The sequence below is a fragment of the Oncorhynchus mykiss genome, chromosome 20, assembly GCF_013265735.2.
Source record: "Oncorhynchus mykiss isolate Arlee chromosome 20, USDA_OmykA_1.1, whole genome shotgun sequence".
Taxonomy (NCBI): Eukaryota; Metazoa; Chordata; class Actinopteri; order Salmoniformes; family Salmonidae; genus Oncorhynchus; species Oncorhynchus mykiss.
Window position 1 is genome coordinate 12,594,321 of NC_048584.1, and position 59,432 is coordinate 12,653,752.

The following is a 59,432-nucleotide window of genomic DNA, read 5'->3' on the forward strand; positions in this document are numbered from 1 at the left end:
ATGAAAATCCTCATCAATCTACACACAATCCCCCATAATGGCAAAGATACATCTTTTTTTTTTTTTTTTTTTTTGCAAATTTATCAGCAAATCCAAACATCTGCTTTTCACTGGAATATGGTTTGTCTGGAATAAACTGTTTTCATGAACTGACTTCTGATTGTGTTCTTTCACACAAGACACCAACATCAAATATGCTAGTCCTTTAAATATTGTAAAGGCAGCGTTACCTCAGGTGCGGGAAGGTGTGTCCAAACCTGGCAATCCACCTGCTATGCTGTCGAGGAGCTAGCCTACTATTGTTGTTTAGGCTATGGTATAGGCCACTGTTGAACTTTTATGAAGTTGACACACACAGTTCCATCACAGCACATACCTTTTTGGGGGAAAGCGCACGTGTGGTTGCCGAACGTTGCAGATAGAAATGAACTGAATAGATCCGATGTGATTCGTTATTGTACATGTTAGTGAGGCATATTTGTTCTAAATATCCTTTTTCCATCTGAACGTTCCAAAACGCCCAGCAGGTATCGTAATGTAGCCTACGCCCTCTGGCGACGGAGTTTGATTATTACACTACACTTATTTCCAATGCACCCTATTTTAATCAGAATCATCTCTATGTCCAAATCATATGTTTTTCTATAAGATTAATTATTGGACGAATGGTAATCAAATGGCTTCTTTGTTGGTCATTCTGTAGATGTTTGTATTTCTTTTTTCAACCCCACGTTTGTATGATGGCAGTGTGTCAAGCGCCGCTGTGGTGTGTGCGCCATGAATAATCTTATGAATTACAGGATGCAAATGCTGTTGCCGGTGTCGAAACTGTAGGGTATTTTCTCTTTTGTCCAGTAGTGTGCTGGAGTGGATTTTCCTCTCCACCCCTTTTATGTGTGGTAGGACACATCCCTTCATAGCGACCACGGCTGCTGTCACCAACACCACAGCGCCGACGCTATCATAGGAGGACTGGATGACAATCTCTTTCGCCTATTAGGACATTGGATTTGAAAGACAGCTTTCAGCCATTTTATCATCGGTAAACTTTCGCTCTTTCTATCCCTTTTCATTTTGAACAATGACTTCATGAAGTAGGCTTACAAAAGCGAAATACGCCAGGTTTGGATAAGATAACGGTGGCTTTTATTGACGCCAGTTTCCTGCTTTCGCACTCAATTCTAGCGTGTGACGACAGGGATGCGGAGTTTGGGGAAGCAAATAAACTGGTTCGCATTTTGAACAATTTACACGATTTATCAGTCTACTGCACGCTAAACTGTTAAATCAAATAGTTTCTTTAATTTTCCAGAACGTACACGCAGTAGCCAGTGATTGGGTTTTTATTAGGGAGTGAGTATCATTCATACCCCCCCTTAAATTTCTTGTTGTGGCAAAGCTGGTGAAATGACCAGAAATGGGTTTTAAATCACAAACAAGAAGGTCCTATATTGCTACATGGAATCTGGAACTACAAATGCAGTGTAGATAAAGTGATGATCGATGTCATTGTACAGATACAATGTTGCTGATGGGCCACATTCCTAATGTTGACATGTAGGCAGTGATTTTCTCATTTTGTTGACACACATGGCTATCAAAAGAAGTTGTACTACTTAGCTAGTGCCAGGTGCATCAGCTTACCAAAGCATACAGGAAGCACACAGACAAGTCTCAGTTTGAGAGAGGTAAGTTACAATGTTCATTCAATGTTTCATTTAGTTTCGTATGAATAGTTACCTACTTTCTATGTATATAAATTCACTGTGACTTTTGTTATTAAAATAATGCTATGCTACTGTTATAATGGGTATTAGTTAAGATAATAGTCCGCGATATCAGTAGTCTAACTAATACAGTGACTCAAATATAGTAGGCTGCCCTACAATGCAAGCACATGCCATAAACCATTTTTTTGTTTCCTGAATCTGTAAGTCATATCTTAAAATAGGTTACCATTTTTGAATGGTGCATGTATTGTGCAAATTCAATTGAAGGAAAGACTCAAATCATTTTGATGGAAAATACAGGTTCATTCAGAAAATGGGACATGTCAATCAAATGTGTTCTGTTGACTTGGCATCTTAGGTATGTTGTAAAACAACTTTTAGCTTTCTATGCCTTTCCATTCTCAAGCAACATTTTAATTATGTTGGTTCGTTGTCCTTACTGTAGAACACTCCTGATTGGGTCTTTCTCACAACTCACATTTGAGCAAAAAAAGCAGAATTTTTCAGGAAATATATTTTTTTATGAAATGTCCTCCTTAAATCAGTGAGATTAGGATCTGTACTTATCTATTCGATAATTATTATAAGGTTTTTTATCCGATATTATGCATTTTACCACAATCAATGCAAAAATGTGCATTATCGCAACAGTTTTAAAAAGTCCCAAAAAGTAATAAACACATTTTTTTTGTACCCCCTTTTTCTCCGCTATTTCGATCTTATCTTCTTGCTGCAACTCCCCAATGGGTTTGGGAGGCAAAGGTCGAGTCATGCGTCCTCCAAAACATGACTTGCCAAACTGCACTTCTTAACACCCGCCTGGAAGCCAGATGCACCAATGTGTCAGAGGAAACACCGTTCAACTGACGACCAAGGTCAGCCTGCAGGCACTCGGCCTGCCATAAGGAGAAGCTAGAGCGTGATGAGCCAAGTATAGCCCCTGGCCAGGCAAAAACAACCTTTTTTTACTCACAAAAATTACAAAAAAAAACACGAGATGGATGAACAAGCTTTTTAAAGTTTCTAAAACAATACATGTATTACTAGTAAGAAGCAATGTGGTATATTGTTTAAGTACATTTTTTGTGAGCTCAGTCTTATAAACAAAATATCACAGATGAGACAAAAATGTTCGGTTACCGTGGTAACGCGACTCGAGTCATGTTTGTGCCTGTGAGATTGAGAGTCTGACTAGTAGCTGCATTGTCTTCTCTTCGCTAACATTCGAAACTCCAAACTTTGAAAAACAACCTAGTTTGTGAACAAAATAATGTAAATTGCCAAGAAACACAAGGACAAAGTCTCACTTAAGTAGACTTTCGTTTCAAGTAAATTAGACCAACCTTTATACCTGTGCCAGCGCTACTAAAAAATAAAATATTCACTCAGTTCATCAGGTGCGCACAGCCCCCAGCCAGGCAGTGTTGCAGCACTGTGTGGGTTAAAGGTGCTGCATGATCAATCTGACATCTGTATGGGCCTTGCAGCATTTACGATGATATGGCCTCTGCACAAGTCAGGGAATTCATACTTCTTGCGCTCCACCGAGCAACGCAGAGCTGTTGTTTAGTAAGTGAGTTTGTGTTTATACAGGACCTCTCGCACTCACGTTCCGTTAACCAATCATGTCAATGCGGAGCTCTACTGAGCCCTCCACGTAAAACATTTTTTAGAAGCGCACGGCGATGTGGTACAGAGCTCAATTTGGCCTCTGCGTGCCATAATGGCGCGCTCGACCACATTTTCGGATCAAGCATAAATTGTCTCTTACCTGCCAATGCCAAAATCTACCTGCATTTGACTGGTGGTGGGTGTTCATTTTAGGCCCTGTTAAAAACTAACTTGTCATTTAGAAAACAGCCTATGTGGGGTTAATATGAGTCAGTAACATTTATTCTACTGTCAAAATGTACTACAAAGCGTAAATAGGATAATTTTGTTCATAAAATCAGTCTTGTCCAAAACAGAGTTTTGAGAAACTTGTGGTCATCACTGCATCACAACGTAAATGAAGGTTGGGTTTGTTTCAACCCTACCCACATGCCCACAGCTGGCAGTAGCAAGTAATCATACATTTGGAGTGCAGCTTGCTCCTGACCAGATCAAAATGCCTGTGGTAAATTTGGGTTGACTTTGGATAGTCATATAAGGCTAGGTTGGGACCATCTGTAAATTACACAACTTACATGGGACAATATGTTAAAATTCCAACAGCTCCAAATTGCAATGACTTAAAAACCTCAAACTTCAAATTGTAGAAATGTATTTACAAATTGAAAGTGTTTAATGAGAAGTTGTGCAACATTAAAATATTGTCTCATTTGCATTGTGTAGTTTATTGACGTCTCTAACTAGCCCCGGAGATAGGCTATCCAAAGTGAAACCAATTTTGCCATGCTCTCACATCAGCCGGAAAAAAATATTTGCCTAACTCTTTCCACCTGCGAACACAAGACACGAGGCACCAACATCGAACCACACCCCGAAACCAACTCACATTTGAAATCAGTAATGGCCACCAGCATTTCTTAATGAACCAAATCTAAAATGAGGCCAAATCAGGAATGCAGTCGCCCTTTAATGCAATTGACTAAAATACCCCTTACTTCAGTGTAAGTATAAGTACTGTAATTACATGCATGTTTTTTCAAAAGTCAAAAGTGGATTTAAACGTAACACAGTGACTGTAATTTTTTAAAATATATTATACAGTACCAGTCAAGTTTGGACACACCTACTCATTCCAGGGTTTTTCTTTATTTTTACTATTCTTTACATTGTAGAATAATAGTGAATACATCAAAACTATGAAATAACACATAAGATCATGTAGTAACCAAAAAAGTGTTAAACAAATCAAAATATATTTTACATTTGAGATTCTTCAAAATAGCCACCCTTTGCCTTGATGACAGCTGTACAGGTCATATTATCTTTGTAATAGGATTTTGATATTTGTGGTTGTAAGGTATTTTAGATGTATTTCCCGAATTGAGTGGGAATGCAAACAGCACAACACATTATGCCTATAAAGTACCTCAATATGTGAGATACTGATCAAAAACGGTCTTGGGATATCAAACAACAGTATAGGTTAGTGTGAAAATGGGGGATATACTGGTGGGGTTGCTCTTTGCTGAAACAATAGCTGCGGATTGTGGCTTAAAGTAAGTTAAATGTGTTTTATACACCCCGTATTTCTTGACAAACCTTACTTAATCAAATAGCTGTTGTTTTACAAAAAATCTGTACAATCGGTTTATTAAGGAGGGGTCCTAGTAAATAAATAAAGTTACCAACACGCCCCCCCCCCCCCCCCCCCCCCCATTGACTATACATTAGAATTAACTTATTATCATTACCGAAATTACGGTTATCATTACCAAAACGGACCTGAAAATGATGTGGTAATGAGAAATGTGTGTATCGGTTATGAGAGGCACATAGCTCAATCGTCATATAGTAGGAGACAGCAATTATGAGTCAGCAAACAATTGACCACATCACTAAAGCCCATTCATGCCTCCATTCAGGTAAGGTAATGGTTCTCTGACATTTGACCAATTTGAGCTTTTTAGCCGTGTCGGTAATGAGAAGGCCAAGTGTGGTAAATGGAGTGTTTGAGAGAAATAACCTCATTCTGAAGGCAAACAACCAAATAAAGTAATGAACTTATGCTCATCTAAGGACAACTCCTCTCGATCAGTGGTTCCCAAACTTTTTATAGTCCCGTACCCGTTCAAACTTTCAACCTTCAGCTGCGTACCCCCTCTAGCACCAGGGTCAGCGCACTCTCAAATGTTGTTTTTTTGCCATCATTGTACGCCTGCCACACACACACACTATACGATACAGTTTATTAAACATAAGAATGAGTGTGAGTTTTTGTCACAACCCAGTTCGTGGGAAGTGACAAAGAGCTCTTATAGGACTAGGGCACAAATAATAATAATCAATCATTTTGCTCTTTATTTAACCACCTTACATATAAAAAAATATTTGTTAATCGAAAATTGTGAATAACTCACCACAGATTAATGAGAAGGATGTGTTTGAAAGGATGCACATAACTCTGCAATGTTGGGTTGTATTGGAGACAGTCTCAGTCTTAAATAATTTCCCCACACACAGTCGGTGCCTGTATTTAGTTTTCATGCTAGTGGTTGCAAAGGGCATCAGTGTCTTAACAGCGCGATTTGCCAAGGCAGGATACTCTGAGCGCAGCCCAATCCAGAAATCTGGCAGTGGCGTCTGATTAAATTAAATTTTCACTGAACCGCATGTTGCAATTTCGATGAGGCTCTCTTGTTCAGATATCGGTAAGTGGACTGGAGGCAGGGCATGAACGAATCCAGTTGTTTGTGTCATCCGTTTCGGGAAAGTACCTGCGTAATTGCGCACCCAACTCACTCAGGTGCTTCGCTATATCACATTTGACATTTTCCTTAAGCTTTAGTTCATTTGCACACACCTGTGTGTTGTCCTTGTTAATGCAGACAGAGAAGAGCTTCAACCTCTTAATCATAGCCTCAATTCTGTCCCGCACATTGAATATAGTTTCGGAGAGTCCCCTGTAATTCTAGATAAAGATCATTCAGACGAGAAAAACATCACCCAGATATGCCAGTCATGTGAGAAACTTGTCATCATGCAAGCTGTCAGACAAGTGAAAATTATGGTCAGTAAAGAGAACTTTAAGTTCGTCTCTCAATTCAATACTTTGCCCTTTGATAACCAGCACACTTCTGTATGGTGTAAAAGCGTTACATGGTCGCTGCCCATATCATTGCATAGTGCAGAAAATACACAAGAGTTCAGGGGCCTTGCTTTAACAAAGGTAACCATTTTCACTGTAGTGTCCAAAACCAATTTCAAGCTGTCAGGTAGCAAGAGCCTCTCGGGGGATGCTGCAGTCTACCCAAGTGGCGTCGGGAGAAACTGCTTGCACGCGCGTTACCATTCCACTCCATCTCATCACTTCATTCCATCTCTCCCTGTCATGACTTTTGCTCCATCAGTACAGAGACCAACACATCTTGACCACCAAAGTCCATTTGATGTCACAAAGCTGTCCAGTACTTAAAAATATCCTCTCCTGTTGTCGAGGTTTCCAGTTGTTTGCAGAAAAGGATGTCTTCCTTAATTGACCCCCATAAACATAACGGAAATGTACCAGGAGCTGTGCTAGGCCCGCCACGTCTGTTGACTCATCTAGCTGTAATGCATAGAATTCACTGGCTTGTATGCGAAGCAGTAATTGTTTCAAAACATCTCCTGCCATGTCACTGATGCATCGTGAAACAGTGTTGTTTGATGGAGACATTGTCTGTATAGTTTTTTTCGGCTTTTTCCCCCAGCATTGCCCCAGCCATATCCGCTGCAGCAGGAAGATAGTCCACAATAGTTTGGGGCTTGTCTGTCCTAGCCACTCGGTAGCTCACCATATAAGACACTTCTAGCCCCTTCTTATTAATAGTATCTGTTGCTTTTATACATGTCTTACTACTTGAAAGTCGTCTGAATTCTCACTTCAAATCCTTCCTGGCCTCTTTTTCATATTGGCATGTTTTGTTTCTAAATGTCTGTGCAAGAGTGAAGGTTTCATCGAGTTGTGAGATAGTGCTTTTGCACATATAACATACTGTGGCTGAGGAAAAGCTCTACTCCCTAATAAGTAAACCACAAATCAACGTAGTTCTCATCAGATTTGTGCCTCTTTAAAGGTCCAATGTCCCTGTCTGTTTTTTCGGTGCTTTCCCAGGAAAGGGGGCAGTAGCTCATCGGCTGCATCAGATTCACAACTGTCAGTGTCCATGCTAGCTAGGCTAACAACAAATGTAGAATTACTGATGCTATCATTGGATGTGCTCGAGGAAGCAGAACAATTTGTGTCGTCGACAGCAGTACTACCAGTAGAGCTGTTATGTGTTTCTTAATGGACTGTTTGAAAATGATTTAAAAAAATTTTTTTTATGTGAATCACATTTTTATTTGGTGTACCCCCGACGGCATTGCGCGTACCTCAGTTTGGGAATACCTGCTCTAAATTATGCATCATGCATGGGTGAATACAACTTTATTTTAAAACTATTTGGAGTTTTTACAGTGTTACGTAATTAGACACATCTACAGACACTGTGTTGTTACATAATACATCTAACAGTTTAATGTAAAATTAAACTAAAATACAATTTTTGTGAGTTTACGGACAAACTACAGCAACGGATTTTGTTTTATTAAAATAAGTTAGGCTTTCTAAAGTAAAATTGACCCGAGAATTTAATCCAGACACATTTTGATAATGAGAATTTTGGGTGATAATGTACAAAATGCCGGCTAAAATATTGTACATTTATTGAAAATAAGACACATTGCCAAAAATTAAAAATCTAGTTGATCTTTCATGCATTAAGTTAGTCATGCTGTGTTCATAATCTGTGAGTGACTGATTTGAATCAGTGAATGTTGTTCCCATCTGCTTGAGCATTGCTGCTTCTTGCAGAGAAAGTAGGAATCCAAACACATGAATGGTGAAATTTTCCATATGCAACATCTCCAGCACCACCCCAATGTCAATGTACACTACAGTTCAACAGTTTGGCGTGAAAATATTTCAGAATTCTAACCACTTTACAAAAATATATATGATTAAATACAGTTATTAACTGCAGAAATATGGTCATTTTACAGTCACTGACTTGAAGTAGTTTTTTTCCCCACAACATTAAAGTCAGCCTCAAGCAGTGTTAATTACACCCAGATTTCACACCATGTTCCCATTTTGTACTGTACACAATGGTTCAAATCTTTTGCAGTATCAAGAGTAATTTTTGGATTGAATAATAGAGGGAACCCAGATGATTAAATGCACTGCTGAAATCTGCTAATTGACCAAGCTAGATAAAGCCCCATCAAGGATTTCATCTCAGCAAAATATGTCCATGACTCACCCTATTTTGCTGCTTGGTTACAAGCTGCCATAGCAACAGTAGCACATTTTCTGGGAGGCATGTTGAGCTATTTTGAAAAACCTGTTTGAATTTGATTGAGAGGCTGCTTTTGGAAACTCTTGTGCTATGAAACAACAGAGAAACTATACGTCTGGAAAAGCTAAACAAATCCAATAGTCATACTTGTAATTCAAGTCAGGTTATAAGCCAAGCTCTTGACCATTTATTTATATGACTACTACCGAGGGTAAGCTGTCTCTGTGGACAACATGAATGGGTCTCTCTCAGTGAGAGGAAACCTTATCGATCCAATGGTCATAATTACACAACCGAGTCATGGCCATTAGCCAAGCTAAGGTTTCGCTCCTCTCGTCTCCAGTGGGCTATAATCTTGGGAGATGACGGATGGACACATTGGGAAGATTGGAACCTGTGACCCTGCAGTCTAAAGACACCATGGAGCAAGGCTTCAGCTTCAGCACACTGGTGAGTCTTGTCAGTCAGTGGTGAGGGTACTTAGGGTGAGGGGTGAGCTGTGTGTGGAGTGGGATAGGTAGGAGAAGAAGAGGCGGTGTGAAAGGAGGGGCTAGAGGGCTCTCGTCTTGGGAATGAAAAGATTCAAGGTTAGTATAGGAAAGCTGGGGTGAATGAGTTTATGGGGGTCTGGGAAGGCGTGTGGGTGGGTTGATTTATTCTGTAGAGTGGGGGGGGGGGGGGGGGGAGTGGGGTTAGTGGGTCTGGGGGGTCCACTCCAACGATTTCTTCTGACTCACTCCCATTAGTATTCCCACTGCAGCTGCTCTGTCATTCAGACTCATCTCTCCATTCAGGGCCATCCCTCCATCCTGCGTTGGGAGAGATGGATGGAAGGAGAGAATGGGGGACAGAGCGGATGTTAGCCTCTTCAGACTTTACTTCCGCTGCTCATGAATAGATGATTAGACAAAGGAGATGTTATTATTAAGCCCTCAAAAGAGAGAGCGCTCATGCCTGCTTCAACTATCACTGCCAAAAGGATGTCTAAATTTGACACTTTTGAGTGTCCAAACATTTCCCCCATTATTATGCCCATTATGTTCTGCGAGCAATGGTTCTGTCTGCAGGCTTCGTCAATTTCCCCCTGTCGAGTCCAGTAGGATCTTGATAAGACGCCCACATTCAATAGTAACCTTATGGGAACTCTGCATCAGCAGTGTCCAGTGTGTACTCTGCTGCGCTCATTAGTATGGTGCAGAGCAGGGCCGCTCAGGCCAAAGCGGGGGCTAGCATAGCAGCGAGCTCAGAGGGAGCAGGCTTCCGATCAGCTCCCCCCTTAATCCCCCCAACCCCCGCCCACTGAACCTGCACTGGCCGCCCTGTCCCTGTGAAGGATGAACAGTGATGATGTTGTCCGGTCATGACCACCTGGAGAGGGAGGGCTGGGAGACTACTGAGGGAGACAGCCCGTGCTGATGCTAGCTGTTGTTTCAGAAGAAGCTACAGTAGTACTGCTGCTAGGGGTGATAGGGTTGCTGTGTCAGACTGTTGGCCTTAGGGTTTTTCTGGTACTGATGCAATGTTAGTGATGAATGTGTTGTTTTAGGCCCTGGGGTGTAGAGAAAGAGGTGTTCTAATGCTGGTGTTGATAACCAGGATGACTTAGTCCTAGCCTAACCTTATCCATTAGATGGGAAAATGCAACACTAGCCTTTGATCAGTTTCTAGGGACACCTACTACACTCCGATGCTTGTGATTACTTTGACTCCTAAGTTGACCTCTGTGACTGCTCTGCTCGTGTCCTCTCGGACTCTGACCCTGGTGCTTGAACGTTGATCTCTGATCCCGGTGACCTTTGACCCCCGACAGAAGAAGCTGGCAGCTGAGCCGGACCACACGGACGTGAGCCTGACGGCGGCAGAGCGAGTGCGGGCCCTCAGCAAGATGGGCTGCAGCATCGAGATCAACGAAGAGATCACGCCACACCGCTACTTCCGGTCCGGGGTGGAGATGGAGCGCATGGCCGCCGTGTACCTGGAGGAGGGCAGCCTGGAGAATGCCTACGTCCTCTACAACAAGTTCATCACGTAAGGAGAGGAGAGAGAGAGTATCTTATACCTGTGTCTAGACTAGGGCCTATGATAGAGTGTAGTACTAGCATACCGTTGGGCTATGTCCAATGTACTAATGGCAGATCAAGTACAGTGTCTGATGATTAATGCACTACTGTAATCTGTCTAACCACCCACTATCTCTCTGTTGTGTTCTAGTCTGTTTGTCGAGAAACTCCCCAGCCATCGAGACTACCAGCAGTGCAGTGTGCCTGAGAAACAGGTGATAATAAAGGTAAGCCCTTGGGCTTCTGTTTTGAGTGGACCCATGTGGTGCTCAGCCCTGCGGAAAGCTCATTAACATCAGGGCTTATTAGCCTGGCTGGAGGGATGGAGAGAGGGGTCGAGGGATGGAGAGAGCAGTGGTACGAGGGCCCTGTCTGTCTGGCTGAGTGGTTGGCTACTTAGTGGGTGCCTCATACTTAGTGGGGGGGATTCAGGTCTGCTTTGATTTAAGTGATGTCTGTAAAGGTAAGCGAGTCCAAGGTCAGCTCAGGAACAGCACTAGTTTAGAAAGGGCTGTAGATTACCTTTTGTATACAAACAATAGAAGCGACACTACGATCTATTAAGATCTTTGAAATGGTAGATGAATGGCTCATCGTTTTCTATTCGTCATGTAAGGATTTGGCCCACACTTATTGACCATTGGATATGCAAAGCACCACGGCTAATGGAAGAAAGTATTTCCCTGCCTGCACTCACACAGTTGATTTTATTCTCAGAAGTTGCAAGATGTCGCATTTCCGCGGAAAGATCAATTGAAGAAGCTCCTCCACGAGAAGTACAACAAGGAACAAACAGAGTATCTCAAAAGTCAGGTAAGGTTTAGCATCGGAACCTTTCGTTACATTCCTTGAGAATCGCTAGGAGGCTGGCTGGGAGCGCAATGTGTGGCTCTAAGCCCAGTGCTAGTGTGCAACACCTGTTCATATTAGTTACAGTGCGGTGTTTGTACCACTTTTTCGGCGAATGTGAATGCTTCAATGCAGCAGTCTGTGGTTACATTTGTAGTTTGTGATAAGTAGTGATGAGGAATATTTAGGAGTAAGATCATGTATATCAACAAATTGTACTAATATTAAAATGGCACAGATCTGAAGTGTTGTGTCTGTATCTTCGGTTTGTGCCTGCACGTGCGTGTTCATGTGTGCACTCGTTTATATGCGTGTGCAGAGCCAGGCGGTGGTGGCGGATTGCTGCGGCCAGCAGCTGCAGAAGATGTCTCTGGTTGAGCAGGAGAGGCAGAGGGTGGCGCAGCTGCGCAGGATGCAGATGGAGTCGGAGCAGTTCCGCTACTTCGAGGACCAACTGCGCAGACAGGAGCTGGCCAATCGCAGAGACGAGGCGGTCGCTAAAGTGCCTGAACAAACAGACGGGGCCTGCCTGTCCCACTCCTCCAAGAACCATGTTCGTCTCGACCCAAACCGTAATAAACAGCTTCTCCCCAGCAGCAAGCCAGCAGCTACACTGGCTGGCGTACATAGTGAGTGTCCTGCTCCCATTAGTATATAACATCTATATTTTCGATTGAGTGATTGTTACTCAGAGACTAACCATGAGTAAGGTAATGGGGAAGTCAATAATGAGGTACATTAATAGATGGTGTATATATTTGAGCTGGTTAGTCACTGTTGATGCATGTTTTTGTGTTGCATGAGTCACACTGATGGACATCCTATTATTGTTGTTACACATACTGTGCTTACGTGTGGTGTGTGTGTCCATACAGATCAACGGGTTGAGGGCCTGAGGCGGGTGGTCATTCCTAGAGACCTGACCTACAGGTTTCTACTGCTAGCCGACAGTAACACAGCCAGGGGAATAGAGACATGTGGGGTACTCTGTGGAAAACTGGTAAGACATGCTCTGCTCTCCACACAAACATTGATCTATTTTATTTTGTCGACAAACTACCACTTTATTGGGGAAAGTCAAACTTCCCAGGCTACTGCTTACCTTATCTAAGCAAACCGTCGGAGATACCATTTTTACTCAGTGCCATTCCATCTGCAAACAGTAGTTATGTCAAGTAGGAGGAGAGCGGGAGGTTGCCAATGTAAGGTGTTCAAAGTTGATTGTAGTTGCTACAGTATTTGCTCTCATTTGATGGTGTACTGTATGTCATGTGCATTGCTGTGTGTAGGTGGGTGTTCTAAATCCTGCAAAATAGCAATAACAGTACCTCAGTGCCAGTAGACTTATGCACAGTTATTAGCGACTGTGTTGTGCATTGTAATGCATTAACTCATAGGAAGTGTTACCTTTGTCTCTTCCAGACTCAAAACGAGTTCATGCTGACCCATGTGGTGGTGCCCAAACAGTCAGCCGGCCCAGACTACTGTGATATGGAGAACGTGGAGGAGCTCTTTAGTTTCCAGGACCACCACAACCTACTGACTCTGGGCTGGATCCATGTGAGTCGACACTACACAAACACCTCCACACATACAGTTGAAGTCGGAATTTTACATGCACCTTAGCCAAATACATTTAAATCTCTGTTTTTCACAATTCCTGACATTTAATCCCTGTAAAAATTCCCTGTCTTAGGTCAGTTAGGATCACCACTTTATTTTAAGAATGAGAAATGTCAGAATAATAGTAGAGAGAATGATTTATTTCAGCTTTCATTTATTTCATCACATTCCCAGTGGGTCAGAAGTTTACATACACTCAATTAGTATTTGGTAGCATTGCCTTTAATTTGTTTAACTTGGGTAAAACGTTTCAGGTAGCCTTCCACAAGCTTCCCACAAAACGTTGGGTGAATTTTGGCCCATTCCTAATGACAAAGCTGGTGTAACTGAGTCAGGTTTGTCGGCCTCCTTGCTCTCACACGTGTTTTTCAGTTCTGCAACCACATTTTCTATAGGATTGAGGTCAGGGCTTTGTGATGACCACTCCAATATATCCACATAGTTTTCCCACCTCATGATGCTATCTATTTTGTGAAGCGCACCAGTCCCTCCTGCAGTAAAGCAACCCCACAATATGATGCTGCCACCCCTGTGCTTCACGGTTGGGATGGTGTTCTTCGGCTTGCAAACCCCTTTTTCCTCCAAACATAACAATGGTCATTATGGCCAAACAGTTCTATTTTTCTATCATCAGACCAGAGGACATTTCTCCAGAAAGTACAATCTTTGTCCCCATGCGCAGTTGCAAACTGTAGTCTGTCTTTTTTATGGCGGTTTTGGAGCAGTACTTTCTTCCTTGCTGAGCGGCCTTTCAGGTTATGTCGATATAGGACTTGTTTTACTGTGAATATAGATACTTTTGTACCTGGTTCCTCCAGCATCTTCACAAGGTTCTTTGCTGTTGTTCTGGGATTGATTTGCACTTTTTGCACCAAAGTACGTTCATCTCTAGGAGACAGAATGCGTCTCCTTCCTGAGCGGTATGACGGCTGCGTGGTCCCAGGCTGTTTATACTTGCATACTATTGTTTGTACAGATGAATGTGGTACCTTCAGGTGTTTGGAAATTGCTGCCAAGGATGAACCAGACTTGCGGAGGTCTACAAAAAAATGTTTCGGTCTTGGCTGATTTCTTTTAATCTTCCCATGATGTCAAGCAAAGAGGCACTGAATTTGAAGGTAGGCCTTGAAATACATCCACAGGTACACCTCCAATTGACTCAAATTATGTCAATTAGCCTAGCAGAAGCTTCTAAAACCATTACATAATTTTCTGGAATTTCCCAAGCTGTTTAAAGACACAGTCAACTTAGTGTATGTAAACTTCTGACACACTGGAATTGTGATACAATGAAATAATCTGTTTGTAAACAATTATTGGAAAAATTTGTTGTGTCATGCACAAAGTAGATGTCCTAACCGACTTGCCAAAACTATAATTTGTTAACAAGAAATTTGTGGAGTGGTTGAAAAACAAGTTTTAATGACTCCAACCTAAGTGTATGTAAACTTCTGACTTCAACTGTATGCACAAGCATATACACACGTGTACACACACAGATGCACTCAAACATGCACTTATGCTCATACATACACACTTATGCACTCTCATACACACGCGCACACACACACACACACACACACACACACACACACACACACACACACACACACACACACACACACTTGCCCACTCCCCACCCTTTAATTTGCATAATCAAATATCACCATAGAAACCCGGTCCATTGGTTCAGATGTCAAAGTTAATCATAGACCTGCCTTCTGAGTCTGTGCCAGGGATGTTTCTAGGAGTTGAGGACATTGGGAGCTTAGCCCAAAACCAGAGGGGGCATCCTCCCCCGAGAGAAGACATTTTTCTATTTCAACAGCATAAATGCATCAATCTGGTACACTTTGAGATAAACATAGAGAGATTGACTAAAATAGACTAATAATACAGTACCAGTCAAAAGTTTGGACACACCTACTCATTCAAGGGTTTTTCTTTATTTTTACTATTTTCTACATTGTAGAAAATAAAATGATCCCTTATGGAAAAAAACATGTTTTCATGTGAAGTTAATGTAATAACGTGACAACATGTAAAGCAATTTAGTAAAATTAAACTACAGTGGGGCAAAAAAGTGTTTAGTCAGCCACCAATTGTGCAAGTTCTCCCAGAACCACACGGGGGGACCTAGTGAATGACCTGCAGAGAGCTGGGACAAAAGTAACAAAGCCTACCATCAGTAACACACTACGCCGCCAGGGACTCAAATTCTGCAGTGCCAGATGTGTCCCCCTGCTTAAGCCAGTACATGTCCAGGCCCGTCTGAAGTTTGCTAGAGAGCATTTGGATGATCCAAAAGAAGATTGGGAGAATGTCATATGGTCAGATGAAACCAAAATATAACTTTTTGATAAAAACTCAACTTGTCGTGTATGGAGGACAAAGAATGCTGAGTTGCATCCAAAGAACACCATACATACTGTGAAGCATGGGGGTGGAAACATCATGCTTTGGGGCTGTTTTTCTGCAAAGGGACCAGGACGACTGATCCGTGTAAAGGAAAGAATGAATGGGGCCATGTATCGTGAGATTTTGAGTGAAAACCTCCTTCCATCAGCAAGGGCATTGAAGGTGAAACGCGGCTGGGTCTTTCAGCATGACAATGATCCCAAACACACCGCCCGGGCAACGAAGGAGTGGCTTCGTAAGAAGCATTTCAAGGTCCTGGAGTGGCCTAGCCAGTCTCCAGATCTCAACCCCATAGAAAATCTTTGGAGGGAGTTGAAAGTCCGGGATGCCCAGCAACAGCCCCAAAACATCACTGCTCTAGAGGAGATCTGCATGGAGGAATGGGCAAAAATACCAGCAACAGTGTGTGAAAACCTTGTGAAGACTTACAGAAAATGTTTGACCTCTGTCATTGCCGACAAAGAGTATATAACAAAGTATTGAGATAAACTTTTGTTATTGACCAAATACTTATTTTCCACCATAATTTGCAAATAAATAAATTAAAAATCCTACAATGTGATTTTCTGCATTTTTTGAAGTGTACCTATGATGAAAATTACAGGCCTCTCTCATCTTTTTAAGTGGGAGAACTTGCACAATTGGTGGCTGACTAAATACTTTTTTGCCCCACTGTGCATGTGAAAATCTGATCACATATGAAGGGTTCCAAAGGGTTCCAAAAACACATCTTCACATGTGACATCGTGATTTTTCTCACATGCGCCGAATACAACAGGTGTAAACTTTACAGTGAAATGCTTACTTACAAGCCCTTAAACAACAGTGCAGTTCAAGAAAGAGTTAAGAAAATATTTACCTAATAAACTAATGTAAAAAATAATAAAATTTCACACAATAAAATAACAATAACGAGACTATATACAGGGGGTACCGGTACCGAGTCAGTGTGCAAATGTACAGGTTAGTCGAGGTAAGTTGTACATGTAGGTAGGGGTGAAGTGACTATATAGATAATAAACAGCGAGTAACAGCAGTGTAAAAAAAAATGAATGGAGGAGTGTCAATGTTATAGTCCAGTGGCCATTTTCTGAATTGTTCAGCAGCCTTATGGCTTGGGGTTAGAAGCTGTTAAGGAGCCTTTTGGTCCTAGACTTGGCGCTCTGGTACCCCTTGCCGTGGGGTAGCACATGTGGGTAGCACAACTACCTCAATCAGCCTGACTAACCGGTGTCTGTATGTAGCCTCGCTACTTTTATAGCCTCGCTACTGTATATAGCCTGTCTTTTTACTGTTGTTTTATTTCTTTACTTACCTATTGTTCACCTAACACCTTTTTTGCACTATTGGTTAGAGCCTGTAAGTAAGCATTTCACTGTAAGGTCTACTACACCTGTTGTATTGGCGCACATGACAAATAAACTTTGATTTGATTTGTGAAATCATGTGGTTTTTCTATAAGAGATAGCCACTCATTAGGAATTGTTCCACTGAATTATATCAGCTGATGTGGGAGAAATAAATTAAACATAAAATCTTCTGAAGACAACAAAGCATAGCCTAAATGTACCCAGGGCTACACCCTACCCAAATGATGTCTATTCATTTTTTTCCACTCAAATAAAACGTATACTTTTGGGTTCACAATCTCTTTTTTTCCATGTGCATCTTAATCCAAATGTGTGCGTGTCCAGTTACAAGGTTGTTAGCTAAAAGGTAACATGACTGAACAGCTTGTTTGTTATGAGACAAATAGGCTAGTAAGCGGCCTGTGAGTAACCTAGTTTTAAAACTGCCCAGGACATTTTATTTATCCAATAATTCCCCCGAATTCATGATAGAAAAAACAAACAAGATACTGTACCTCCGGTAAAATGGATTGTATTTTTTTGAATGGTTTGGGCTACAGACACACGGTTTTGACTAAAGTAATGATAAAACCATGACAGTCACAAATCTGAACACTTGCCTAGAGTGTAAGTGATACGCCGTTTATGGAAACTTATAATCAGATTTACAGCCTGCAATTTCGAAATGTTTAACCATCGAAAGGTTCGGAACTTGACCCCCCCAAAAAAATCAGGGCTGCGGCCCCACATGCCCAGGTCTAATAACACCTAACATGGGAGTTACACAGTGGAGGGGCAGACTGAAATCTAGTTCCACTGATTTTGGGGAATAAACATAATCTACAGTGCCTTGAGAAAGTATTCGGCCCCCTTGAACTTTGCGACCTTTTTCCACATTTCAGGCTTCAAACATAAAGATATAAAACTGTATTTTTTTGTGAAGAATCAACAACAAGTGGGACACAATCATGAAGTGGAACGACATTTATTGGATATTTCAAACTTTTTTAACAAATCAAAAACTGAAAAATTGGGCATGCTAAATTATTCAGCCCCTTTACTTTCAGTGCAGCAAACTCTCTCCAGAAGTTCAGTGAGGATCTCTGAATGATCCAATGTTGACCTAAATGACTAATGATGATAAATACAATCCACCTGTGTGTAATCAAGTCTCCGTATAAATGCACCTGCACTGTGATAGTCTCAGAGGTCCGTTAAAAGCGCAGAGAGCATCATGAAGAACAAGGAACACACCAGGCAGGTCCGAGATACTGTTGTGAAGAAGTTTAAAGCCGGATTTGGATACAAAAAGATTTCCCAAGCTTTAAACATCCCAAGGAGCACTGTGCAAGCGATAATATTGAAATGGAAGGAGTATCAGACCACTGCAAATCTACCAAGACCTGGCCGTCCCTCTAAACTTTCAGCTCATACAAGGAGAAGACTGATCAGAGATGCAGCCAAGAGGCCCATGATCACTCTGGATGAACTGCAGAGATCTACAGCTGAGGTGGGAGACTCTGTCCATAGGACAAAAATCAGTCATATATTGCACAAATCTGTCCTTTATGGAAGAGTGGCAAGAAGAAAGCCATTTCTTAAAGATATCCATTACAAAGTGTTGTTTAAAGTTTGCTACAAGCCACCTGGGAGACACACCAAACATGTGGAAGAAGGTGCTCTGGTCAGATGAAACCAAAATTGAACTTTTTGGCAACAATGCAAAACGTTATGTTTGGCGTAAAAGCAACACAGCGCATCACCCTGAACACACCATCCCCACTGTCAAACATGGTGGTGGCAGCATCATGGTTTGGGCCTGCTTTTCTTCAGCAGGGACAGGGAAGATGGTTCAAATTGATGGGAAGATGGATGGAGCCAAATACAGGACTATTCTGGAAGAAAACCTGATGGAGTCTGCAAAAGACCTGAGACTGGGACGGAGATTTGTCTTCCAACAAGACAATGATCCAAAACATAAAGCAAAATCTACAATGGAATGGTTCAAAAATAAACATATCCAGGTGTTAGAATGGCCAAGTCAAAGTCCAGACCTGAATCCAATCGAGAATCTGTGGAAAGAACTGAAAACTGCTGTTCACAAATGCTCTCCATCCAACCTCACTGAGCTCGAGCTGTTTTGCAAGGAGGAATGGGAAAAAATTTCAGTCTCTCGATGTGCAAAACTGATAGAGACATACCCCAAGCGACTTACAGCTGTAATCGCAGCAAAAGGTGGCGCTACAAAATATTAACTTAATTAAGGGGGCTGAATAATTTTGCACGCCCAATTTTTCAGTTTTTGATTTGTTAAAAAAGTTTGAAATATCCAATAAATGTCGTTCCACTTCATGATTGTGTCCCACTTGTTGATTCTTCACAAAAAAATAAAGTTTTATATCTTTATGTTTGAAGCCTGAAATGTGGCAAAAGGTCGCAAAGTTCAAGGGGGCCGAATACTTTCGCAAGGCACTGTATAAGGCAAATATAACACCTAACATCTTTATCTCCGACCAACTCTTCTGACTGTGGCTCTCCTTTGTTCTCAGACCCACCCCACCCAGACGGCCTTCCTGTCCAGTGTTGACCTGCATACACACGGCTCCTACCAGCTCATGCTGCCTGAAGCCATCGCCATCGTCTGCTCGCCCAAACACAACGAGTGAGTCCCTGTACCTGTCTGCTAGAAGGAGTAAGCCTGCTGATGCTAACGCTAAAGAAAACCAATCCATGCAATGTGGGTGGTATCAAATTGTTTATTCAGTAAGGAAGCAATGTTACCGGAATTGCGTGGTGTGGAGCCGACATGATGATTCTCTGTGATGTGGAAGAATGGGTTGTGTCAGTTCTATACTTAACATCTCTATCTTATTCTACACAGCTATAAATGTTCTACCTCACTGAATAAGCCTCGGACATAAGTTCAGAACTCAGATGACTAACCTAATGTAGGCCTTACAGTTGCTTGGCTGGAAGACGCTCTAGTTTTACCAGATGGATGTCATGACTTCCTTTGGCCATGAGCCCTACTGTATATAGGCAAGTCCTGTGTCTGTGATCTGTGTGTTGCAGTACGGGAGTGTTCAGACTCACCAGCTCTGGGATGGGGGAGGTCGCTGGCTGCAGACTGAAGGGCTTTCACCCACACTCCAAGGACCCGCCGCTCTTTAGCGTAAGTAATACACACAGACATCCTCCCAGCAGACAGAGAGGCCTCACTGCTTCCGCAGCCTCTCTCTTTTTCAGCACAGTCTCAAATGGAGCTTGTGTGTATTATTGTGTGTGTGTGTGGGTTCATGTCGAATCCCAGAGCTGACAAGGTAAAAATCTGTCATTCTGCCCCTGAACAAGGCAGTTAACCCACTGTTCCCCGGTAGGCCGTCATTGTAAATAAGAATTTGTTCATAACTGACTTGCCTAGTTAAATAAAGGCCAAATAAAAAATATAAAAAATATGTCCCTCTATTCATGGTTGTGCTTCTCCACTGTTGTTGTTAGTTAACCTGAGAATTAAACATGGCCTTTTCTATTTTCAGATCTGTAGGCATGTTGTTATAAAGGACTCGAAAACAACAGTGCTGGACCTCCGGTGACAGCGAGGGGAAGACAAGACACCCACAACCCTCACATACTGGAACTCCTATTTATTTAACCTTTATTTAACTAGGCAAGTCAGTTAAGAACATATTCTTATTGACAATGACGGGCCTACAGTGGGTTAACTGCCTTATTCAGGGACAGAACGACAGAGTTTTACATTGTCAGCTCGGGGATTCGATCTAGCAACCTTTTGGTTACTGGCCCAACTCTCTAACCACTAGGCTACCTGCCGCCCCTACACTCTAACCACTAGGCTACCTGCCGCCCCATTTATACCTTTGTTTACAATGAAGGCTTTTGTATTTATTTATTTTTTTGAAATGAGGTACTGTGAATTGAAACTGCTTTGCAACACAATGATGTGAGCTATGGAATTGTTCTAATGGTGTTGTTTTATCAACTCTTTATTCACTTGAAGTATGGGATTTTTTTGGTTGGGGGCTTTTTGATAGCTTGGCTTGACAATTTTGGCAGAGGGTAGTTTTTGAGGCAGATAGTCTTTCTGCTTGTCAGATTTGATGTGAAATTCTCCAGAGAGAACTATTTTAGCACGCAGGCTTACTGTAAATGGCCTTAGGTGTTTCAGTGTGAGAACAACTGGCTGAGAATAAAGTGTGTGTGGGAGCAGGTGTGTGTGTTATATGAATGATTACATGAGTGATAGTCTCCCGTGAGGGTATCCTTACCCTTAACTTTCTTGGTACAGGATACAACAGATGAGACTTGAGAGACACAATGATACAGTATTTACACAATTGATTACATATGCAGAGATTCAACAAATAAACAAACATTTTTTTAAAAGGTCATATAAAATGGACTGATTGAATTGGGATGGCGCTATGTGGCTTAGGACGTTTCATGTTGTCTTTTTAGTCTTAGTTATAATGGATTACATTTGGCCAGTTGGATTTTAGCCTTGACATTTTTTGCATTATTTGTGAGTCTTGGATTTATCTTGGAAGTGTTGACCTAAAAGAAAACCGTAACTCAATTCTTATTTGAAGTAGCCCATCGAGGTGGAATGTCTTGTGCGGGGAGGAACAAACCGAAGTGCTCAAAGAATGAGTATTCATACCCCTTGACGTCTTCAACATGTTGTTGCTACAGCCTGAATTCAAAATGGATTAAATAGATGTTTGTGTCACCCATCTATAAACAATACCCCATACTGACAAAGTGAAAACGTATTTTTTTTTGCGAAGATATTGAAAATGAAATATAGAAATATCTCATTTACATAAGTATTCACAGCCCCGAGTCAATACTTTGTATCGCGATTACAGCTTTGAGTTGTCTTGGGTATGTCTGTATCAGCTTTGCACATCTAGATTTTGGGATTTTCTCCCATTCTTCCTTGCAGATTCTCTCCAGCTCTGTTAAATTTGTTTTGGAGCGGCATTGAAAAGCAATCTTCAAGTCTTTCCACTGATTTTCAATGGGATTCAAGTCTTGGCTTTGGCTGGGCCACTCAAGGACTTTCACATTCTTGTTCTGAAGCCATTCAAACGTTGCTTTGGCTGTATGCTTGGTGTCATTGTCCTGTTGGAACATAAATCTTCACACCAGTCTAAGGTCGTTTGCACTCTGAAGCAGGTTTTCATCAAAGATTTTCCTGTATTTGGCTCCATTTGTTCCCTCTATCCTTACCAGTCTCCCAGTCCATGCCGCTGAAAAGCACCCCTATAGCATGATGCTGCCACCACCATGCTTCACGGTAGGGATGGTGTTAGACGGGTGATGAGCTGTGCCTGGTTTTCTCCAGACATAGCGCTTTGCATTCAGGCCAAGTTTGTCTCATTAGACCACAAAATCTTTTGCCTTGCGCTCTTAGTTGTTCACGTGCCTTTTTGAAAACTCCAAGGGCCTCATAACTGGCTTGTAAATTTTACACAGAATATCTGCATGCACCATTTCTGAAAAGGGCGCACACAAAAAATATTTAGATTTATAAACTTGGTGCATCCCATATATACACGCATGTTTCCCGTTTTATAAATCAGACCTGAAGTAAAGCTGTGCACATGAAGGAACATTATAACTCTGAAAAACACCAATCAATGTGTACTTTGGAAATATTGGAATTTTGCCCATGCTACAGAAGGCTATATTGGTCTGCTAATACACCACTAGTAAACGCGTAGTGCACTAGGTTTGTGGGGGGGGGGGGGGGGGGGGGGGGATGTTTTGTGGGGGGGGGGGGGGGATTTTTCATACTATAGGCCACTACTTATAGTGGTAGCCTATACACTTCAATGCAAAATATCAACTGTCTGTTCACCTGTTGAATTCTATTGTATGTTATAAAGCGCGCTCACTTTCGGAAATTAAAGCATATCTAATACTGGTGGTAAGCCTAATTAAATGAGAGCTGCGCATGGTAATTTGTTGTATGGCTACTTCGGGAATATGAATTCATCTTGGCCAGAAAATCTGAGGAATTTCCACTGCAATGGTTATGATATATATATTTTTTGTTTATACATTTAATTATTGTCTACTTGAGGAATTTGACATTAATGCATTCAACGTTTTTAGAATACAAAAAATTCAACAAATTGATTTTCTCACTAACGGCTAGTGATAGCATCTGGGAATTATATATTTAGCTACCCGACGGTCACATTTTCCTGCACAAGGCTAGTCTACTTTTGACTTCTTGCCATGCAATACCTCAACCACTAGAAACTGCATACGCATGGTCTAAAGTTTGCGAGAGAATAAGCACATTCTCACCAAGTTTTTTTACATTAAAAAAATAATAATTGCCAACTTTAGCGTGAAACGGGAATTTTGGGGAATTTTTTGTGCATATAAAGTTTATAAATGAAGCCCCATGTGTGCTGTCATGTGCCTTTTTCTCAGGAGTGGCTTCCATCTGGCCACTCTCCCATAAAGCCCAGTTTGGTAAAGTGCTGTAGAGACTGTTGTCCTTCTGGCAGGTTCTGGCATCTCAGACAAGAACTTTATAGTTCTGTCAGAGTGGTCATTGGGTTCATAATCCCCTCCCTGACCAAGGTCCTTCTTGCCCGGTTGCTTAGATTGGTATTTCCATATGTTTGCAATTTCCCAATGATGGAGACCACTGTGCTCTTGGAAACTTTCAACACTCTAGAAATAGTTTTATACCCTTCCCCAGATATATGCCTCATCACAATTCTATCTCGGAGATCTACATACAGTTCCTTGGACTTCATGGTATAGTTTCTGCTCTGACTTGCACTGTCAACTGTGGTACCTTCTATACTGTATATACAGTAAATAACCTCCAAACAATTGAATTGGCCACAGGGGAACTCCACTTAAGTTGTAGCGATGTCTTATGGATGATCAAAGGAAATTGGATGCACCTGAGCTCAATTTGGAGTGTCATAGCAAAGGGGTGTGAATAATTATGTAAATGAGATATTTCTGTATTTGTTTTTGAACACATTTGCTACATTTCTAAAAACATGTTTTCACTTTGTCATTATGGGGTATTGTCTGTAGATGGGTGAGAGAAAAATACATATTTAAATCCATTTTGAATTCTGGCTGTAACACAAAATGTGGAATAAGTCAAGGGGTATGAATACTGTCTGAAGGCACTGTATAAGCAAAGACGCATTAGACACCTTATATGAGGAGTATCTTTTTGCCATCCCAAGGGCCTTGACTACACAGAGCTCAGGTATAAGTTCACTTTCCACCCCCATGAAGCAGTTAACTAGCCTGGTCTCAGACCTGTTTGTGCCGTCTTGGCAACTCATCATTGTTTGGCTTGACAATGACCATGGAAGTTAGCGAAACAGCATAAACAGATCTGGGACATGGCTATCCTTTAACCACCCCTCGCTGTAGAAATAGGAGCTGTCCTTTTTTCACCTCTGGCAGAAGCGGGCATATATTTTTTTACTCTGCACACGCCCTCACAGCAGTGCTGATAATGGCATTATCAGTTGTACAATGTGGTGTTGGACTATTGCTGCAGTGTGATCAGCTGTCCCAGTGGTGCTGCACAAACATGTTGTGTTGTAGTGGCTTTATGTTTGGCAATGGGAAAGACAACCAGTCAATGCAGTGACTCTACCACACTTTTCCACTGCCATTTTGGTAATAAAAAATGCATACTGCTTTATCTCCTTGTCCAAGATGTTGTTTAACTGCACTTCATGTGTTGTCAAATGTAGTTGTTCTGCGTTTTCCCCCCAAATAAACAGAACCATGTCATCAAGGGAAAGGAATGAGTGAAAACAGGTTATCAAGACAGGACCAGGGATCCAGTTCCTCTGCAATCCAGGGCATGAAGTATGTCGCTGTAATTATTTTGTTAGAGAATAAACAAAGCCATTCTCCTGAAAGGATGAACCAGGAAATAGTATTTTTTCTTTTACGAACAGGCATTCTGTTGTAGTTCACTTTCGGAGAATGTGGGGTAGCAGTGGCGCATAGATTCTGGTGTCTTTTGTATGAAAAGAAGAGTAACTGACAATGTGGCTCGATGCAGCAGTAGTTACAGTAGTTATATTAGAAACACTTGTAATACAAATGTATGAGCCAGAGGCCCTTGTATGAGAGCTTTATTCCTTCCTTGGGTGTTCGTTCATGTTCACATGGATCTTTACAAACAGTCAGATGGTTGAAGCTTTCAGCAGTGATCTGAGCCATGCGAGAGACCACATCCAGGGATGAAGTACTGAACAAAGTGAACAAAAGAGGGAGAATGCTATAGCGCTGTGGAACAGATTCAGCCTCTTCTACTTCATTCTATCGCCACTGCTGGAATCTATATACACTCCCCCGGGAATGGCCCCCAATGGCCCCCAAAGTTTTTTTTATCAGCTGCACATTCAAGCTTTATTCATTCAACAAAAAAACAAAAAAACATAACCAACCAATAACATAACATAACATTCACTCAGGGGTGGGCAGTGCAAAGATAGAAACACAGGAGGGTAAATAGGAGACACATTCACAGTTTACAGGCAAAAGAACGAGAGCAGAAATTGGGGCTGGAGGGAGGGAGTGGGCTGGGGTGGGTGGGTGGGTGGGTGGGTCTGGGCCTTGTTTAGAAGCACTTGCGATGCACAATGGAAGGGCCGGCCTCGTCGTACTCCTGCTTGCTGATCCACATCTGCTGGAAGGTGGAGAGGGAGGCCAGGATGGAGCCACCAATCCAGACGGAGTACTTCCTCTCTGGTGGGGCGATGATCTGGTAACACAGAAGATGTCATTTAATACACAGAATGAGCCAATCACATATATGCAGTGACTAAGGTACAGTACAATAAAGCTTAGTGAGACAAAAATCTGTGATATTTCGCTTCAGATTGAGTCGTAACAACTTGCATGAAATCACAAAACATTTATCAAGACAAAGATTTATATTCAAAGTAAAAGAGGTCAAAAGGATAATTGCGTTGAAATGGACCAATATCATTACTGTCTGTGAATGGCAAAAAATAGACCTTTAAATTAGGATGAATACTATACCGAACAAGGTAAAGTCCCTACACAACATCTCACACAGTGACTTGTAAGTTAACTCTGGATGTTAGTATGTCCTACACACCTTGATCTTCATGGTGCTGGGGGCCAGGGCAGTGATCTCCTTCTGCATTCTGTCTGCGATGCCAGGGTACATGGTAGTACCTCCTGACAGGACGTTGTTGGCGTACAGGTCCTTACGGATGTCAATGTCACACTTCATGATGCTGTTGTAAGTGGTTTCATGGATACCAGCGGACTCCATGCCTGGGGAGGAAACCAGAGGAAATCACACAGAGTCACAACAAGAGACAGAGATAGATCCTTGTTTCAAACTGTTGAGAGAACGGCAGATGGAGAGAGTGAAAAAGGGATACAAGAAAAAGAGAGTGGGATTACCGATGAAGGAGGGCTGGAAGAGGGTCTCGGGGCAGCGGAATCTCTCATTGCCGATGGTGATGACCTGACCGTCGGGCAGCTCATAGCTTTTCTCCAGAGAGGAGGAGGAGGCAGCGGTGGCCATCTCATTCTCAAAGTCCAGGGCCACGTAGCACAACTTCTCCTTGATATCGCGGACAATTTCTCTCTCGGCTAGAGATAGGAGGATAAGGGGGAGGTTAGATCAAGGATTGATTGGTAGTTTGGCAGAACAGCACCTCTGTGTCCGCGTAGGCCTCTGCTTAAAAGTCATATACTGTACAGTATGAGAGAATATAGTCTCATCAGAGATTTGCCCATCTCTGAGTTCCTACTGACCGGTGGTGACGAATGAGTAGCCCCTCTCGGTCAGGATCTTCATGAGGTAGTCAGTGAGATCGCGGCCAGCCAGGTCCAGACGCATGATGGCGTGGGGCAGGGCATAACCCTCATAGATGGGGACGTTGTGGGTGACACCATCACCAGAGTCAAGGACAATACCTGTGGAGGTTTAGGAGGACACCGTTTTTTTGGGAGGACACGAAGGTTAAGACCCAGTGGAACTGAATGGTCAGTATAAAATGAGGCTGGTTTTGACTGGTGTGTTAGACTGACCTGTTGTGCGACCAGAGGCGTAAAGGGACAGAACAGCCTGGATAGCTACGTACATGGCTGGAACGTTGAAGGTCTCAAACATAATCTAGAACAGGACCATTTGTTTAGGTTACAGTGTTATTTTTTCACACTAACATATCATTCTCACGGCACTAATCAAAGGTCATAGCATCGTGTAACACATTTCTTCTGTATATATCAAGAGCCTTACAGAGCCTTAAAAGGCTAGGTTAGAGATATACATTGGACCAAGTCCCAGCTGTAGTGTATGAGGGTCATCACCTGGGTCATCTTCTCCCTGTTGGCTTTGGGGTTAAGGGGGGCCTCTGTCAGCAGGGTGGGGTGTTCCTCTGGGGCCACACGGAGCTCATTGTAGAAAGAGTGATGCCAAATCTGCCAACCCACACAAAACACACAAACCAATCAAACAAACAGCCTCACCACAACCTGGTGAAAAAAAAGGGGTTTGATTGAGGCCCGTGTTGAAATCCCACACAAAACATTGAGGTCGATCTTGAGAGAAATTTACGATTCTAAGTGAATAACACCATCTGTTGCATGCATCTGTTGAGGGGATGACAGCATGTGCCCTGAGATAATTGGTTGACATGTTTGTCTCCTAGTCACCGGGGATGAGTCATAGCTAAATTACATGACAAGACTGCCATGGTGGAGGATGGGGGGGTGCCAGTAGCATAACATCTCTTTAGCTAACCAATGATCATGTCGTAGTTCTGAGAATAGATCCTGGATCTAAATGCCACTGGATGGATCCCAAAGTGCCACCCGGGGAGTTGTGTTGGCTGAGGGGCTATTTTTGGGTGACATGATGGAAAATGAACGTACATCAAATTCCATGTTGGAGTGTGTTCCTGTTTTCCAATGTGATTTTTTTTTGATGGTCGTCCAAGTCATGTGTGTTTTATGAGTCTGTGTGTCATTGTTGTATTGTGTGTAGTAGGGTGTGGTAGGCTTACTTTTTCCATGTCATCCCAGTTTGTGATGATGCCGTGCTCGATGGGGTACTTCAGGGTTAGGATACCTCTTTTGCTCTGCGCCTCGTCACCCACATAACTGTCTTTCTGTCCCATGCCGACCATCACACCCTAGCGAGAGGAACAGGCTGCTCAGAAACACACTCACCACACTGTAAAGTGGATGCTATTGCTAGCACTGAAATTCAACAAATAGACTTTGCTGTGTGGAGACTTAAACCATGATGGGTAACAAAAGTGAAACATTTAAATAAAATTGCTTTGAAATTAAGAATATAACAAGGACCATGAAAGACTACGGTCAAAAAGTGGATGATTTCCCATCGCCCAATCAGAAGTCGGTTACATCCAGCCGCTCTTTTGATGGACAAATGGCGGCTCACCTGATGTCTGGGACGGCCTACGATGGAGGGGAATACTGCTCTGGGGGCGTCGTCCCCGGCGAAGCCTGCCTTGCACAGACCGGACCCATTGTCACACACAAGGGCGGTGCTCTCTTCGTCGTCACACATTGTCAATTCTTTGCTTTACCTTCCTTACTCCGACTGGAGACAATCACTGCAGGGGCACCAAACAGAAGAGTAAGTTAACATCTACAGAATGGTAGATTAGTGTGTGTGTGTGTGTGTGTGTGTGTGTGTGTGTGTGTGTGTGTGTGTGTGTGTGTGTGTGTGTGTGTGTGTGTGTGTGTGAGAGTAAGTCTATCCCTCTAAAGTAATGTGACCACACCCTTCTGAGGTGAATTCATGAAAACCGTAAACCACAACAAAAGTCTGGTGTGGCAATTATTGACATTAATTCATGCAGGAATACATGGCTCAGGTAAATCCACTAGTCTGTACCAAAATGTGAAAAAAAGGATGTAGGCTATTCCTATTAAAAGTGAAAAAGTCCATTTGGAATGTTGGCATGTGCTTGGAGTACAATATAAATACATTTTTCCAAAAGCCTATGGAGCACATTGTTATACAATGTTATAACACTGTACAAATGTAACATTAATAGCAGAACATTCATGATTAAGACCAAAACTCCCCATAGGAGTTACCCTACAAACCTCCTGAGTTAGGGTTAGGGTTGTACTCCAGTCTGTAATGAATGGATTCAGCACCCTGGGAAAACTTCCTAATTAGGAAATGATGCGACATCATGTCTGTCTTTGGACTGGACTTTGAAAACCTTTCTCCTTCACTCCCTTCCTCTCTGGCCCTGCCTGTCTACAATTGTAAAAAAAACTAGAAAGGAGAGAAACATGACAGGGATGGGAGGGAGAGAGAGAGAGAGAGAGGGCAGCAGAATCAAGGAGAACCATATTTAGTCATAAACCTTTGGAATAAAGGTTTCCAAAGCTTTCCAGCAGAGGGCACCATGAGCAACTATGATGGAGTTCACTGCTGAAGATTGGCTGGTGTTGAACTCTTCAAGACTCCCGTCATTTGCAGAACATAGCAGAGACCCCTATATGCAACCAGTCATCACCTCATTTGCACATTTCAAAAGCTTTCCACATTTCAAAACTGTAGACAGTAAACGACCAAACTTTCCAAACTGACTGAGTTCCCAAGAGACTTAACACTCTATGAGACAATCTATGAGCCTGACTGTTTCCAAGAGACGTTACAAGACTTTGAGACAACCTTTGAGAGAAATGTTTATCTTGCGTTATGGCACTGACCCAGCTGTCTAATACTATGATCAACTAACTGAAAAAACAATTTATAAGTGATAACAGGTTTCTGAGCCTATACCTTGCGTTATGGCACTGACCCAGTTGTCTAATACTATGATCAACTAACTGAAAAAACAATTTATAAGTGATAACAGGTTTCTGAGCCTATACCTTAGTTGCAACAAGACATTGCAAATTGAGCATTTACAACTGTGTTATTCTACCACACTCTTTCAAGCAGCAACACTTGCTTCTTCAACCACAAATCCTAAGTGAACCACAACAGCATGATGATTAAGATCTCTTCCAAGAGCTGTGACACTTAATACCCACAACAGACCACAGTGACTTAGTTGTGAGACTTCAAAATCCCTGTCTTGCATTAACATACACCTGCGAGATTAGCCAAAGCTCTTCAAGGCTAATGAGCTTGGTTTAAATTAAGCAGCCGCCTGTGCTGTAAGGTGCTGACCCCTGCAGTTGACTCAGACTAGCAGATTAGCAGATACCAATTTAGCAGGTGTCGACTTGAGGCAGTCAGGCAGACTGGCAGGCGGTAGAGGAGGAGAGGGTAGAGGAGAGCAGAGAAGAAAGAAGTGGAAAGAAGATGATAGGAGAGGAGCAGGGAGGAGAGAGGACAGAGAGGGGCTGAGAGGAGCAGGGAAGAGAGAGGGGGAAAGAAGATGATAGGAGAAGAGCAGGGAAGAGAGAGGGAGAAAGGAGAGGTGAGGTGGTGGCCTACTTACCCTGACAGTGCTTGGCCGGGGTGTGCCTCTCAAGGATGGTGTGCCCCCTCACTGGCCTGGGGAGAGTTTATGTAGCTCCCAGACCCTATCCTCCACTTCCCCCTCCCACTTCCCAAACATGGAGCCGGGGCTGCACTCTCCCTGTCTGCCTCACTCAGCCAGAGCCTTATAGGGATGGCCGGGGGAAAACAGTCCAATCCTAGTGCTTTAGTGGAGGGCCCCAGTCCCATCATTCAGAGCATTCCAGGGGCCTTTTTTCTGTGAAAGGCAGGAGATCTCACCATCCTGGAACATAAACACACAGCACAGAGCTCATAGGACTGCCCCCTGTGACACACAGGGCCCTCACACACACACACAGACGGAGTGACACGGAAGAGTGAAACGGGTTAGGTCACAAATACAGCCTATAGGTGCTGTTTGAATTGGCATCAGTTAGATGAGGAAATATTCGATAGGTGTGAAGAAATATTATTTCTTGTCAGTTGAGGTAGAGGTCTGTTAAATTGTATTGTAACTAGGGAATATCCTGACCTTTCAAAATGTCAGATTGTTATTCTGCACATTTTTTTCTCAGTGCTTCTCTGGAATGATCTTCCAGATATCTTCTGTGATGACCCACACTGAAAGGAGAGTGGTCCCACTTTATCTGGATAATCTCATATAGTTGATCTTCAGATGGTCATACTAACACTAAACTATCTGTTGATAAGCAACTGGTTGCTACGGTTACTGTTTAGGGTTAGGATAAGGGTTCATGTTAGGGTTGGGCTAGGGTTAGTAGATAGTTAGTTGAAATGTTGTTGACAGTTATTGAACATCTACAGAACATCTACTTGGGGCAATCCAGATAAAGTGAGTGTTACCAAACCCGTTTGTGAGCGGCGGCGTGGGTAGGTAGACCTTGAGACCATAGCGAGGAAAAGTGAGGTTTTACTGACGGTGCTGAAAGAACCTGTCACCAACTGCCCATTGCCACAGCGCCGAGACCCACAGAAAGTGGCGTGTTGAGTCGCTGGCTCTTAGTATTACAAAGGCTACATCACTCGGCTCTAACAATCAGGGGGTCAGACGAACAGTTCTCCCCTGGTCAAAAATAACTTTATCTTCCAGCATCGTTTTTATGAAAGGGCCATTTCACCACATTTTAACCTCATATTCATTATCTACGTCACCATACCAGTGTTTCTAGCCTACACGTATGTGAAAATGACTCGTTTTCATTCTATGGTCAAAAGCTTAGGTGCCCCTTTAAGTTGAAGCTAAATAGATGGCGTTAATATTGAACGATATGAGGTGCCGCTGGTCATAAGTTGGGGATGGGACGGTCATCATCATCTACCCTGGCGCTGGTGAGATCCCATACTGTAAACCCATGAGCTCATCTTCAGACGGATTGGCCGGGTGTTGTCTCAGGTCCCAGGCTCTCTGGGCTCTCTGCTTGTCTGATGAGGTATGCTACGCTACAACAACGTACTGACGATGGCCAGCACAAAGCCATATCAGGATGAGAGACAGTAGGGGAGAGAGTGAGGTGAAAGGGGGCGGAGAGAGGGAATAAGGAAGTGAGAGAGTAAGAATATTATCAGCATGACTGGAGGACTATTGGGTTTGTAGTTGAGCTCAACTAAATGTACTGTGAAAGGCTATTGTCAGCGAATATGAATTGTCATTTGATGCAAATGGTACAGCAATCCCTCTGAAACAGTCCAAATGATCCGGACTCATCAGGCTGTGCAAAATAATGTAGCTGTCACCCAACGATCAGCAGCTTTAAAGCCACAGCAAAATCTCTCTATTTTGTTTCTAATTCAAGTTTTAAAAGTACATATTTTTCTTTCTCTGGCATAAATCTTGAAATAACATTCTCAATTCCTTCTCATGTTCTGCAAAGTCATGAGGATGATATTTGACTGATTTTGTTCCTTAGTTGTGTGATCGAGGGAATTCTCAGTCCTGTTGTATTAAAGGATTGGTCATGTTCAGTAGTACAGAAGCTAAACTGTTTCATGGAAAAAATGCTTGGAATGTTAGATCTGCTGTCAAAAATAAATGTAGTTTGTTGTAGCCTACACTCCATCCTAGACTGATGCTAGCTGATGCTGGTATTCCTTCCGTTCATACTTTTAACACTTGGAATTAGTAACAAGACGTTGTACAGCAAGATGGCCAAATGTACCACATTACAAGACTTTTCATTCATTGTAACACAAGGGCAAAATGATTCAACAGTACACAGCTCTCCCAATATTGTCTAACTAGTCAGACTTGCACATCTTTACAAAGAGCCCCTTTACCAATACATGACCTTTGCAATACTAGCATGGCTGGTGTTCATCACTCTCTGTCAGCGTGAAATCCCTCAAATTGGAGGTCAGCTTTACACATGGAAGGAAAGCCACTGACCTGCCTCCCACTCGGCCACAGTAACAGCGCACAGAAGATTTGAATGCAGCACCAAAAAAGGAGCTGTTCAGTAAATAAGGAGAGACTTGGCAGACCGTGCTTCCTCAAGGCATGTAGGGAAGAAACAATCCCACCGAAGGTGTGGTCTGGGAAAAAACATACCCTCACTCTATTTTGTGTGTGTGTGTGTGTGTGTGTGTGTGTGTGTGTCTGTCTGTCTGTCTGTCTGTCTGTGTGTGTGTGGTGTGTGTGTGCGTGAGTGTGGGTGCGCGTGCGTGTGGGTGCGTCTGCATCTACGTAATACTGTGGGTGAAAAGTCGCTCTGCGTGTTTAAACTGAAGGTATCCTTTGCACCCCATCAGTCAGCGTGTGCTCACTTATTCCCATGTTTAGCTGCACTCTTTACTTCCTCTCCTCTCTTGCAGCGACTTCTCTTCTCCTTTATGAGACCTCCTCTCGTTCTTTGCCTCATTGAAGGCACATCTGCGCGCCTAAGTGATAGTAACGGCAGCAACTGATTCAGTGAGCCTTGTTTTGAAAGACAATGCATAACACTGCACCTTTCGGAAGACCAGGGGTATACAGCATCATGTAAGACATGTTGTTATCTATTTGAGAGGTTCTAAAGGAACATGATAGTCATCATAACCTTGATGTCACATAACTTGACAAACATCTCTGCCCCTCAGTATCTTCCACCTATGCCTCTTTCATTGAATCGAGTTAGCAGCATTTATAGGGGAACGTGGCTGTAGACCATTACATCTCCCTCAACACAGCTACTGCTGCTACTGTTCCGACTATCAGCGTTGATATCAATCCTCTCCACATTAAATCCCCATCTGACGCCAGGCCATCACGGCAGACATCAACCGATCAGAGCAGGCCAGTGTGTGCAGCAGGCCAGTGTGTGCAGCAGGGCGTTGGGCTCTTGCAGGGCTCTACTGGCATGTGCTTTGACCGAAAATGGCAAAGCAGCTGTGGTCTTTAAGGACGTTCCCTTCTGCCTTCTCATTGGACGCTTAGCATCAACAGGCATCTGCTCACAACCAGCTCTGGAATGTCTTATGGTGACTCCTCGCAAGCAAGGCCTGAGCCCGAGCCCATTTTCTTCTCGTCTCTCCCGTCTCTCTCTCTCTCTCTCTCTCTCTCTCTCTCTGTATGTGTGTGTGTGTGTGTGTGTGTGTGTATGTGTGTGTGTGTGTGTGTGTGCGTGCGTGTGTGTGCGTGTGTGTGTGCGCGCGCGTGCGTGTGTGCGTGATTGTCTATGTGTGTGTGTGTGAGAGAGAGAGAGAGAGAGAGAGAGAGAGAGAGAGAGAGAGAGAGAACGAGAACACTGTGTTAGCTAACTCGAGTACAGATCCAGTACCTCAATACTCTTCAGACTTCAGTTCCTTGTTCCATTTCCTTAATGGCCTCTGATTGGTCAAAGGATTTGAAGGTCTCAACCATATTGCTTTCACCAGCCAAATCCAATCAAATCTGTGGTGATGAGGTGAAGAAGATGAGAAAAAGAAGACAGAATGCCCTACTGGGTAAACCTAGGGATATTATCTGGTGTAATCTGTCTTGTCTCTGTGGGCTTCCACCTCTTTTACTGTTGTATTTAGCCTCACCTGACCTCTGGCCAACTGGTATCCCCCTTCCCCTTTACTGCCCTCACTGTCTGCGTTCTGCGAAGCACTGGCACTCTCTGTACTCCATGTGCCTTTTCCTCTCTCGCCCTCTAGTGGCATAATAATAACTTTTGTTTTTCAGCAAAACAGCTTTAGGGAAGAGTTCATATTTAGATGTTTTGAGTTCAGATTCAACCCAACTGCTGGAATGAAGTGTTTGGTAACACTTTCTATGAAGTACATAACGCTTCATAACGTCCTTCATAATGCGTTATAACTTATAACTATCAGCGTCCATAATAACTCATAAGAGGTTATAAAACTCAGTGTGATGTTTTATTCACTTATTTATAAAACACTATAAAAGGTATTTGTAGGCTTTAAGTCAAGTGTAATCCTTTTCCAGAATATAAAGAAAAAGCAACAACACAGAGTTAGCTACCCTGGTAACGTACCCATTTTATTTAACAGTGGAAACATCATGTGGACATTTTTAAGCAAAGCTGTTTATTATTTCAACACTTAAAAAAAAACACAGCATTTAGCTCCAATTTTATGCAGAGAGACTACGGTTAAGTTCCTTGCTCAAACACACATTGAAAGGGCCTTGGGGATTCAAACCAGCATCCAGCACCTGCTGCATGTGCAGTAGCTAATGGGGATCCTAATACACTAAACTAAACTACTGCACAACAAGAGCACTTTCTGTAGCAAACAGAAGGGGAAGGATATGTGCACTATAGGAGGCTGGTGGGAGGAGCTATAGGAGGACAGGCTACAGAGGACCACACAGCCTACTCATCACGTGAGCGTGTTCACTGAACCACCTGTCTTACACGTCACCCCCCTTTGACCATCTTCAAGAGACCCATCCGACACTCTGAAAATGAGGGGTTCAATAAGGGTTCTTCTAAGATCGTCAAAGTTCTTTGAAGAACCTTAGGGTGCTTGACACTGGAAATTGCTCCCAAAAGGTTATTCCAAGAACCCCATAGGAGGTAAGATTAATCAAGGGGGGGGGGGGGGGGGGGTATTCTTGGAGGAACCTAACTGCCCAACTGAAACATTTGGATTTGAAAGGACAGCAGGAGCAGGCACATAACTTAAATGGAGGAGCTCTTTACATTTTTCAGTTAAGGTTTGTCCCTTGTACGATCAAATTGATACTGTTTTATAATGATACATTTATCATTATAAATTATAAAAACCTTATAAAAACCTATTATAAAAGCCTATTTATATATGGGTGGTATATTTGTAAAAATGTGTACAAATTGTTGTGTTGTTTATACACTTTCTCCCTTTTAAAACTCGTTCTCAAACAGAACATGGACACAATTTAATGGATATCAGTCAACAAAGAGGTAAGAATATGTAGGCTATAGGAACATGTTGAAGGCTGGCTGTATTGGGCGCAGATGACTGAACTGCTCACTACTGTGTGTGTGTGTCTGCAGGTATAAAGACGAGGAGGCATACAAAGGTAAGTCAATTGGTATGTTATGTAGATCACTTGTACCATCCTCCCCCCTTACCTCTTCATTTAAAATCCCAGAGGCCTCTACATTATGGACAAGGTATGTGTATGAAAACCATTATCAAAACAATCCTTCCCAGAGGATATACAATACCCATTAGACTTGGAGCTCTGCAGGGAGTTTACTTTAGGTTTAGATTTTTTAAATTCTGCTTTGCCACTAAAATCATAGTAAAACAACAAACATGTTATGTTATTGTTGTTGTTGTTATGTATATTATTCTTCTTATTAGTCATAATAATAGGGAAGGGGAGGTGATTCAAAAATGAACCCCAAAAGGTTCTTCAAAAGGTCCTTTGACGATCCATTAAAAAGAGGTTCTTTGAAGAACTTACAGGGGTTCCTCCACAGTTGCAATTTGAAGAATCCCTCAAGGATACTCCATGAACCTTTTCTTTTTAGAGTGTAGTCACAGGAACAAATGCTTAGGCTTTAACTCAGCAGGCTAACACGGTCTTAACCCAGTCAGTCACATGTTAACCTTTAATGAGTACACTTGCTGGAGACTTGAAACTAGCACGTCTAACACAAACTAACACATGTCAAACTAACACGTCTTCAGGTCTCAGGCAAGGTTGCTCATCACGTCAGCATAGATCACCAAACCATGCTGTCTTGATGAGTAACCTTGCTGGATCTTGAAGACTTGTGTTAGTGTAACAGATGGGGATCTGTGAAACTCACTCATCAGCCTGAAGTGTCACCCCTTGCATAACTGAAGAAGGCCTTTTTCAATATGATGGGTTGGAATGCTTCAGGAAAGAGGGTCCATGTGTTTGCAAGGCAGAGGTCCTGAGTTTTTGTCTCGTATGAGCTGAATCAGGGGGAAGCGATACTTGCTATGCATACAGAGTAATTAACATGAACTTCTTGAACGAATTCTTATCGACATTAGCTAAGTGGGCTAACACAGTCTTGTGATATGCAGGAGACCCGGTTTGAACCCAGTCAGTCACAAGAACAATATTAAATGTGCTGTAAAGCCCAAGGAATTTTTTATTTAAATACTTTTGTTAAATTGATCTCAAAGTCAATGAAAAGTCATCATTACTTAAAATGTTTTTGGTACTGACTCAAAACTAAATTAGTCACATCAACTGTATTTTATAAAGTTATGATAACAAATTCACTTTTTTCCCCAACATGCACTACTGCGGGTTTATTTTTTGGGTATTGTTTTGAATATCTGTGTTTTTGCATGTGCATTGAGTGAATAATTCTATGCTACGCAAAGATAAATAACATACATTTTTCTAAACTAATCCTATCATTCAGTTACATTTTTTGCACCTGTTACGGAAATGGTTGTTCCAGTTTAAATGGCTTAGGTAGTCTCCTCACAAAGTTCCTAACCCTGGCAGTCATTATGAATGCAGTTTGTGAGTGAATACAAATGTCAACCATTGAAATGTCCTAACTCTGGCTTGATTGCAATAGGAATGATGTATCCCTTTGCAAGCCAACATAATGTGATTTGCAGGTAGGGTTGGAAAATTCTGGTTAATTTCACTTGGTTTTTCCAGAAATCACAGCTGGAAGATTGAAAATCTGAACATTTTGGGAAAGTTACTAGAATTTTGCAACCCTACTTGCAAGCCGGATGTGGCTTGTAAACCATGAGTTTCAGGCCACTGTATTACGGTAAAGCTAAGCCTCAAAATAAGGCCTTATCAGATATGTAATGTATTGTCATAAAAAAGTTTAATTATAAAGATATCATTCATCATTCATTCGAATTAACTCGGTTAAAGCCACAGGACTGCAATGTTAATTCGATTCAGTTCCATATCATGGAATATAATGTATTATTTGTGAATTCAATGATTCAATGTACAGTGCCTTGCGAAAGTATTCGGCCCCCTTGAACTTTGCGACCTTTTGCCACATTTCAGGCTTCAAACATAAAGATATAAAACTGTATTTTTTTGTGAAGAATCAATCAGTTCTTTCAAGATAAATCATCAATAAAGCAAACTAGTTTCTCTGCTGTTGTTGATCAGATGGATCATAATGCATACATCAACATGCTTCTAAAAACCTTACCCAACAATTAAAAAATCCTAACATCAAGGTTTCACTGTATTGCATCATGTTATCATAGGAAGGAAGAGGACGAGGAGGGGTGGGTTGCGCATAAATTAATGTTTTGCTAGGAGCAAACAACGTGGTGAGAGCTGATGGAGGTCTGACCCACTGACAGACAGAGAAACTTTACCACTTTTACAACAGAGCTGTGGCCCGCTGATGACTCAACCTGGGTAGCAGAATTACAGTGAGAGCTGAGAACTAGGCATAGTGACTATGCAAATAGTAGGTGGTGCTGTTGATTGCTTTCTGTTTGCCTTCTACTCATTTGTCAGCTGCCCCATCGAGAGCATACTGACAGGTTTCATCACTGCCTGGTATGGCAACTGCTAGGCCTCCAACTGCAAGGCACTACAGAAGGTAGTGTGGTACATCACGGGGGCCAAGTACATCACTGGGGCCAAGCTTCCTGCCATCTAGGACCTCTATACCATGCGGTGTCAGAGGAAGGCCCTAAAAATTATCAAAGACTCCAGCCACCCTAGTCATAGACTGTTCTGCTACCGCACGGCAAGAGGTACCTGGAGCACCAAGTCTAGGTTCAAGAGGCTTCTAAACAGCTTCTACCCCCAAGGGATAAGACTTCTGAACACCTAATCAAATGGCTACCCAGACGATTTGTATTTTACCCCCACCCCCCTTTACACCGCTGCTACTCTCTGTTGTTACCATCTATGCATAGTCACTTTAACAACTCTACCTACATGTACATTTTACCTCAACTAACCCGGTGCGCCCTCACATTGACTCTTTACCGGTACCCCCCTGTATATAGTCTCACTATTGTTATTTTACTGCTGCTCTTCAAATGACTTGTTGCTTTTATTTCTTATTCTTATCTGTATTTGTTTTTAAACTGCATTGGCGGTAAAGGGCTCGTAAGTAAGCATTTCACTGCTGTATTCGGCACGTGTGACTTATAACATTTGATTTGATTTGAAACAGAAACGTCTCATTCCTGATGTTGAGTGGTCGACTGCCTTGGTATTTCGAGTGAATAGCTGGATAGTAGACCATGACTCATATATGACCTACCAAGCCCTACTCTTGATAAGCATCTGTTCACACTTGTCTTGACTAGTCTTTTGGGTTTTGGAGTTAGGCTACAAATTGTGATCCTCCCATTGCTGGAAATACTTTCCAAGCTTATCCCACACACAATGGTTGATTTCACTGTAAGGTGAAATACCTGTTGTATTTGGCACATGTGACAAATAAAATTTGATTTGATTTGTAAGACTCATCTCAGCCTGAGAACTCACCATCATAGCAAAAACCTAAACACCATCATTCTCACATATTATCCAATAGCATACTTCTAGTTGTCTTTAAAAGTGAACCACGAATAGCAAACACGAAAGAATATACAATTCTAAATCTGTGTGATATTGCTTCAAACAGTGCTTCTCCATTTTGTGGGATCCTCTGTGATTCACTGACTTGCCTAGTTAAATAAAAGGTTAAATGATAAAAAAATCAAAAAAACAATGCCAGTGCCTCTTGTAACCTCAAACCCATTGTTGACCACAACCCATGGACCAGTGACAACACACCAGTGGGCCGCAAACCACAATCTGGAAAATACTGCTTGAAACGCTATCATAACATTCACAAAGAATCCTACATGTTCACAAAGATATAATCAGAAAACGTCATACAGTGTATTGCATAGGCCAGGAAACGAGTGTCTGATGGCTCTGTTTTGTCTGCAGAATTGTATTGTTTCTTCTCCTGTTCGGGAATTCTCCAATTACTTCTGGGAAATTCTCAATTGTCAATCTCAGGAAGATGTCCTTTTCCCTTTTTAGATGAGGCTTTGGCAACTTCATATTTCATTTGAAAGTGTGGATGGGGGCAAGGTTGATTACTGCACTTTTAAAAATAGTGGACTTCATTCTGTACTTCCCCTCGCGGGGAGGTCAGGAAATGTCTGCATCCTGTCACCAGGGTATTCTGGCACAACTTTCACCTAATTCCAGTAACATTGGAAAGGGCCTAATTAACATGGATACTATTGTCCATCTATCGTAAGAAAGAAAGAAAACTGTTTGTTAGAAACTCATAAAATGAGTACATGCTAATGTAGAAAACCTTTGTTCATGTTCAGGTCACATGGTCCAGAAAAAACTCCTCGATCTTGCAATGAGCAATGACCTCTTTTGATCACAAGGTCACGATTAACAAAATAACACATTTGGGATGCAGCAAGACTTTGGTGAGAAGAATCCTTCCACTTAGACCACATGATTCATGTGGTCATCTGCCTCATGAAAGTGTCTCGAGCCCTAATGGACCCCTCGTAGAAACGTGTATCAATATAAATGTCTTTTGGCGCACGGTGGCACACTCATGGGTTTCAAATGACTGCATACAAATGATGTTTATGTATGTATGCGTCATAGAAAACCATCATGGTTGTGCTGCATGCAGCGTTGCTGTATCTGAAAACAGCCATCTCTATAAATCAACAACATCGTATAAACAAATAGGCTTATGTACGGAAGAATGTAGATGAATGAAAGCGAGCCACACAAATATTTAGGTCACAAGTTTTATTACATCTTGTTTTGTAACTAAAATGTTGGGAGTCATCCCTTGTTAATACTGCATACAGCTTGAAACAGCTGAACATTTTGTTCAGTGATGCTCACCCAGTAGCACTGAGAAGTCAACACAAACATGCACAATAGTCTTCAGTCATTCAATCTCAGTCAAATTCATTCTGATAGTTCTGACTAAACTGGTTAATTTAACCAGGTTTTAAATTTAACCTGAAAATGTTTGTACATTGTAGAGTCCATTGCATGAATCTTTAATATACAACTGTCATAGAAAATCTGCAGTCAGGCTGCGCCATTATAAACAACACACTTAATAAAAAATCATTTGATTAAATACAGCTTTATCTTTACTATGGTAAATAACATCGACACATAATAAAATATATCACAAAGTGATGCTCTCTGCATCCCATCCTTTTAACATAAAAGATATTCAAGATGTCCAATTGCACTTTCTTCTGTGCAGAAATTCAGTCTGAATGCTTGTGCAATGTCCCAAAAACCCTGTCCCAGTGTGTGAAGTACGGAGCATAGTTGGACTTGAACTTCAGATGGTGCAGGTCGTGGTGCGGAGCTCCACCGTAGAGCCCAAAGGGCACCAGTCTATGTGTGGACCAGGGCAGGTCATAGCCAGAGTGGTCCTCCACAGAAAGCCAGATATTCAGAACATAGAAGAGCATCTCTGTCAGGGGGTGGCAGCCCAGCAGCAGAGGGTTGACCCCAGCGAAGAATCCCAGAGACAGGGTTTCCCAGGCCCCAGAGTACTCAGTGGTCAGGGCGAAGGTGGATGTGTGCTTGTGGTGCACCTTGTGGAACGTCCGGTAGAGCCAGGGCACCTTATGGTGCAACAGATGCCAGATGAAGTATTGGAAGTCGAACAGCAGGAGGCAGGCGACCACGTCCCAGATGAGACGCAGCGTTCCGGGGGCCTCGGGCATGAAGGTGGCTGGTCTCCAGAACCAGTGCAGCACAGTGAGAGGGAAGAGGAACACTACATGGTTGTAGAGGGAGTGAGCCAGGCAGCTCCACATCATGGTCCAGGAGACGTGGCTCTTCTGCTGGATCTTAAAGGTCCTGATCCAGGCCAGCCTGGGGGAGAGGAGGTCCAGCACCACGAAGGGCAGGCAGAAGGTGAGGTAGACGCTGAGGGAGAAAAGCACAGGGAAGAAAGCTGATCTGAGCCAGGCATTATATCCCAGGATGAAGTCCCATAGGCTCTGTGGAAGCATTGTGTTCAGTCTTGTTGTGTGTGAGCTTGACGGGCGTGTTTAAACAACCTCCTGCAAAAGCGCTCTCCTTTTATGAGTTCTCTGTGAAAAGTATCCACCCACAGATGTCCTTATATAGACTTACTAAACTTCCAGGGGACTTCTTACAGTGCCTTCAGAAAGTATTCATACCCCTTGACTTATTCCACACTTAGCTCAGTTATCTGATTCAGAGTATGATTGTTCTGTATGCCTGTATTGAAAATCTCAATACAATCATTAAATAAATACATTCATAACCAGAAATGAGTGTTACTCTAAGCTAAGGTATATCAAGTTTCCCTGTACTGCATAATGTTATCAAGGAGAAGAGGAGGACAACGAGGAGGGGTGGGTTGAACATTTTTCTTTTGCCAGGAGCAAACAACGTGGTGAGAGCTGATGGAGGTCTGACCCACTGACAGTCAGAGAGACTTCACCACTGTTACAACAGAGCTGTAACCCTCTGATGACTCAACCTGTGTAGCAGAATTCCTGTGAGAGCTGAGAACTTGGCATAGTGACAATGCAAACAGTAGATGGCGCTGTTGATTGCTTTCCATTTCTGTTCTACTCATTTGCCTTCTATTCACATTCCAACGTTTGATGAAATTAACTTTCGTTTCATCAGCCTAGGGATTTGTTCCTGAACAGTACAATGTCAGTGCCAGAGGTGAAACAGAAAAGGAAACCTGTCATTCCTGATGTTGAGTGGTCGACTGCCTTGGTATTTAGAGTGAATAGCTGGATAATAGACCATTAGTCTCTTATGATCTATCAAGCCCTGCTCTTGATAAACATCTGTTAACAAAACCCCAGTAATTACAACATTTTGCAATGCATTACGAGGAATGTCAATATAACTTTCTGTAAACGGCATGTTGAAGCTAACTAGGGGTTAATTAGGGTCTAAAATCCATCCTCATCTCCATTAAAAAGTCTATCCATCTAACCTACGAATCACACTTTTAAACACATTTCAGCAGGTTGCACAGGAACCCATCATATTAGAGGCATCTTTAATGTTCACACATATGACAGCACAAGGAGAGAGTGGGAGAGAGTCAAGTGGTGACTGTCCCTTCTGAGATAAGATGAGGTGAGTTCAGCTGAAACTTGCCTTAACTGGTCTATTGGAGTCAGGTTACAAATTGAGATCCTCCCATTACGGAAAATCCCGTGTGTACTTTCCAAGCGTACCCCACGCACATTCCCAAATCTCAATTCTGATCCTATCTGTGGCAGTGCCGACCGGATCTATTTGGACTCCCTCCTCAATCTGCCTTCTACAACCAATGCCCGTAGTGAACCACTTTATGTGGATCAAATCAAATGTTATTTGTCACATGCGCCAAATACAACAAGTGTAGACTTTACTGTGAAATGCTTACTTACAAGCCCTTAACCAACAGTGCAGTTCAAGAAGAAGAAAATATTTACCAAGTAGACTAAAATAAAAAGTACTAATAAAAGTAACACAATAAGAATAACAATAACCAGGCTATGTACAGGGGGCACCGGTTGATTTTGCAGTGTAACATTTCTAGTGTTGATTTGGGTGTTACATGTACTCTGTAAGTGTAAGATTAACACCTATTGGTGTAAAAAAAAACTGTGTTGGTGTTAAACCAAAACCACGCACACCATTATCATATTTCCCACCATGCCCTATAGCAGGCAGATTTTTAGATACTCCAGAAACTGTGTAGAAATGATAATGAACCTATATTTTTAAATAATTTAACCTCTGAACTATTTGTCTTCAATCACAGTATATTTCCAATATAGAGTTATTAGAGCCTCTATTTCGCAGATTTGGTTGATTTTGTGGTCTCAAACCAGTGAGCTTAACATTCTTCATCACGAATATAGGCAAAATGTAATTATTGACAATGAAAAAGGTGGGATTGTTGTTCCCTTGTCCAATAATTGGTACATTTACTATCAATATAGCATTAAACATTGTTTTCCAGATTGCATTTTGGCAACAACAAAAAATCCTTTGTGAATATTGGATAACGACTGAGACAACAAGGTTCAATTCTGGTCTCGAGGCAAAACCTGTTGAGAACCACTGGTTTAGGTAGTCTCATATCTTAGTGTTCCCAACCAGGCAGTCAATCTGAATTCAGGTTGTGGGTAAATCAAATGTCAAAATGTTGGATATCCCCACTCTGGCTGGATTCCAAAAGGAATTACTCATCACTTTGCAAGCCAGCATAATGTGACTTGCAGGTCTGATGTTGCCTGAAAACCACAACTTTCAGGCCACTGTATTAGGGTAGAACTATGCCCATAAAATAAAGCCTTATGAAATATGTGCTTTATTGGGTAAAGTCATATCATTTGAATGATAACATATTCGTTTAGGACTTCATTTGGTGAAGGCCACAGGACTGAAAATGGATGAATAGCACAACTATTTCTATGTCACTAACAAATACAGTCATTGGTGGTACACTGCATTCGGAAAGTATTCAGACCCCTTGACTTTCCACATTTTGTTACGTTACAGCCTTGTTCTAAAATGGATTTAAAAAATAATCAATCTACACACAATACCCCATAATGACAAAGTGAAAACCGGTATTAAGACATTTTCTCAAATACCTTATTTACGTAAGTTTTAGGACCCTTTGCTATGAGACTCAAGTGCATCTGTTTCCATTTATCAACTTGATTGGAGTCCACCTGTGGTAAATTCAATTGATTGGACATGATTTGGAAAGGCACACATCTGTCTACACAAGGTCCGACAGTTGACAGTGCATCTCAAAGCAAAAACCAAGCCATGAGGTTGAAGGAATTATCCATAGATCTCTTGACACAGGATTGTGTCAAGGCACAGATCTGGGGAAGTGTACCAAAACATTTCTGCAGTATTGAAGGTCCCCAAGAACGAAGTGGCCTCCATCATTCTTAAATGGAAGACTTTCAATCGGGGGAGAAGGGCCTTGGTCAGGGAGGTGACTAAGAACCCGATGGCAGAGCTCCAGAGTTCCTCTGTGGAGATGGGAGAACCTTCTAGAAGGACAACATCTCTGCAGCACTCCTCCAATCAGGCCTTTATGGTAGAGTTGCCAGACGGAAGCCACTCCTCTGTAAAAGGCACATGACAGTCTGCTTGGAGTTTGCCAAAAGACACCTTAAGGACTCTGAGACCATGAGAAACTAGATTATTCCAACTGATGAGACCAATATTTAACTCTTTGGCCTGAATGACTAACGCCCCTTCTGGAAGAAACCTGGCACCATCACTACAGTGAAGCATGGTGGTGGCAGAATCATGATGTGGGGATGTTTTTCAGCGGCAGGGACTGGGAGACTACTTATTTTCCACCATAATTTGCAAATAAATTCATTAAAAATCCTACAATGTGATTTTCAGGATTTTTTTTCTCATTGTGTCTGTCATAGTTGAAGTGTACCTATGATGAAAATTACAGGCCTCTCTCATCTTTTTAAGTGGGAGAACTTGTACAATTGGTGGCTGACTAAATACTTTTTTTGCCCCACTGTAAATGTAACACTCTCAGTGTAGATTTAACACTCTAGAATTTAGTTAAAGAGGAGCGATGTATGTACAGTAAAATATATTTAGCGAAGATTAACCACACACAATGCTCAAATTTTTGTTTGTTGTAGAAATAAGAATTCAAAAGGCAAGCCTCTAGCTGTATGCTTCTCATGGGTGTTTCCTCTTTTTCCAAATGTCTGAAGGAAGATACAGTGCCTTGCAAAAGTATTAATCTCTCTTGGCGTTTTTCCTATTTATTTGCGATACAACATTTGGATTTCATGTAATGGACATACACAAAATAGTCCAAATTGGTGAAGTGAAATGTAAAAAAATTATTTGTTTAAAAAAATTAAAAACGGAAAATGTGGGTGCATATATATTCGGGGGGGGAATACTTTCGCAAGCCAGTGTATGTCATCAAATATCTCAGAACACTTGAGCTGGAGCTTTCATCTATAAATAAACATCCGTACGCATCATGGTCTTGAGAAATTGAAATTCTTTCAAGAAACATTATTACACAAGGTTCATTGAATTCAAGAGGAATTCATGTTTAGGCCACCACTGAACTTTTGATTGCTTGTAAAACAATATTTTCTAGGAATGTGTTTAAAACAAGAGAAAGAGGTCATGATTATCAAAGGTTTACTGAGGAGCAGTGACCTCAGAAAGGATCAATCGCACACAGGCAGATTTACTATAAATACACTAAAATGTACAGGACATATTTGACTGTGTACAGTAAAAACTGCTGCCAGATAATGTTACAGTCTTGGAGTACATCAAGACCAGTCAAATTCAAATCTAAACCAATTCCTTAAACTGTGTGAAAGGTGAAATACAAAGAGGTCTTTTCATTGAAGTATGACTCACACCAACCCACACAAACTATGATCAATCATAGCAGTAGTCATTCGTTATTCGCACCATTCTCTATCATTCATATCATCTGCCTAGTACTTTCACAACAATACTCTGTTGCAATGCCTATTACTTAAAAAAAAGATTGTGTGGTAATGCATTTTAGGTAATGCTGTTGTTGTAATGCTGAGAAGGTCAAAAACCCAAACCTTTTCAATTTCAAAGCTTTTCTACTTCAGTAGACACATTGTTTAATTGCATGCTTATAAAATACTGTGTTTTCCTCTACTCAGCATATATTCTTTGTGTTTTTTGTACATGAAGCCTTCCATTAGAAATTAAATTATTTTAATGTAAACGGTAAAGATAAGTGTTATTGCGCAATGGCAAGGTCGTCATGCAGAATATCATTTCTGCATAGGGGTGGCGTCAGGGAGATTGGTTTGGGCAAGATGATCAGTACTATCCTTTTGAAAGGCTTCAGGGAAAATAAAAAGAGAGGTTGATTGTAACATCTTTGTTTTAGGTCAATGGGTAGAGGAACATTGTTGTCTTACATGAATTTGATACTATCACTTTTTAATGTTTCTTATAGATCACGGTCTGAATTTGCATCTTGTGAGTGTGAGCATCAGTATGTGTCTGTGTGTGTGTGTGTCTGTGCGCAATTAAACTATTGTATGATCTATATTTTTTTTACCTTTAAAATTGATGTTTTACATTTTTCTGTTTGGAAGGATAAGTGACAGTATTTAATGTATCAACCAAGATAGAAGACATTACATTTCACCACAGTGGAGATTATAAATGACCCTTTCCTCCACTTATTAACTCTCTACTAAGATGTGTGTTTATGTTTGTAGTTTGACTGCTATTATGGCAGTGTGTCGAATCCAAAAACCTTTGTGGACATAAACTTGGCATTTAGGCTGCGCTACAGTACTATAAATTCAAAGACAATGTTCCCGCGTTAGTGGAGACTGCAATCACGGTAAAAGCTGCATTTGTTGGCTCAATCGGAAATTACCTTTAAATGTGAACCTTGCTATAAAGCAGATCTTCAGCACTACGGATTGAATTGAGCCCTCGTTTCTGAGCTTTTTTCAGGGCACAAAGATCTTGTAAGTTCCAGGAGATGTTGAGTAACTATGGATGTCCTGAAGAGGAGCATCAGTTTCATTATTTTAAGCTTTTACAAAACTAAAGCAATGGCAGAGGTCTAGATTACCATCTGTGTCCCATTTTAGTGTTTAACTGAAGATATTATCGCAAGAGATAAAATTCACTTGGGGGAAATCTAGAATCACTTTTTCTTATTCAAACGTGTGTTGACGTACAAAGTCATGTTTTCTGTCTTAAGGTACAAGTGGATGAGTGTTTGTGGGATTGGCCAGAGGTGTCACGTAGTATAAATGATTGGAGACAGGCACAGGAATTCGAAATAGTGGGTTTTAATACTACACCCAAAAATTCAACATGCCATGAAAGGCACGGGGACGAAGCCCAAAACAAACACATATACGAAAACACAGGGGATGTAACCCAAACAAAAGAGTGAGATTAAACCAAAACAATAAAGCACAGGTAATAATAAAGACCAACGGACATGGGAACAATAACCGACAAGACAATGGTGAACAGAGGGCACAGACATATACAATTACTAATCAGGGGAAATGGAATCAGGTGTATGTAATGAGACAGTTCAGTGACGCCTAGACAGAAAATAAATGTCCTCTCACTGTCAACTGTGTTTATTTTGAGAAAACTTAGCATGTGTAAATATTTGTGTGAACATAACAAGATTCAACAACTGAGATATAAACTGAAAAAGTTCCACAGACATGTGACTAACAAAAATGGAATAATGTCTTCCTGAACAAAGGGGGGTCAAAATCAAAAGTAACAGTCAGTATCTGGTGTGGCCACCAGCTGCATTAAGTACTGCAGTGCATCTCCTCTCCATGGACTGCACCAGATTTGCCAGTTCTTACTGTGAGATGTTACCCCACTCTTCCACCAAGGCAACTGCAAGTTCCCGGACATTTCTGGGGGGAGTGGCCCTAGCCCTCACCCTCTGATCCAACAGGTCCCAGACGTGCTCAATTGGATTGAGATCCGGGCTCTTCGCTGGCCATGGCAGAACACTGACATTCTTGTCTTGCAGGAAATCACGCACATAATTAGCAGTATGGGTGGTGGCATTGTCATTCTTGAGTGTCATTTCAGGATGAGCCTGCAGGAAGGGTACCACATGAGGGAGGAGGATGTCTTCCCTGTAACGCACAGCGTTGAGATTGCCTGCAATGACAACAAGCTCAGTCCGATGATGCTGTTGCACACCACCCCAGACCATGACGGACGTCCACCTCCCTATTGATCCCGCTCCAGAGTACAGGCCTCGGTGTAACACTCATTCCTTCGACGATAAACTCGAATCCGACCATCATCCCATGTGAGACAAAACCGGGACTCGTCAGTGAAGATCACTTTTTGCCAGTCCTGTCTGGTCCAGCGATGGGTTTGTGCCCATAGGCGGGTTTGTGCCCATGTTGGGTTTGTGCCCATAGGCGACGTTGTTGCCGGTGATGTCTGGTGAGGACCTGCTACAACAGGCCTACAAGCCCTCAGTCCAGCCTCTCTCAGCCTATTGCGGACAGTCTGAGCACTGATGGAGGGATTGTGCGTTCCTGGTGTAACTTGGGCAGTTGTTGTTGCCATCCTGTACCTGTCCTGCAGGTGTGATGTTTGGATGTACCGAACCTGTGCAGGTGTTGTTGCACGTGGTCTGCCACTGCGAGGACAATCAGCTGTCCATCCTGTCTACCTGTAGCGCTGTCTTAGGCGTCTCACAGTAATTTGCAATTTATTGCCACATCTACAGTCCTCATGCCTCCTTGCAGCATGCCTAAGGCACGTTCACGCAGATGAGCAGGGACCCTGGGCATCTTTCTTTTTGTGTTTTTCAGAGTCAGTAGAAAGGACTCTTTGGTGTACTAAGTTTTCATAACTGTGACCTTAATTGCCTACTGTCTGTCAGCTGTTAGTGTCTTAACGACCGTTCCACAGGTGCATGCTTATTAATTGTTTAAGGTTCATTGGGAAAAAGTGTTTAAACCCTTCACTATAAAGTTATTTGGATATTTACGAATTATCGTTGAAAGACAGGGTCCTGAAAAAAGGGTGTTTCTTTTAATGCTGAGTTTATTTTTGGCTACATACAGACCGTTACTGGAATTCCCACGAGAGAGTAACAGTTAATGTGATTGGATGTAAATTATTTGACTAGGCTACCTGTATTTGACATTGTGTTGTTATTTCGCTGAACACTAGATGGTTTCATTTTATTTTTGGCAGTGAAACGAGGCTACTTAGGCGAGAAAAAAAACTCACCCAAATGTATAGCACTGTTGGAAAATATAAATGGACTATTTGAAAATGTGAAGGATTTTTTTTTTCTCCAAAAATAAACTGAATAATTTTTTTATTATAATTTAAAACAAAATGTAAATCACATTTTTATTTGGCAGAACAGGAAAATATTCTGCAGAACAGGAAAATTCTCTTCAACAAAGGAGTGATCAAATTAAGATCCTAAATCCGTAAGACTCACCTCAGCCTGAGTACTCACCTTCATAGCAAAACCTAAACATCATTCTCAGCTGTTACCCACTATCACTGTAGTTCAAATTTGGTTTGGGAAGAGACAGAGGATCATAGGATCCATCTTCCTTCTTGTTGTCTGTAAAAGGGAACCACGAATAGCAGATATTGCTTCAAACAGTGGTTCCCCACTTTGTGAGTTCCCCTGTGACTCAGGGATTTAACAAAGCCAGTTCCTCTTCTAACTTCAACCCAGCTTGACCACAATCCATGGACTAGTGGCGACCCACCAGTGGGCCACAAACCACTATCTGGATAACACTGCTCTAAATGCTACTGTATCATAATCTTCACAGAGAATCCTACATGTTCATAAACATGTAATCATAAAATGTCATAAATTATACAATGGGTGGGTCTAATCCTGAATGCTGATTGGTTAAAATCGCATTCCAGCCGGTGCCTATTCCACAAATTGCCACCAGCTAAATCTATGCCTATAAAGTGCCTATTTACTCTATTCCATCTGACTGCGCAATTTACTGTCTCATCAGCCTGGCCATGCAACTTATAAACTTGATCTCCATTATTAAAAGCATCTAGACATTATTTCACATTTCTTTTACACTAACATTATGTTTTCAACAGTGGAGATATGTATAAACCTTGCTGTCTGTCTCTCCGACATTTGCAACATTGTTTCAATATTCAAATTCGATCTCCTGCTGTCCCATAGTAATGAACGTGTCGGGAGTTGTGACAAGACAGACAGGCAGGCAGCATTTCTCAGCAAGTCGAAATCATGAGTCAGCTGGCATCATTTTAATGGATATATACAAAAAAATATATAATTGAAGAAGGTACAACAAAACGCAGCTAATTTGCTGTCTTTCCAGCTTCAGTTTGAGGTGATTGTGTTACTGCAGCTATGTTGTTGGCTAGCTCCTCCGAACAACAGTGTCCTGACGAGTGAGCACATTTTCTATGCCAGGCGAAATCATGCCTCGTTAGCTCATTGTTATGGATGTATCCAAATAAATGTGATCCGATTCAGGAAACTAGGCATATGTCACAAGTCACGACTTCACAGGAGAGCTGTTTGAACGTAAAACATTTTTTTAAATCAAAATGTGTTTTTGGGCAGAAATGCCTTCTCGAACATGTGAACTTTCATGTGCCTTAATATCAAACTTGTATGCCATCTGTAAATACGGATAAAAAATGTCAATTACGAGCCTAGTTGGTTTAGCTACGGAAAAAGCCAGCAACCTTCCCGCTAGCCATGATTGGCTGAGATAATGAGTGGGCTGGACATGCCAAGAGATGAGTTTGCATTGGTCTGCCATATAGCACACGTCTGTCTATTGGAGCTGGTCAGCATGTCTAGGTATTCATGTCAAATGTTGCTTTTTAAAAAATGTGTCCCGTAGTAAAACTGCATAAACCTAGTTAAAGGGTACTGTTAGCTAGCTAACGTTAGCTGGCTGGCTCGTTAGCTAACGTTATGTGTATGCTCTCCACTTTTTGGAGGACCCAGTTTTGAAATCAGTGGAATTCGAGCATGATACTGTAGCTAAGGAGATGGAGAAAACGCCAGTCTGGATTACGTCATCAAACTAAGGTACTGGTAAAATAGTCTAGCTAGCTACATTTTCAGATATTACACATTTCAAATTTTTGACAGAAAGTGGTTTAATTTCAAGTGTACTGTTAGCTAGCTAACGTTAGCTGGCTGGGTAGCTAGCTAATGTTAGCTGGCTGAGTTGCTGAGTTGATCTTATTCTTCGTATCTCAGACACATTTGTTTGACTAGTTATAGCCATAGAAACTGGTTGGTTAGCTACCTGCAGATTCATGCAGGGTAGTAATGTAATGAGTTGGGATTATGGTCCATTGTTTAGCTAGCTAGCTAGCTAGCTACCTGTCTTAACAAAAGACTCCATTCTAATTTTGACAAAGTATTTTCATTTCATGTTAGTGTACTGTTAGCTAGCTAGCTAACGTTAGCTGGCTGGCTCGCTAAGTAACGTTACATCATACTTTGGGATTCATTGTTTACCTAGCTAGCTCTCTAGCTACTTTTCTTAACAAAATACTCTCGTCTTAGTGTGCCAGACGCAGAATGACTGATACATTATTAAATGCTCAACACCCGTTGAATATGGCCGGTGTCAGTAAATATCAGCAACAAAGCGTAATTCAATGGTTGCCAGCAGCACAGTTAGAGTCACCAACGCTCTGGATAACATGAAAACTGCCTAACCAGCTCTGCTAGGGGGAGTAAAATGGTCAGAGTGGGGTGTTCTCTCATTACGTGTCTGGAAGTAGCTAGCCAATGTTAGCCAATTAGCTTGGGTGCTTTTGGAACAACCCTACTTATTGGCCAGAGCATCCAGTGTGCACTCTGAATGCGAAACACTGAATTTACGAATGGACAATCTGACAGCACAGTTGCAGTCACCAACGCTCTGGATAACATAACAGCCTAACGAGCTCTCCAAGGGCGAATAATGTTCAGTGAGGTGTTCGCTCTCTCTTAGATGTCTGGAAGTAGCTGGCAAGTTGGTACAGAACACGCGGATCAACCCTGAAACAGATGGGTTGGGCTAAGGGTTAAGAGGGTGTGAACAATGCTGAATGGGTGTAGACAAAGAAGGGCTCTCCAATAGTAGAACCAAAACATTGAAAGAAGGTTTTCTCAAAAGTGAGTTTACAAATTGATCAACTTTCAAAGAATAATTATGTTCCCATTGTTTCTTCAAATGCAGTATTTAATATACCATTTTGTAGCTCTGAGTCTTTACTTTTATCCAATGTAAAAAACTGAAATAAAAATGTTGAACATGCAAGTAAGACCGAATTCAGGTGGTGAGTCACAAATGTGACTATGAAACAGCTTAAACAAATGCAAAAGCAGCTACTTTGCTGTTATTCTGGCTAAACTTCTTGACGTGACTGTAAGTTAGCCGTAGTTGGCTAGCTAGCAAGCAAGGGATAAGACCGCTGCCAGCCAGTATGGCAATGGAACATTTAGAATGAACGACTGGGCCGCGTCCATATACTGTATACAGAACAAAAAGACAACGACTGGGTCACGTCTCTAGCAACCCTAGATTTGCGTCTGGACTATATCTTGTGTAAGGATGAAATAGTATGAATGAATTCATCAAAATAACGTTTTTAATGAAAATATGTCAGTCATTATTTGAATATGTTGGTAACCCGTTGTATAAAAGTGATAATACCCGAGAAGCCGGTGTCTGGAGGATATATTTGCATGGGTGTTGTCGAGTATTGCATTGCATAGGCCAGCAACTTTGTGTCTGATGACTGTGGAGTTGTATTGTTCCTTCTTCTGTTCGGGAATCCCCAATCACTTCTGGGAAATTGTCCATCTCAAGAAGTGTTTCTTTTCCCTTTTTAGAGGTTTTGACAACTTTGTGTTTATTTTGAGGTTCGGAGGGTGGAAGTGTGGATGGGGGCGAGTCAGGGTTGATTACTGCAGTTTTATAAGAGGTGGACTTTATTCTGTACTTCCCCTCATGGGGAAATCAGGAAATGTCTGCATCCTGTCACCAGGGTATTTTGGCACAACTTTCACCTAAACCCATTAACATTGGAAAGGGCCTAATTAACATGGATACTATTGTCCATATCAGACCCGTCATTCAGGGCAGGTGGGGCAGAGACATCTATTTAGCAAAATAAATGGTGTATGTTATACAATTTTTTAATTCAATATCTTTGTTTTGCATGTCCATTGATTAATTCATCAATCTTATGCTACCCAAATATAAATAACATTTAAAAAAATGTACTAATCCAATCTGTGACTTGGGCTTGTTGCTCCAGTTACTGAAATGGTTGTTCCAGTTTAGATGGTTTCGGTCAGCAATTCTCAAGTGTAAATTTAACACTGGAGAATTTGCTGTGTAGTGAAAGGGGAAAGATTTATGTACAGTAAAATATCTCTAGCGAAGATCAACCACATAACTCTCAAACTTTTCTTGTAGAATTTAAGAATTCAAAAGGCAAGCCTCCTGCTGTATGGTTCTCATGGGTGTTTTCTCTTCATCCAAATGTCTTCAGGAAGACGTCGTCAAATATCGTCGTGTCGTCAAATATCTCAGAACACTTGAACTTGAGCTTACAATTAAATGAAAATGCCCAAGAAGCCGATGTTTGGAGGATATATTGGCACGGGTGTTGTTAGGCGAACCCTGCCATTATATCCTCCAAACACTGGATCCGAGGGCATTATCACTTTTATACAACAGGTTACCAACATATTCAAATAATGATTGACATATTTTAATTAAAAACATTATTTTGAGGAATTTATTTATACTATTTAGTCCTTCCACAAGATATAGTCCAGACACAAATATTGGGCTGCTAGAGACAAGATCAGTCATTCGGTCTTTTTGTTCGGTATCTATGGACGCGACCCAGTCATTCGTTCTAAATGTTCCATTTCCATACTGGCTGGCAGCGGTCTTATCCCTTGCTTGCTAGCTAGCCAACTACGGCTAACTTACAGTCACGTCAAAAAGTGCAGCCAGAATAACAGCAAAGTAGCTACATTTGCATTTGTTTAAGGTGTTTTCTAGTGACATTTATATGGATACATCCATAACAATGAGCTAATGAGGCATGATTTTGCCTAGCATAGAAAATGTGCTTACTCGTCAGGACACTGTTATTCAAAGGAGCTAGCCAACAACACAGCTACAGTAACACAATCACTTCAAACTGAAGCTGGAAAAAGAGCAAATTAGCTAAATTTCGTTTTACCTTTTTCAATTTACCTTTTTTTTGTATATATCCATAAAAATGATGCCAGCTGATTTATGATTTCGACTGGCTGAGGAATGCTGCCTGTCTACCTGCTTGTCTGTCTCTTCTCGACTCCTGACACGTTCATTACTATGGGACAGCAGGAGATCGAATTTGAATATGGAAACAATGTTGCAAATGTCGGAGAGACAGACAGCAATGTTTATACAATTCTCCGCTGTTGAAAATTAAATGTTATTATAAGGTAAATGTGAGATAATGTCTAGATGTTTTTTTATAGTGAGGCAGGTTTGCCTAGTGGTTAGACTGTTGGGCCAATAACTGAAAGGTTGCTAGATTGAATTCCCGAGCTGACAAGGTAAAAATATGTCATTATGCCCCTGAACAAACAGTTAACCCATTGTTCATTGGCTGTCATTATAAATAAAAATGTGTACTTTTTATTGCCTGGTTAAATTAAAATAAATAGTGGAGATTAAGTTTATTAAGTTTACATACACTTAGGTTGGAGTCATTAAAACTCGTTTTTCAACCACTCCACACATTTCTTGTTAACGAACTATAGTTTTGGCAAGTCGGTTAGGGCATCTACTTTGTGTAGGACACAAGTCATTTTTCCAACAATTGTTTACAGACAGATTATTTCACTTATAATTCACTGTATCACAATTTCACTGGGTCAGAAGTTTACATACACTAAGTTGACAGTGCCTTTAAACAGCTTGAACAATTCCATAAAATGACGTCATGGCTTTAGAAGCTTCTGATAGGCTAATTGACATCATGTGAGTCAATTGGAGGTGTACCTGTGGATGTATTTCAAGGACAACCTTCAAACTCAGTGCCTCTTTGCTTGACATCATAGGAAAATCCAAATAAATCAGCCAAGACCTCAGAAAAAAAATTGTAGACCTCCACATGTCTGGTTCATCCTTTTGGAGCAATTTCCAAACGCCTGAAGGTACCACGTTCATCTGTACAAACAATAGCACGCAAGTATAAACACCATGGGATCACACAGCCGTCATAACGCTTCGGCTTAGGCATTCTGTCTCCTAGAGATGAACGTACTTTGGTGCGAAAAGTGCAAATCAATCCCAGAACAACAGCAAAAGACCTTGTGAAGATGCTGGAGGAAATAGATACAAAGTATCTATATCCACAGTAAAACGAGTCCTACATCGACATAACCTGAAAGGCCGCTCAGCAAGGAAGACGCCACTGCTCCAAAACCGGCATATAAAAGACAGACTACGGTTTGCAACTGCACATGGGGACAAAGATCTATTTTTGGGAGAAATGTCCTCTGGTCTGATGAAACAAAAATAGAACTGTTTGGCCATAATGCCCATCGTTATGTTTGGAGGAAAAAGGGGGAGGCTTGCAAGCCGAAGAACACCATCCCAACCGTGGCAGCATCATGTTGTGGGGGTGCTTTGCTGGCATCATGAGGGAGGAAAATTATGTGGATATATTGAAGCAACATCTCAAGGCATCAGTTAAAGGCAAGTTAAAGCTTGCTCGCAAATGGGTCTTCCAAATGGACAATGACCCCAAGCATACTTCCAAAGTTGTGACAAAATGGCTTAAGGACAACAAAGTCAAGGTATTGGAGTGGCCATCACAGAGCCCTGACCTCAATCCCATAAACATTTGTGGGCAGAACTGAAAAAGCTTGTGCAAGCAAGGAGGCTGACAAACCTGATTCAGTTAAACCAGCTCTGTCAGGAGGAATGGGCCCAAATTCACCCACACTATTGTGGGAAGCTTGTGGAAGGCTCCCCGAAACGTTTGAACAAAGTTAAACAATTTAAAGGCAATGCTACCAGATACTAATTGAGTGTATGTAAACTTCAGACCCACTGGGAATGTAATGAAATAAATAAAAGCTGAAATAAATCATTCCCTCTACTATTATTCTGACATTTCACATTCTTAAAATAAAGTGGTGATCCTAACTGACCTAAGAGAGGAAATTTTACTAGGATTAAATGTCAGGAATTGTGAAAAACTGAGTTTAAATGTATTTGGCTAAGGTTTATGTAAACTTCCAACTTCAACTGTAAATGACCTGGCTGGGCTGATTAGACAGTGGATTGTGAAGTCAGATGGAACAGAGTAAATAGACATTGTAATGTTGTAGATTTAGCCGGTGGAAACTTGTGGAATAGACAACATCTGGAATTTGGTTTTAACCAATGACGTTGGCCTGGGGGGTAGGTTTATGACAGTCATAAATACCTCTTCCCCCCTTTTTCCTCTCTCTACCCTAACTGAGGTTACATTTGCAAAACCCTTGGTTAACATTGAGACTCTGGGAACATCAGAAGGTGGGGGGAAATGAACTATATTCTGGCAATCCGATCAATTGAACATATGCGGTGGTACTTACTTTGTCAGTTCGGTTGTCATCTGAGGCATTCTCATCAATGATAAGATGACAAACTCTACAGTGGAAAGTCTACACATCAGAGTTATCGGATTCACATGGAATTGTTGTTCAATTTAAATGTTTGAATATGAAATTATTCATGATGGGATGAAATGTGATTTTAGCTTCTAAAATGTGAGATTTGGGTTTTCATAAGATAGGGCTCTGCAAACATGCAAACTTGATTACAAATGACGTCATAAAGGAAAACATCCATAGAGGGCGGAACAGATATGACAGCTTGTTACACAAAAGAAAAGCGGCTGGGTATGTGTGTATGTGTGATTCTGTGTGATTAGTTAGGCATTTAGTAAATAAATAATTAAACCCAATTTTGTATTGCTGATTCAAATTGTTAGCCAGAATTTGTGCAGATAACTAACAATTTACAACTTTCAGGTGAGATTATTTTATAGAATAGCATGTCATATTACTTAATCCGGCATAGCCAAAGACACAACAGGAGTCAATTAACCTTTGTTTGCATGTAAAACAATATTTTCTAGGAATGTGTTGAGAGAAATAGGTCACGAGTGGTGCAGCGGTCTAAAGCACTGCATCTCAGTGCTAGAGGCGTCACTACAGACACCCTGGTTTGAATCCAGGCTGTATCACAACCATCCGTGATTGGGAGTTCCATAGGGCAGTGCACAATTGGCCCAGCGTCGTCCGGGTTTGTCCGGTGTAGGCCATCATTGTAAATAATAATTTGTTCTTAATAACTGACTTGCCTAATTAAATAAAGGTTACATTTAAATTAAAATAAAAAAGATGAAAGGTTCCCTGAGGAGCACTTATTGGTCTCTGTTGATCTCAGAAAGGATAAATCGCACACAGGCAGATTTACTATAAATACACTAAAATGTACAGGACATATTTGACCGTGTACAGTAAAAACTGCTGCCAGATAATGTTACAGTCTTGGAGTACATCAAGACCAGTCAAGTTCAAATCTAAACCAATTCCTTAAACTGTGTGAAATGTGAAATACAAAGAGGTCTTTTCATTGAAGTATGACTCACACCAACCCACACAAACTATGATCAATCAGAGCAGTAGTCATTCATTATTCGCACCATTCTCTATCATTCATATCATCTGTCTAGTACTTTCACAACAATACTCTGTTGCAATGACTATTACTTTCAAAAAAACATTGTGTGGCAATGCATTTTTAGGTAATGCCATTGTTGTAATGCTGAGAAGCTCAAAAACGTCAATGAGCCAAAACTTTTCAAACATTTTCTATTTCAAAGGTTTTGACACAGTACCCAACACATTATGCACATTCACTTCAAGCTGTTTGGATCTGTATTTAAAACACATACAGTAATGACTTACAGTAGACACATTGTTTAATTGCATGCTTATATAATACTGTGTTTTTCCTCTACTCAGCATATATTCTTTGTGTTTTGTGTCCATGAAGCCTGCCATTAATCATTTGTAATCATTTTTATGTAAACGGTAAAGATAAGTGTTATTGCGCAATGGCAAGGTCGTCATGCAGAATATCATTTCTGCATGGGGGTGGCGTCAGGGAGATTGGTTTGGGCAAGATGATCAGTACTATCCTTTTGAAAGGCATCAGGGAAAATAAAAAGAGAGGTTGATTGTAACATCTTTGTTTTAGGTCAATGGGCAAAGGAACATTGTGGTCTTACATGAATTTTTATGTTTTTTAAGATCACTGTCTAAATTTGCATCAGTGTGTGTTTGTGTGCACGTTGTGTGTGCAATTACACTACTGTGTTGTGTCTTTATCATTAAATTGACGACTTCGTTTTTATCAAAGATTCCTGTAATTAGTATTACGTGTTTAAACTGAATTATCATGTAACTGTAATTATCTAGGAAGTCGGAGGACCAAGGAAAGTATTCAGATTACAAAGTTCTAATTTCCCAATATAACCTTTCAGATATTTTCATATCTGATCAATAGTCTTCTGATTAATGATTTATTTATTTTACCTCACGTTAGTCTCATTCCAAACGTCGTAAATTGTTGGTTATCTGCACAAACCCAGTCTTCACTATGACTCATCCATACATCAATTGCCTTAAATAATGTATTTATGACTAACTAAGTAATTCACAGAAATGCATAAACAAACAAACAAGGTAAATGTGGTTACATGAAATGATAGGAAAATGTACCCTAGTGGGCTGAACCGGCATGGCGGCTTGTTAGACAGAGGGGAAATGGGGGTCAACTAAGAAGTCACTACAAAGTGATAATTATAA

General features: G+C 41.5%; 3 protein-coding genes across 8 annotated transcripts; 1 reads left to right on the forward strand and 2 right to left on the reverse strand.

The window, feature by feature from the left end:
• The first annotated feature begins 884 nt into the window (after positions 1 to 884).
• LOC110498986 (AMSH-like protease) lies at positions 885 to 21,242 on the forward strand. 5 transcript variants are annotated; one of them, XM_021575758.2, is made up of 12 exons: positions 886 to 1,042; positions 1,605 to 1,688; positions 9,060 to 9,166; positions 10,527 to 10,744; positions 10,928 to 11,003; positions 11,494 to 11,589; positions 11,945 to 12,254; positions 12,501 to 12,625; positions 13,048 to 13,185; positions 19,565 to 19,677; positions 20,088 to 20,187; positions 20,552 to 21,242. In XM_021575758.2, exons 3-12 carry the CDS (start codon positions 9,086 to 9,088, stop codon positions 20,606 to 20,608), a joined length of 1,314 nt encoding a protein of 437 aa, XP_021431433.2. In that variant the 5' UTR covers positions 886 to 1,042; positions 1,605 to 1,688; positions 9,060 to 9,085; the 3' UTR covers positions 20,609 to 21,242. The 5 variants fall into 5 exon arrangements, with proteins under 5 accessions (XP_021431432.2, XP_036811723.1, XP_021431433.2 ...); XM_021575757.2 differs by lacking the exon at positions 1,605 to 1,688 and having other exon boundaries at positions 885 to 1,042; XM_021575756.2 differs by lacking the exon at positions 886 to 1,042 and having other exon boundaries at positions 1,054 to 1,688.
• A 3,903-nt stretch (positions 21,243 to 25,145) lies between these two features.
• Positions 25,146 to 30,666, reverse strand: LOC110498989 (actin, aortic smooth muscle). 2 transcript variants are annotated; one of them, XM_021575761.2, is made up of 9 exons: positions 30,524 to 30,666; positions 28,492 to 28,666; positions 28,091 to 28,219; positions 27,396 to 27,506; positions 27,114 to 27,198; positions 26,838 to 26,999; positions 26,481 to 26,672; positions 26,167 to 26,348; positions 25,663 to 25,806 (listed from the first exon to the last, which is right to left on the reverse strand). In XM_021575761.2, the coding sequence occupies exons 2-9, from the start codon at positions 28,618 to 28,620 to the stop codon at positions 25,663 to 25,665; spliced, it is 1,134 nt and encodes a 377-aa protein (XP_021431436.1). In that variant the 5' UTR covers positions 28,621 to 28,666; positions 30,524 to 30,666. The 2 variants fall into 2 exon arrangements, with proteins under 2 accessions (XP_036811724.1, XP_021431436.1); XM_036955829.1 differs by lacking the exon at positions 30,524 to 30,666 and having other exon boundaries at positions 25,146 to 25,806.
• A 10,039-nt stretch (positions 30,667 to 40,705) lies between these two features.
• On the reverse strand, positions 40,706 to 41,986 carry LOC110498990 (cholesterol 25-hydroxylase-like protein). The gene has a single exon (XM_021575762.2). It carries the CDS (start codon positions 41,956 to 41,958, stop codon positions 41,200 to 41,202), a length of 759 nt encoding a protein of 252 aa, XP_021431437.2. The 5' UTR covers positions 41,959 to 41,986; the 3' UTR covers positions 40,706 to 41,199.
• Between the last annotated feature and the right edge of the window lie 17,446 nt (positions 41,987 to 59,432).

Bases quoted from the DNA above. Each gene is read 5' to 3' on its own strand.
- LOC110498986 (XM_021575757.2), top strand. From the start codon at position 9,086: ATGGACACATTGGGAAGATTGGAACCTGTGACCCTGCAGTCTAAAGAC. The intron at 13,186-19,564 runs GTGAGTCGACAC...CTTTGTTCTCAG, and splicing joins TGACTCTGGGCTGGATCCAT to ACCCACCCCACCCAGACGGC. The intron at 20,188-20,551 runs GTAAGTAATACA...TTCTATTTTCAG, and splicing joins AGGACCCGCCGCTCTTTAGC to ATCTGTAGGCATGTTGTTAT.
- LOC110498989 (XM_036955829.1), bottom strand. From the start codon at position 28,620: ATGTGTGACGACGAAGAGAGCACCGCCCTTGTGTGTGACAATGGGTCC. The intron at 28,220-28,491 runs GTGAGCCGCCAT...TCCTCTCGCTAG, and splicing joins TAGGCCGTCCCAGACATCAG to GGTGTGATGGTCGGCATGGG. The intron at 26,349-26,480 runs GTAATCCCACTC...TTTCCTCCCCAG, and splicing joins CTTCCAGCCCTCCTTCATCG to GCATGGAGTCCGCTGGTATC.
- LOC110498990 (XM_021575762.2), bottom strand. From the start codon at position 41,958: ATGCTTCCACAGAGCCTATGGGACTTCATCCTGGGATATAATGCCTGG.